Source organism: Phodopus roborovskii, unplaced genomic scaffold (genome assembly GCF_943737965.1).
Source record: "Phodopus roborovskii unplaced genomic scaffold, PHOROB, whole genome shotgun sequence".
NCBI classification, from domain to species: domain Eukaryota; kingdom Metazoa; phylum Chordata; class Mammalia; order Rodentia; family Cricetidae; genus Phodopus; species Phodopus roborovskii.
This window is the reverse complement of record NW_026126567.1, coordinates 30051337-30123425: the sequence shown is the minus strand read 5'-3', so window position 1 is coordinate 30123425 and position 72089 is coordinate 30051337. Positions and strand designations below refer to the sequence as shown.

General features: G+C 39.4%; 2 protein-coding genes across 2 annotated transcripts; one reads left to right on the top strand and one right to left on the bottom strand.

Moving 5' to 3' along the window:
* Positions 1 to 22707: 22707 nt before the first annotated feature.
* Med30 (mediator complex subunit 30) lies at positions 22708 to 41591 on the bottom strand. The gene is made up of 4 exons (XM_051202582.1): positions 41399 to 41591; positions 32485 to 32643; positions 30797 to 30901; positions 22708 to 22917 (listed from the first exon to the last, which is right to left on the bottom strand). Exons 1-4 carry the CDS (start codon positions 41573 to 41575, stop codon positions 22822 to 22824), a joined length of 537 nt encoding a protein of 178 aa, XP_051058539.1. The 5' UTR covers positions 41576 to 41591; the 3' UTR covers positions 22708 to 22821.
* Positions 41592 to 46667: 5076 nt separating this feature from the next.
* Positions 46668 to 47689, top strand: LOC127235292 (ADP/ATP translocase 2). Its single transcript, XM_051202523.1, has one exon. The coding sequence runs from the start codon at positions 46726 to 46728 to the stop codon at positions 47620 to 47622; it is 897 nt and encodes a 298-aa protein (XP_051058480.1). The 5' UTR covers positions 46668 to 46725; the 3' UTR covers positions 47623 to 47689.
* The last annotated feature ends 24400 nt before the right edge of the window (positions 47690 to 72089 follow it).

Below are 72089 nucleotides of genomic sequence, written 5' to 3'. Positions count from 1 at the left end.
GGATGGGGAGATGGATGCAGAGCCAAGATAGCCCCAAGGGCCCATCCTTTGTGATATATATTGCCCAATTAGGTTCTACCTTCTAAAGTTTCCTGAACTTGCCCAAGTTTCAACTCCAGTTGTGGGCCATGCTCTTAACACATGAGACTTCAGCAGACATTTCACGGTCAAACCTTCGTGGAAAGGGAAGATGATAAGAGATGGCAAAGGAGAGCCATGGAGAATCTGAGCATGACACACACAGTGTAAAGAAATTGAATAGGTCACCTCCTAGAGTACTCTGCCATGTTGTTATGGAGAGAGTTCATCTTTGACTGTTGCCACTACTCTAACTAGGGACACTGAAGAGCAAAAGAGTGCTTCAAGGAAGCCTATTTTTCTCTGACTTGGGATCTCACAGGCTACAAAATGACTTAAGTATGAAAATGGATTGAGAAGTGAAGACGAAAGAGAGGAAATTTGAAATGAGATGACTTGACGCACACCACTCAATGAGCTGTAAGTAGAGCAAGTTTCATTATGAGCGCCACACATGGGAGGAACTCAAGAAAGATGTTCTAAGGCAGAGGAGTAGCCATAATTGTCTTTACTGTGAGGTGTCAATGAGTCTAGCCAGCAGTTTATTTTCAAGTGCCAGAAGGCACTGAAAAAGGTAAAATTTGCAGGCACTATGGAGAGACAAATTTCAATGAGACACAAGACAAAGCAAAGCCTGGAGCTGAAGGAGTGAACTAACTGGCTGGGGTGTTGGAGTGGCTGGTCAATCCAGATCCTGTAATGCCCTGAGCTCTACAGAGCTCCTACCATCTCAGGAGAGGGCAACTCCACCTCGCTGTCTTAGTGTCTGTTCTGTGACAGAATGAGTCCAAGTTCTGCCCCATCTGTGTGAACTTGAACAAATTGCTTGTCTCCCAAGGCCTCAGTTGCCTAGTTGATTAAGTGAATGCCAAAAGAATGACTGGGTCAGGTTAACTCCACCCAGCTCCCCAAAGAAAAGGACAAAGGTTCAGTGAGAGTGGAAGAGGGGTTTCATCCAGGACCATTCTGTTGCTTCCGGGGGCTGTGTGACAATGTCAGAACAAAGGTCTCAAAGAGAAAACTGGAATGTGCTGGCTCCAGGACTGTCAATTCTGACTCTGACTATTTGGTTCCAATCCTCACGGAAGCCGTGATGTCCTGAAGACATGACAACAAAGGCGCTCCGGCAGATATACATCAGAAAAGTTTTGGGGGTGACCCTCAGGTCTCAGTTGGGAAATGTTACTGGAATATTTCTGTCTCATGGAAAGAGGCTATTTCCGCCTGTTGACTTCACACTGACAGCTCTCAGATGTTAAATTGATCTCTCCTGCCTCAGAGTCCAATTTGAATCTGCTGTTTTTATTAAGAGTCTGTTATGTGGTCTGTAATTTAGTTTAAAATAACTCTCCAAAGACTATGATAAAAATAAGTGCTGTTAGTTGCCCTAATTTGTTTACACGTTCCAGGGGGTGGTTTGCTGGCATTTAATCAAAAGGCAAAGTACAGCAATGGTTACTGCAAACACCCAGCTATCTTTATCTCCAGTGACACCAGAAGTTAAGATATTAGCATGTTTTCATAAACAGGCTTACACCGATGAAACTGCTGGTGTTCGAATATGCAGATTAGCTATGCATATTATAAATATGCAGATTAGCTATGCTTGTTTTAAATATTATGGAGACACTCCTGCTCATACATGGAGTGTTATCATCCAACAAAGCCAGAAGTTCAAACTCTTCGCAGTGGTGCCTGAAGCTTGATTACACTGCCTGTTGCAGTGGTAGTTGTTTTGTCTACTGCCATTGGCCATGACAGAGGAGCAGTGGGTGGCAATTGAAGTTCCAGGTGTCAGGCTGCCAGAAGGGAATCCTCTGATGACCCAGTCTCATTTAGACATGGGACTGCAGACCCTGGAATGTCTTTTGCTTCTGCTCTACCTTTACATGTTTGCTGCATGTGTTTGCTTTCTTTCTCTGGTATCTAGCATGGTGGGAGTAGACATGGGGAGATCTCCACTGCCTGTAATATAGTGTGTTTATCTCTTGGAAACTTACCACTCTAGTGGGCATTTACCCGTGGACTATCAGGACGATGATACCTCCCTAAGCTGTACCATCTAATGTGATAATAATAATGATAATTTATACAGAGTTTTGGTGAGTAAAAATAAATACAAGGATATGTTTCACAGCTAGAGTCTGTGAGTTTCACCTAAGGAGCTGCATGGATTATAGCTCAAATTAACAACTGAGTCCCAGTAGCTCAGCTAGTTTAGATTCTTTTAACCAGAATGTTGGGAGATGTGTTCACAGATCTCAGAATGCAGCAGAGCTGAAACAAAGCTTTGAAAATAACAAAGTTAGACTAGGGTGTTTTTGTTAAATAACTTTGAGGTGAAAAGCCCAAGAAGACATCTAAAGTTTTAGAAAGACACAGTTAAATGTGGAACTCTTTAAGGTCAGGGAACAAGAAGAAAGCAGCCCAATTATTACTGGCTGATATATTCTCCTTGCTAGGTTTGGTTGATGACCAAAGGTGATGATTAACTCCTTATACTCATTTCTACCCTCAATCTCCTGAAATAAAAAAAGACTAGATATGTACCCTAACGTAGAGCTGACTAATTCATATATAAAATTTAGGCTTGTGGTTCCTTTAAGATTCCTTACAGAATTACCTTTAGAGATAAGTAATAAAGTAATTGGCCCTTTGTAACTGCTAAATGTAGCCTGCCAGTAAAAAGACCTCACAAGAACACCTTGCTTGCCCACATGGTCAATCTATAACAAGTTGCTTGGGTATGTGGGTTCTTGGAATAATTTGTTCTTCACTTGTAACACATAAAATGTTCAATTATGTGAAGGAGATGAAAAAAATGTTTTTACCTATAATCATTCACCTGAGAAATGGAATGCAACTGTTTTGTCTCTTGTACTGCCTGGAAGATTCTGTTGGGGTATAAAAGCTGTGAAGAAACATCGAGAGAGAGAGAGAGAGAGAGAGAGGGAGAGAGAGAGAGAGAGAGAGAGAGAGAATAGAGACAGAGAGAGAGAGAGAGAATAAAGAAAGGTAATAAAGAAATAAGACAATAAAGAAGGAAATCATAAAGAGAGCTTGTGAGTGCCTTTTTCCCTAACAGACAGAAGGGTTTAGCTGCTGACTCCATGGATTTCTGTCAAAGCTGGAGGCTGCCACCCCCCCCCCCTCCCCAGACAGCAGTGTTCTAGTAACCAACTCTGAGGTTGCCAAAGTCTTCCAGATTAACTGACTCCCTTTCACTGTCACTTTGGTTTTATTCAGAATAATGGTTTGAGCACAATAATGAATTGGGGAGCAAACACTCAGATTCTACACACTTCATACAGTAGATTGTCTGATTATCTTGTTCCCTTGTGAACACCATCCATGGCTTAAAACACATTTCTCATAGCACCAGGCACAGAATTTGGGGGACAGAAATTTACACCTTTGCTACTCATAGTACAGAGCTAGGCACTAGCTTGGGATGTGTTAGCACACAGTACCAGGCCACCCAGGACCTACTGACACAGTATATGCAGGATCTCAGTAGATTTGTGGCAAAGTCAAAGTTTGCTGAGTTCTGTTAGGGCCTTGGTGTTGATATCATAATAGTTACCAAGTGGGGGATTGACTTGTAATGGCAAGCAAGAATTTCAAGGGTCTTTATGTGCTGGGAAGTTTACAATATGTATCAATTTCTTGTGTGTGTGATAAAATTCTTTGGCAAAATGTCCTAAGGGAGAAAGAATTTATTTTGGCTTATATTCCAAGGGACAGTTGACCATGGTGGGTAAATCAAGGCAGCAGAAGTGTGAAGCAACAGAGCACATCTCAGCCACATTCAAGATCAAAGAGAGATGAAAGCACACTGCTGCCGCCAGCTTCCTGATCTCCATTGTTACAGTTGATATTCACAGCCAGGGAATGGCTCCACCCACGGTGGACAGGTCTCTCCATCTGCATGACCGACTATAAGCAAGACAGTTCTTGATAGGCACACAAGCAATTCTGTAAAAGCAATAACTAACACTCACCGTCATATAAGACTTTCAGAAGGGAGGAAAGAAAATGAAGGTTAGCAGAATTCAATGTAGAACCTACAAAGAGAAGGCCAGTAGAAGTGATCCTAAACTACTGCATTGTGGAAATTCCTACCTCTTTACAAACGCTTGCCTTTACAATGCTCCAAACTAGTGAGTACCCCACGGACTGTCAGCCCAGTGATATCAGAACAGTTCATTTTTAGTCATAAATCAAGAACATACATCGTAATGGAAAATTTTGTAGGTTTTACTCAGTAAGGACCAGTTGACCCGACTGAATCTAATCCCATCAGTTAATAACAGCTGGGCTAACTTACTCACCAACTGACAAAGTCACTTCTCTCTGCATTTCTATTTGTGGGTTATTAATAGGAAACATGTAATTTCCCAAATCCATTTGAATAACAATGATGGACTTAGGAGACCTGAGCCGCTGGCATCTCGAGTGCATTACTGATTTCTGCTGGAGATGTCATCCCAGGGACACTAACAACCTGCAGCCTTCCAGTGGCATCTGATGGAAAATTCAAGAATGTAGAAATCAGGTGGCTGCTGTAGCCTGCTCAACTTGTTGATGACATTCAGCTGAGATGAGAGCTGGGATGTTGTGTTCTGAGAGCACAGAGTTTTATGTCCTTGTGTGTGTGTGTGTGTGTGTGTTTGTGTGTGCATGTGAATGAGAAGGAGAGAGACAGATACACACACACAGAGGGAGAGAGAGAGAAAGAGAGAGAGAGAAGCTTGCAAACGGCCCTTCTACCACCCTCAATCAGGGATTGAGCTCTGGTCCTGAGGGTTTTTGGAGTGGCATACCTTTACCTGCTGACCCACCTCAGCCACTCTCTTCTCTTTGATGATGTTCTAAAATCCAACTGCATAATAATAATCAGGGAACAGTTATAAATGAGGAATCCTAAGTCCAACTGTAAACCTTTGAATAAACTTCTGGGTGTCAAATTATAAAGGAGCGTGTGTATACGTGTTTCTGGAGATTGAAAGCAAGCCTTTAGACAGGTTAGACAAATGCTTCACCACTGAGGTAAAACCCCAGCCCCAAATGAACATTTTAATGGGTAACTCAAGCACGCTTTGTGATATTAAATTGTAGAGCGATAGCATTTCACTGAGATTACCAAGTGCTATCATTTGTTCATTTTAACCAAGGCTCAATCCATTCAATGAAGAATTAGTATGCAGGAAATGACAGTAGACTAGGGTACTTTTGTAAAGTTACTATGTCAAGACTCAGCATGCCTGACTTTAAGCCATGTTAGCTGCATAAGCTAGTTCTCTGGGAACACAACACTCTGATCTGTTGCATCGTTCTATCTCGATGCTGCTCATTTTCCCACAAAAGCTAACACATGCTGCTAACAGAACATCAATGAAAGCAGATCTGGGAAGACTATAAAGAATGGGCTCCCAAGAGCCTATGCCAGCTGGTGGAGATCACCACAGGGGAGCCCCTCACAAAGCAGGCACAGAGGGAAGTGTAAACACAGGGCAATGACAGCAATGTATATAAAGAGATTCTATATAAAGGAATAAGTACCAAATACATACCAACCGGAAGTTTGTACCAATCTTAGGATAGTGGTCCAGATAGTTAGGTTGGACTAGATAGAAAATGGTTTTATCTAAATAAAGTTAGTTTACAGAAGGATTTCTTATGGATCTTGTTAAAAATGCACCTTCTAGTTCAGCACACTCTAGGCTATGTCCTGAGAGCTGATGCTGCTAACTTGTTTCCTGTGGGACTAAGGATGTTGGCCTGTGGACCAGACTTTCATAAACACTGACTGCACTCACAGTGAGCTGACACACTATGTTTCTATTTGTTGAGTCCCTACCAAAGCCATGGGATTTACTAATATGAGGGATCAAGCAGCACCACAGCTAGCATCTGAGAAAGTGGAAACTGCATCAGACACAGGGGAGCTGTCTTGGTATTCATCTGATCAAGTCAACAATGTTCTGATGGGATTGGGTAACTAAAGTCCTGGTAGGCTTGGGAAGGTCTCTTCAGCCTAAAAGTCAAAGCGAAGCAAAGCAATGCAAGACAAAAGGTCAATGCTGATTATGTGTGTGACTAAGATGGTGGGGCAGTAAAATCTCACCGTGAAACCTGTAAGGAGTATGGTTTTTCTGCCTACCGCCTGGTCTAGTCCTGCCGCCACGCCAGCCCCAATTAATACACCAAGACTCTGTATTAGATACAATTCTGTTGGCCCGGTACTAGTTTCTTATCGGCTAGCTCTGTCTTAATTATTAATACATTTCTAAGTATTTCCACGTGGTCTTACATGGTCTTCTTACCGGGGAAAGGGACCAGCGTCTCATCTCCCCAGTCTCTCCATCTTGACTCCTCCTCACTACTTCCTTTTTCCTCCTTGTCTCCTAGTCCCTCCTATCTTCCTATCCTATTGGCCAACAGTGCTTTATTCATTAACCAGTATGAGAAACATAGTTACAGAATGACATCTCCCATCATCTCCTCTTTTCTGTCTAAATAAAAAGAAGGGTTTTAATCTTAACATAGCAAAATATATAACATAACAGTTATTGAATAAGAATCACAGTTAACAATATTTAGTCCATTAACATTTACTAAGATTTAAGAAAATATTCCATCATCTATTCTATCTTTGTGAGTCTAAAGTCCTAATGTAACTTATCTTTAATCCTAACTAAGGAAAACTATAACTATAACTATCTGTCTTCAACTCCTTCAAAGACCACAGAAGGATAGTATATAAACTCTACAAATGACAGAGACAACTCACTGTCTGGTAAGTCACCGGAAGTTCTGTAATCTTCCATCTTCAGCCCACAGGCCATAGTATGTCTGGCAAACTCTTCAGCAAAGCAGGAAACTTTAAACTGTCTTCTTGTATTGACAGTTTGTCAATCACTTTTCTCTGTGTCCTGCAGACTGTCTGGCAGACTCTTCCATGAAGCAGGAACTCTGTAGCAATGTCCATCTTGAATCAGCAGTCACTTTTCTGTGGGTCCTGCATGTCCAGTTTATACAGCATAAAATCAAACAGTCCAGACAAGAGCAGTATCTTGTCCAAATGGCTAGTCTTGCCATATTAAAAATAAACTCCATAACGAGTTTCTTCGATGTCCATCTTCCTTTTTGACGCCAGGAACATTTATGTCTCGCTGTCAAGAAAAACCCTAAACCATTTTAAATGCCATATTCTATAGGTCTTTGAAAGGTTTGAAGAATTCCTATCTATCTCAAGTACCTCTCTGTATATCTAGAAAACCTAACTCATCTAGCTATAAGTTATCACTATTATAGATAACTATCTAAAATCTGTACTAAATTATACATTACATCCCTAAATGAGCTATATAAACACAATGCCTAAACAAGAGGAGAAATATACATACCACAAAATTGACCTTAAATTGTATCAATAAATGAAAATCCATTCCAAAACAAAGTATTCATATCTATACCATAATTCCCTTTTTACTTTTAAAAAGAATTGGCTGTGATCATTAACCACTTATAGCCAACCACATTTAAATGAAAACAAACATTTATAAACAACATTTGGGAATTTGGGCGTCGTTCTTTCCAAACTGCTGTTCTTTCCAAACTGTTTTTCCTGCTGACAGGGGGCGCTGTCATGGGGGATCCTAAGAAGATGCAGAAATCCTGGCTGTAGTCTGGAAGGCTGCTTTGTCCAGCTGTTTTGAATGCAGGATCACCTGGTACTCTGTTTCAGGCGGCCTGGCTTGCTCAAACCACATTAGTCTAGAAGGAATCCACAGCCTTTCATTTTCTGTGGAAACAAAAATAGAAATCCTTTTCGCCAGTAACTTGTCCTTGAACTTAAATGTTGGAGTCAAAGAATTTTTAAAATATATAAATTGAATTAATTCAGCAGCATTTGTTTTAACAGTTGTTTCCTCAGCAGTCAAACAATACAAAGACAATATAATACTGTACAGTATACAAATTCTCTCCATCTGTGGCTTTTTTATTATTCTGTTTCTCTTCTATTTTTTTTTTTTTTTTTTTTTTTTTTTTTTTGACACAGGGTCTGTGTATCTCTTATCTGTCCTGGAATTTACTGTGCATACCAAGTTTACTTTGAAATCACAAGAGATCTGCTTGCCTCTGTCTCTCGAGAGCTGGGATTAAAGGCGTGTGCCACCACACCCAGCTCCTCTCTGTCTATTTAAAACCATTTTATTCCTTTTCTCTCCCAAGCCTACATATATATTAGAACACATTGTAGACCTGTAGTGCTTTTTCTTAATGTGAATCTGTCTTTACTGTAAATCTTTATCTTTGTCTGGCCACAAGTCTTTATCTGTTAAACAACAACATTGTTAAAATGAAAGTCTTTGTTGTTTTGTCGCGGTTTATCAAAGATGGAGGAGGCTATTTTACCACCAGCAGTGAGAGCTGTGGTCACTGTCTTGGTCTGTGCTGCCATCCAGCCGCATTTTGTCGGCTTGGAGATGTGGTCATTGCCATTGCCAGCTCTCGTACACACCAATAAATTGTTAGCAGTGCTTTTTAAAAGCCTTGCGGTTTTTTGCCGCTTATGCTGAGTCAGGAACTTTCCCTTAAAGGAGCCTCGCAAATATCTGCTTGTCTCTCACAAAGTCCAACTGAGAAAAATGCTACTACCAAGAAACCTTGCTTGTCTCTGTTCTTTTGTTTCTAAAACCCTTTTTTAAGCTTTTGTTAAATTTTAAGTGGAAGTTCTTATTAGCCACGTGCGCACCATATGTAAGGAGTATGGTTTTTCCTCCCACCGCCGGTCTTGTCCTGACGCCGCGCCAGCCCCAATTAACACATTGAGACTCTGTATTTGATATAATTCTGTTGGCCCGTTACTAGTTTCTTATTGGCTAGCTCTGTCTTAATTATTAATACATTTCTAAGTATTTCCATGTGGTCTTACATGGTCTTCTCACCGGGGAAAGGGACCAGCGTCTCATCTCCCCAGACTCTCCATCTTGACTCCTCCTCCCTACTTCCTCTTTCCTCCTTGTCTCCTAGTCCCTCCTATCTTCCTTTCCTATTGGCCAACAGTGCTTTATTCATTAACCAGTATGAGAAACATAGTTACAGAATGGCATCTCCCATGCTTTATCATAGATGATTATACACATCATAAATAGGACATCATCAGTCTATCATATCTAAAGCTTTACCCTCTGGAGGAGCACAGACAGCCATTGGAACCTTGGCTTTTATATGCTGCTGCTGTTTTCAGAGTACTATGGAAGGACTTGGGAAACGTCCTTGAAAGGTTAGGTCTAGCTCCTGGAAATTATGAAAGTCAATCTTGGTAATTATGACAAATCTCCCCTTGTTGACAAAGTGATAGCACTGATATTAAAAGTAGTTGTCTGAGCCAGGAAGTCTTTAATCCCAGCATTCAGAAGGCAGAGGCAGGCAGATCTCTTTGAGTTCGAGGCCAGCCTGACCTACAAAGCTACACAGAGAAATCCTGTCTCAAAAAACCAAAACCAATAAAAATAAAAATAGAAAGTTGTGGTCTGTGCCTACTGTTGGAAGAGCTACTGCTTTCCACATATGGCGGGGGAGGGGAGAGGAGGGTTTTTTATTTAACTTTTTACATTTATTTATTTTGTATGTTGGAGTTATATGGAGTGGGTGGGTATCCGTAGGTATGAAGACAAGAGGAAAGCTGGTTAAATGGTTATCTCTTTCTGCCATGTGGGTATAGAAATCAAACTCAGAATGTCAGGCTTAGGGGCAGGGGGCTGAAGCTACTGAGCCATCTTGCTCACCAGGTATATGTCTTTAAAAGTATTTTAATACATGGTTAAAGATTGTGACAAATGTCTCAACTTTTTTCTAAGTCCTGTGCACATTGGGTTTTATTGTCTTCATTCTCAAACAAACAAACAAACAAACAAAAAAAACAAGTCTCAGTGAGATGATATAATGTGTTCAATGTCAAGGTGCAGATAAACTGAAAAATGGAAAGGTAGAGATTTTTTTTTTCCCTTTTCCTGTCTATAAATTGAGAGTGAAGTTGAGTCTGCTCTCTGTTCTTCATTTTACTATTGATACCTAGGTAGGTGTGTGTGTGTGTGTGTGTGTGTGTGTGTGTGTGTATGTATTTTGTATTTGTGTGTTTATATTTGGGCGTGTGTGTGTGCAATGGAAACTGATAATTGGGAATAAGACTAGAAAAGTTTTAAACCCACATTGTTTGTATATTTATGTGTAAATACAAATCTTCAAATAACTGATATAATTTTTCTATAAATAGCTGACAGAATGCATTAAAATGGTACAGGGGAAAAACGTGTGTGGTATGACATGAGAAAACATCTGGGTCACTAAAAGAGGAATTAAGAAACAGGAGAAAAGAATGGAGTCAAAGTTCTTTTGGGTTGCAGCGGGCACAGGGCTGAAAGGCTAGACAAGTGATTTCACCCAGGGCAAAGACTGGTCAGGCAAGTCTGTGTTTATGCCTCTTCTTACCTCAAAAGTATGAACTCAGGCCAGAAAGGCCTGGATGCCTCTTTGCTGCCACAAGGAAAGGCTACCTGGGTCCCTAGAGACCTCGTACTCAAACGATCCATAGGAAGAGTCAGTTCATAGACCCACAGCCATTCTTCCAGGAAAGCCACTCCTCAGTTCCTTCAAGAACAAAGTACTGATATTAAAAATTATTGGCTACAACTATCACAAGAATGGCTACCCTACCTCGTCATGGTTTTGAAATAATAGCATATATTTTATTACATATATGTATATATATATGAGATTCTATATGTGTGTATGAGAGATTCATTTCATTAGTGACTCTAGAGAACCTTGATTAATATAGTACCCTTACCACTATATCTCATTAATACACGAGTCACAAAATCTCTATGAGTCACCAAAAAGATAGGATAATACCACCAAGGAAAGAAAGGGGTAGTTAATGATTCTATCTATATGATCTACACAGGCCTCATGGTATGATGCTGTCCACCTGTTTGGTTCATTAGTTACCTATGCAGAAATCTGCTATTGGGTAATGTGAATATTGCTGCAGCCATCTGGTGACCCCTCTGTTAGAGGAAATGAGTATGTAGCATGGTGCCTGCTTTCATTAAGACTACAGGCACATCCCATGCATGTGTCTGTACTTTCGTTCATATCTTTTTGTTCCTACCACACTTTCCTGACTTTCTAAGGAGGTATTCCATTCTTATCTAAGGAGATAGTTTTTTTTCAGTGTAAGTTCAATAGCTCAGAAAAAAAGGCTACTATATGCACTTAGTGCTAACAGAGAGCACAAACATGGGTTTAGATTTCATTATCCCATTTTCCTGGCTATATTCTATAAACTTGCATAAGCTTCAGTAGGCACAAACTTTGTCGGAACCTTGGAAGGATGTGCAATGATCTAGTATGGAAACATCATGAGCTTCACTGTCCCCCCAGACAGGAGACAGCTGACTGGTAAAGCTTTCACCACTTCATTTCCCTCAGCTTTCCCTTCAGAAGTGGCCACTCTAAGTCTCAGGTAGCTGTTGAAATCGGCTGTATTTTTCTGCAGTTTTGAAAGCAATCAACTTGTCTATGAAAATCATCCTCCATTGTCAAGGCAACAATAGCCCTTGCAACCTCCTCTTTGTCTTCAAGAAGAATTCAAAAGGCACTGGTCCCTTCCAATTCTGGAGGGGAAGAAAGTAGGTAAAGTACCCTGTGTCTTTCTCCCTTCTCCACAAGATGCATAACTCGCTGTTCCCTCTCGGGAAATTCTCAAGGGGACAGAATTGACAATTTACAAACTCCTCTGGCCAACTTTCTTCTTACAGCACCTACACTTCAGGATTTGAGAACTCTTTCTTTAGTAAGCATTGGCCATACAGAATGACACCCTGTGATTATGACATGTCACTAAATTGAGAACCAAAATGTTGCTTGACAAAATAGTTTTCACAAGTACAGTGCTAACTGTTGGAGGCAGAAACTCTGTATTTCCTTTTTCCAGCTAATTCTGTAAGACACCTAGCCAAGTAGGGGCATTCCTCCAAGAGTACTTTATAGTACTTGTAAGCAAAAGTTTCACAGTAACAATGGCCTGAATTTGAATCTGTCTTTTATTGCTTATCACTAAAAAGTTCCAAGGGCAGGTTACTTGACCCAGTTTCTTCATTTGTAAAAATGAGGATTTTGATAAAACTTACTTCACAATAATGTCTTGTAATAATGAGGTGAGGTAAAGGTTATAAACATGCATGATACAGAAGTGTATATGTGATACATTGTGTCAGCCCAAGGACCTGAGTTTGGTCCTCAACGCTCAGCCTTGAATGCCTACAGTACCTCCTATACCCAGTGGGATGAGGCACAGCTGTAGTTGAGGCTTCCCAGGAGAGAGCTTCTGAGACACAGGTTGTACAAAGAGAGTTCAGCCAAGAAGGAACAGTGTGGAGAAGAGCATCCTCCATGTCAAAGGAAGGGTGAATGGGGTGCAAAGGAGAGGCTGCCCTACTGGACACTAGAGGGACCCCCCTGGTAGCAGAGGAAAAGGAGATGCTCAGTTATGAAGTGGGAATAGGGCAGAGCTCAGTGTCCACCCTAGGTAGACAGCAAAGGTCCCTGGCAAGTCTTGACCCAGAGCAGAGAGAAATAGTTGAGACAAAGTATCTCAAAGCAAGTGTGTGTGTGTGTGTGTGTGTGTGTGTGTGTGTGTGTGTGTGTGCGTGTGTGTGTGTGTGAGCCTTTGCTTCTTGTGTAATAAGTGCCTATTCTAAGACTTGCATTTTATTACTTTTGTATCTAGGAATCTAGATCTGGATCATAGACACATAAACAGCTCTTCTGCTCATGACCAGTCAATGGACTTTGAGTGAAAAAATACTTCAGTAAATAAATGTGACACAAGGACAGAAAAGAAAGGTGCATTGAGCTAGGATCTGTTTTCCAAACTTGTGAAGTTCCGGTGGAAGGTCACAGATATATGTGGTGATATAATATTTATGATTTAATAAAGTCACTGGAGATCAAAATGCAAAGTTACCCACAGTTATAGACCAAGGTCGTGGTGATACACACCTTTAATCCCAACAGCCATACTAGTTTGTAATAGAAGTCAGGCGGTAGTAACACAAACCTTTAATCCCAGAATTTATGAGATAGAGGCAGATGGTCTCTGTGAGTTCAAGGCCACTCTCTGTGAGTTCAAGGCCACTCTGAGCTCTATAAGAGAAACAGAGATCATACCTTTAATCCCAACACTAGGAAGGTGAGGACAGGAGTGATATGGCTGGGTGGAGAAAGGAATATTAGGCAGGAGGAGACTCAGAGCATTTACCTCTGAGGATTTGTGGAGAGCATTTTCTCTGAGAGATAAGATCGCCACTTCAGCTTGGTAGAGATGAGTTACTGGCTTGGCTGCTTTGCTTTTCTGATCTTCAGCTTGAACCCCAAGCTTTATATTAATCGTGTTAAAGATTATATATATATGTGTGTGTGTGTGTGCGTGTGTGTATGCATATATACACAACCCCATATATATATATACGTACATGTACGTATATGTATATATATATACATGTACATATATATATATATATATATATATATATATATATATATCTTAAAGAAAGTTGTGCCACTGGGACTGCTCCCCACAAGAACTATAAACTAACAAAAGCCCTAGAATCGAGGAGAAATCTCTTGTAGAATAGTTGGCCAAGGTAGTCCAAGTGATTCCAAAAGCAATATAGACTACAGTTGTTGCCCTTGGTTGTCTCAGACACTGGCAGTAAGCCCCTATTGCTGAAGGTACCACACCCTTAGGACACAGGACAGATAATTAGAACTAGATATACCCTGAAAGCCTTGTTCCTGTGGTCTAGGTTTCATTGTACCAGAAAATACTAAGCTATCTGCAGAGGGAGGGATTTAATGAATAGTCCTACACCGACTGTGACACCCATGAACCACAATGACCAGGAGGGCAGGATATCCATACAGGTGCAGTAAGTGGTAACAGCTTTTTAATCAAACGAAAGCCTACTCAACAGAAGAGCAAACATGTCTAATACTAGAAACCTAGCCAGCTTCCTGGGTCTTAGAAGAGAAGGGATGGAAAGATGGTGAATGCCTGAATATAAGGAAGTTTGCTGTGAAAGAGTCAAACCTAGAAATGGCTGCATCAACAAGATCTGAACAATGATGACAGCAGCATCCATGCTGAAGTAGATGGGGGAAATCTTATGGTACCACAGCCCAGAACAATAAGCTACAGGCAGCAGATAACTGGTGAGAAAGGAAGAGTCAGCCTCTTCCAGGAACACTCCCCCATTTGGTTGTCCAGTATAAAGTAGTCAGCCCTGAAACAGTACACACACAAACAAAAGTGGATTCAGCCAACTGTTATTTACTTTTTTGCACACGTATACATACACACATATCTATGTGTTAATAATTGGGGAAGAAGTTATAGATTTGAGAGTGAAAGGACATGAAAGGAGTTAGAGAGAATACTTGGGAGGGGGCTAGAAGGAGGAAATGAAGGGGAGAAACGTAATGTACTTATAGTCTAATTAAAATGTATAAAACCAAGAAAATGTTTAAATTTCTCAAAACAAAATTATTTTTACTTTGAAATACTAATTTTGCAAAATTGTTTATTTATTTTATATGTTTGAGTACATGCATTCTTGATTCCTGTGGAGACCAGAATAGGAAGGGAGTCAGATTCCCTGGGTCTGGAGTTATAGATGGTTGTGAGCCATTATATGGGTGATGGTAAAACAGCCAGAGCTCTTAACCACTGAGCCATCTCTCTGGCCCCTGAAATATTAATTCTTATACCAAGTGTGACTTTTTTAAAAAAGTAGAAAAAAACTGCTTGAGGCAATGAACAAAATTAAAAGATGGTTCTCTGAATGAGGACATAGAAGCCACTGTTAATTGGATATTGGTAATGGTGAGTAAAATATCATGCTAGGTGAGTAAAAAGGGGGTGTGAACCCTGATTCACATCTATCTGGGGACAAAAGGCACACACAAGTGAACCTGGAACCCAGTACAGAGGGCTGGAAATATGTTTGTTACCAGAGTTCAGAGACCATGGGAATCGTTAGGGAATTATCTCAAGGGAAGCATATAGATTTAAACTTTTAGATACTAGATCAGCATTTCTCAACATAATTATTAACCTTTGAGGTCAAACAGCCCTATCACAGATATCACCTGAAACTATTGGAAAACACAGATACTCATAACAGCAAAATGACAGTTATGGAGTAGCTATGAAAATAATTTTATGGTGGGGGGGGGGTCACCACAACATGAGGTACCGTATTCAAGGGTGGTGGCATTAGGAAGGTTGAGAACCACTGTTTTAGACAGAGGAGGAGACGGGCATCAGAAAGGCCCAGCCAAGGCTGGAGATGTCTGAGTATGAAACTGCTGGTGCGACCTGCTGAAGGGAACTGGAGGGGGACTGGGTTGTGATAAGAGGAAACTGATGGACCTACTCATTTTAAAGACCAGTTGCTTCTGTTCAAGTAGTGATAATGATATTTGACACTGGTTTCTCCCCCTCTGTGGAGCACACTGCCAAACTCTTATGTTGCTTGGCATTTCCTGGTGGCTATGTGTTTTCTCTTCAGAGAGTGAGGGCAACAACAGGCTAAATCATAAGTTTTAAGTCCAGCTTGGTGAATTAAGGGATTTATTGGAGTTATTTATACAGGAATGACGCCAGCAACTGCATTATCAAAATGACCACCTCAACGTGCAATCTCCATCACTAGAGTCTCTGCTACAACCTGCAGGTGGTGGCACCATTGGAGCCCTCCATCCTACAGCAGTTTACTGTCTATACATCCTTGAGCAGGTGCCTGGTGAGCATTCATGCAAGTTTACTGTCTACATGTTTATGAGCAGGTGCCTGGTGAGCATTCTATATGTTCTAGGCTTCTGTGCCTCTTAGTCTCTTGTTTCATGCGCCTAGATACAACTCCTTGTTAACTCCACGGGGGATCCCAGGAGAGAAAATTTAAGTGTGGGGGAAATTGCTACACTACACTTTAAGTGTGTTCTTGCAAGTGACAAGTGACAGAGTCAGTGGCAGAGCCTTTCATATTTAGCTCTTGTAGACATAAACTTTATTTAAAAAATCTGACAGAAAAAAAATTGATTGAGAAGGTTCTATTTGTCCCTTTTACAGAAGACAAACAATGAAGAGTGACAGGTTGAATTTTTGTCTCCAGAGACCAGGTACTAAGCAGACTGGGGATTCAAGTGTTCAAGGGCCACCCACCTACTCTTCAGAGTTCTGCTATGGGGGAGGATGAGACCTCTAAACTAAGGTGCCATTGCTTGCATGAGCTGTAAGGAAAACACCTTTCCTCGTCCACTCTCTCTGTTCCCAATACAGCAAATATTGTCGATAAGGAAAGGAAGAAGATGCTTTGGAAGGTAAAGGGCCCTGCTGTGCAAACTTGACAAGCTGAGCTAGATTTCCCGATCCCAAGGTAGAAGGAGAGAACCAACTCCCAAAAAGTGTCCTCTACACACATGCATGCACACATGCACACACACACATACACACACACCACCCCATAATACCACATACTATTACTACTAATAATAATTTTTCAACAGAAATAACCCAATACTTGAACAAGATGTCCATTATGAAATCTTTTGACAGTCAGGTGGAAAACAAATAAATCAAAAGCCAGTTGCTCCAGAAAACACTGCAAATTCTCTGAAGCAGGTCACCAGGCCACAGAACAACTCATACAGGTAAGCAAGGACAATTCTCATGTAGAAAGCCTTCACCATAAGCATCAGGAGAGAACAAGCTTGCCACTACTTAATTCCTGTTCTGCCATGGAAACTGCATTATGCCTTAGTTATTCCTCACCTGGACTATTGTTGGTGTCTTGGCAGGCTTTCTATTCATCTGTCATGCTTTTACTGTCTATTCAAAACACAGAGACATTCATTTTTTTTTTATCCCGCCAGCTGTAATTCTCAAACCACCCTTTATGTAGGCAATTATACCAGCTTTCTGTTTCATCAGAGAATTCAATTTAAGATTTTAGTGCCAGTGGTTAAAATACTTACTTCATATATATCTTGAAGTTTGGATGGTTTTAATTCACGTTTATGTTTCTGTTCACACGTGGCATTCTTTAATTGATTTATTTGTTGTTAGCTGTGCCATCTGCAGATTTCAGATAGTGCGCTTTCACAAATGAATTTCCCCCTGACTCTTAAAGCATTTTGGAAAACTATTTCCCCCACCTTATTACAATTAAAGTTGTACTACTTCCTCATCTTCCAGAGTTGAACATCTTTATAGCATTGTCTTCTGGAGTCTTTCTTTGTCTGGTTATATTGTTACATGTACAGTGATAACTTTTTAACCACAGAGATGTTTTGTACAACATCCGCCAAAGACCCTGATTTGAAGTTTGTTCAAAGGCATCTTGAAAATTTGAATTTTAGGAGAATAAAGTCAGTCCATTAACGTTCTTTGAGAGAGGGGCATATATCTGATTTCTGAAAGGGAAATCCAAGGGCTCTTCTAGAATCAACACAAATGACTGCCTCTCTTCTAAATGGCATTCCAGAATTGTGCAATTCTCACCTAGGGACACACATTTCTTGCCTGCTGCCTAGAGTCTGTGATGAATGGTAGTTAGAAAGTAAAGGAAGAATCCAGGTTAATTACCTTGTTGGTGTAAAACAAGCTGTGGCCATGTTCAGCTGGAACTGGGAACAAAGAGAAATGGAGTCTTTGGACTCCACGTGACCTGTACAGTGTTTTCGAAGAGCCTTGACTGCTTTGAGAGGAAGGACACTTTTTTTTTTTTTGGCTTTTGCCCAAAAGAAGTGTTGCTTGTAGTGTGGTGTCATCTCTTGTTTCTATTGATGGGTGGAAGTGTGGATGGCAAGAGTACCATTAACAACTTGTCCAGCTGGAGATAGGGCTCAGCAGTTAAGAGCACTGGCTGCTTTTCCAGTGGATCCCTGGAACCAACATGATAGCAAATAACTGCTTGTAAACTCCAGTCTCTCAGGGGACCCTATGCCCTCTTCTGGCCTCAGTGGGACACCAGGCACACACATGGTGCATAGACATTAGTGCAGGCAAAATACCACACACACATAAAAATAAGAATTTAAAGCAAAAACAGACACTTGGATGCATAAGTGAGTTTCAGATTTCTGTCCCCTCAGAGTTCTTTGCTCCAAACACGAGGTGATCCCTCAAGAGTCTTTCTATGCCTACAAACCTAGAAATAGCAATGTCACTTACTCTGGCTTCATATGGACATCACCAGAGGAACTGGAAAACCCATTGAATCTGGATCCCACCCAGATTTCTGATTTAATTGGTCTGCAATGTGGCTTTGGCATAGAGAATTTTAACACTCCCCAGTGGGTCCTAAAGTGTGCTTGAGGGTGAGAAGTGCTGATAGAACAGGACACAATCAGAGCCAGAACTCCAAATATGGTCTCATCCATTTTATTTTATACCACGACTACTGGTTTTGTAAAAAATTCTTGCAACACTTTTCAGTAAACTGCTTAGAATATTGTTCGGCCCCAGTGGCAGGTCACCTGGAAAACTTGTCAAATGTGCAGATTTTTAGAAGTCCACTTTAGCTTCTGACTCAGTACATTTGTGATAAATCAAAAAACTTGCATATTAAAAAGTACCATGCCAGAGATTCGTGTGTGTACTTGTATGCTGCTTCAAAAGCACACCTAATAAGAACATGAAAACAGGTTCAAGTAGGTCTCACTAAGGGCACACTACTCCATGGTTTTGAGTTCTAATTGCTAGAAGATTAATATACACTTTAGATTTCAGAGAAAATACAGGCTTATTTTATCTTTGATAGTTTTATAGTAATTATTTGAATATACAACACATTTTGTCTGAAGACTTTGAGGGGGAAAGAATGAGTCACTTACAACATTCTATAATGCCAATCTGTATAAAACATGAATTAACAAAGTACTCCATGAACCTAATAACTTTACTTCTTTAGTTTAAAAAGTGACAAATGAATTCAACGTTTTTGTGTTAACAATAAAAAAATCCTCTGAGAATTTTTTTCAGTTTCTTTAAAAAAAAAAAAAAATAACCCTTGACACTTCTGTGTTTAGAGGATTAGCCAAAAAATTTAAAGCATCCATCATATTAAAGCAACTTAAGGATGCCTAGGGTAACTTACACATTGAGGCTTTAGGATAAGCACACATTTTAGTCTAAAGCTAAAAATCCCCTGTCTAGCATATGCCTCAGTGGGAATTTAGGGAAAGAAAATGAATCATTCAAGCTGGAACTTTATCAGAATGTCAAATTAACACATTTTGGCTTGTACCAGTGCCATGGGTTGTATGTCTGAATGATCAAGACCGGAGATGCCAAGTCATTTAAAGATAATGCACTTACCAGTATGCTGGAGCTTTCAGGATTTTTGTTTTGTTTTTAACTCTGTCCTATCTATCTGAGCTTTAACCCATCGAAGAGAGACCTGACAAGTTCACATTGTAATGAACCGAAACAGCTGCAAGGAAAACAGCTGCAGAGAAAAACTCTAGTACAGAAGTACAAACTTAAAAAAGATACATTTCTCCATGGTGGTGCAGGATGCATGTGCCTTTCTGAAAATGTTCTGGGAGTTTTGAAGGTTAAAGAACCTTGATTGTGTGTGAAATGGTGTAACAATGAAGGAAGACCACCACTCCCCGTAGTTACCACTGTTTCTTTTTCTTCAAAATGTTCTCATTTGGTCTTCCTTTCTTCTGTAATCCTTGTTCCCTGGGGAGAGTGCTTTTCTATAACATCCACACCCAAGTTCTGGCTACAGACAGATTTATAACATGGGTTAGTTCAACTGTACACAACAAATTTATTTGCTGGTTTTTTATTACCTAAGGGTAGAGTCTACTGTGAGAATTTTTAGCTTAGGAGTGAATACACCTCACAACTTTTATGGTCAGGATACAGAAATGATGGCCAGACCATAGAGTAGCATTGATCCCACCATTTGGAGGAGCCTTGTCTTGACCAAAAGAAAATGGAGCAGACCTAAGTAAGAATTAGGGTGAACCAAGAAATTTTGGAGGCATCAGATTTGGTCTGTAATTCTTGATGCTTTAGTTAATGCATTTGTGTGTGTGTGTGTGTGTGTGTGTGTGTGTGTGTGTGTGTGTGTGTGTGTGTGTAGGAACTAGTAAATCCCTTTTGTTGAATTAACCTGTATTTCTAACCTAGAGTATAATATCAATCTCATACACCATTTCACAGGTGAGAGAACAGTTTATCTTGCCTAGGGACATATATTACAGTAAAGTCCCTTTCTTTGCATTTTAATCTGCTGGTATGTTATCTCTTGAAAAGGCAGAACTAGAGAGCTATCGAGGTCTGCATTCAAAAGCCCCACCACACTCAAAATAGATCATATGGACACTTGTGAATGAGTAGCCCCAGTTCTGATAGAGCATGCGCGGCTGCCCAGAACTTGGGGCTACAGGTCCACAGCAGTGTAACCATACTGTTTGTGTTCCACCAGACATATCCTACATATATTCAAAGCCCAAAGCATGCAGTTTCTGCCTTCCTTCCAAGAACTGGGATTGTGGCACCGTGAAGGATCTAATGATTTAAGTGGCTGAGGAGGATACTTAAAACACCTGAACCCTAAATTAAAATGTTTTACTACCATAACTTTCGTCAGGAATGAAAAACTAAATTAATAAGTGTCATTATTACCAGTGGTCAGTGTGAGCCATGTATTTCCTAGCTCTTGGCATCTTATTCAAGGACGAAATAAAAATTCCACACAGACGGGAAAAGTAGCAAGTAAAGTTTAATCAAAGGGAAGTGACAGAATATGCCAGAATACACCGAGAGTGAAGACACCCAAGAGCCTGATTATTTGACTGTTTTAGGCCTTCCTAGTCTAAGCCACATCTAGCCCCCTCCACCTTCTGGTATAACCAAATAATTCAAGTTTCATGGTCATTAAAGGGAAGGAAAACTTATTCCATTATTCAGAGAGGGTGTGTATGTAACCCGATGCAAGTAGGGATCCTATGTTGCTAACAGGTTGCCAGGGTGAATTATTCAGACACATGTATAGGTATGCTCTTAGACTGCCAATTGTTTTGTTCAAAGAGGTATGTTTAGTCTAAGCCAAGCGGAGCTCAGGTTAACACTATACTATTTGCTATGCATGCACGCCTCATTGTATTGTAGTATACTACAGCCACAATGTCACAGTGACAAATGACATACAGACCATGCTGCATATGAAAATCTACAGAAATCCCGAGTGTGTCTAAACAAACTGTAGCATCCTCAGGTCATGTGGAGCACCACACCAAGCTAGACTTTTGGTCTACATTCTTCTGTGTCTGTTTCATGCAGTTGCTTTGGCCCTGCAAATACACAGAGCTTCCCCTACGGTTCCCACCAACAGCGGACTTGATTGTACTCTCTCACATGCTACTAGTGGCAATCTGCATGATTGGGTGAAATGTACAGTTTTGATCAGGTATTATCTGCACAGGCAGTAACATTCAGGAGGTGCAAAACTGTAGACAATGGAAGGTCAGGCCCTTCTGAACTCTGAATGCCAACCACCCTTGTTCCCTTTCCCAGAGGAAGCCGGTGACTAGTTTCTTATGTAACCTTTTGGAGAAACTCTATCCACAAGCAAGAGTCAAATGTAGGATTGTCACAGTCAAGTCAGGTCAGGTAAGAGCTTGTGACTGAGACTGGAATGCCCACCACAGCCAGACCTATAGACTGGAAATGTAATTGGCCTAAAACAGTGATTCTCAACCTTTGGGTCGAGACCCCTAGGAGGAAGGGTCAAACCACCCTTCACAGAGGTCACCTAAGAGCATCCGCATACCAAACATTTATGATTCATAACAGTAACAAAATTACAGTTATGAAGTAGCAACAAAACTAGTTGTATGGTTGGGGGTCACCACATGATGAGTGACTAATCTAAATGTTCAAGCATTAGGAAGGTTGAGAACCAGTGTTCTAAGAATAGTCTAGATTCGAACTCTTACAAGTGCAGTGTTCTGAAACATACTCGGGATTAGGATGTCTCTGACAGGCAGGTCCCTGTTACTGGGCCCAAGGCAGGTTGCAGCTAAGCACATATCTGTGACCCACCTACTTGTATTTTCTTCAAATCACCTCTCATTTTAATTCAGAAAAACACTTGAAGAACACAATAAAGGTAATTAAGCAACAAACTATTTTCTTGTTTTAACTGGTTTGAAAAAAAACAGAATTAAGAAAGGAGCTTAGGTGCTAATACATTTTTAATTTTAATCAATTTCTTTTGCAGATAAACTTTGGCTGGTATTTTAATATGGTAAAATATTTATACTTTACCTCTCTTTGAAAAGGATAACTAAAACAAGCAAAAACACTGTTTATGTTTAAAAATTTATTTATTAAACTTCATTTTGCTTTTAAAAAGCAATTATTCAATTCGTGAAGATTAACTAAAACTCACACCCCATCGAAGGCTATTATAATCTTTACAGAACCAAGAGCACACACACACACACACAAAAAAAAAAAAAAAAGTCAGTGACTGCTTTAAAGTGAAAACAGGAACGTTAGTACTAGCCATTAACATAAAGAGATAAATAATCTTTTTCAAAGGAAAAATACTTGGAGGGGAAAGAAATCCAAGAGATTTCCATATCAGTTTAGTTCCTCATTGCCAACATGGCATTTATGTCCCAGATGAGATTCCGTAATTGATCCATAATCTGCTTCAGCTGTTGATTCTTCTGTTTGAGTTTCTGTGAAAACAAAAGGATTTACCAGAAATGTGAAGTAAATATACAGACAATGATGTGCAAAGACTAATCTGTAGTAAATTAGGACCCTACTGATCCAGACAGAAGCTAACCCAAATACTCCTGCCAAACAAAAGCTCTGTTTTAGTTACTTTTCTACTGCTGTGATAAGACACCATGACCAAGGTAACTTATAGAAGAGTTTACCCAGGGCTAACAGTTCCCGGGGCTCAGAATCCATGACTAGCTCAGGGTCAGTGACTACCATGGCGAGAAGGTAGCATGACCATCATGGCAAGGAGCAGGGGAGCAGGGATCAGATATGGAGCTGGAGCAGTGGCTGACAGTTCACATTTTGATGCCACAGAGGCATCTGCTCCTTGGCCACATTCTATCATATACTATGTCACACATTTAATTGTGATAAATCTAGTACTTAGATGTAAGGGCAGTGGAACACAACAGTAACACTACACTTTCCATCCAGATGTTCTGGTTGATCAAATGTTCGGCTCTGTAGCAATTATACATGGAGGACACAGGCCACACTGTTGAAGGAGGAAGGTAATCACTTACTCTACCTCAAAAGAGTTTATGAAAGAATCAAATGTTCGATTTTCCTAAAATATTACAGTTGCCTGACATAGAAGCAAGCATTTGACAAGTTATGATAAGCACAGAAAGTAAGCTGTTAATATAAAAAACACGATACAAGGGGTGGTGCAAAATCAGTCTTCTGGAAATGTAGCTGAAGTTACTATCTTAAGATGAAGCGCAGTCTTCTTCTAATCTAGAAATGAAAAGAGAGTGGCCTAGTGACAAGGAAGACCCCACAGTAAGGTTCATGAATGCCTTGCCCATGTCCCTGCATCTGTTTTCTTGGGCTCTACTAGACTATGCTTCAATCATACCTTAAGAATCCTTTCTTCAAGTTCTATGTGATAAATATCAGCTTAGATAACATGTGGTACAAACACAGATTCTGCTTAGCATCCTTTCCAGTTAGAATAATAACACTTATTTATTAACACGTGGGAAACATTAAATTCAAAGATATAATATTTTAATTAGATTGTTTTAAAAATATGCTATTTAATTGCCTTCAGGTAAACTATTATATGTACACTAGGAAGAGGTCTAAAGCATTATTACTTCATTAAAAAGCAAGCTGAGATTAAGCGAACTGCTTTTATTGCTTGTTTCTAGACTCAGAAGTCACAAACTAGAAGAAGGTCACTAAAGGGGACATTAAACACTTTCACTAGGAAGCAGAGAAGCAATTACAGACACTTTGATGCTACTAATAATACTTATTAAATTAAATTCATGTTTGAAAATAGGATAGCACAAGACGCAGATGAAACGTCTGACTGCATAGCATACAGGCCTTGACAGGATCTCACTCAGGGCTTGACAGGGTCGCAGGGAAAGAGCACTGACATATTGAGTCTCTGTGACTAGGTTTTCAGATGACCCATCTCACATGACTACGTGTGTAGTAAAGTAGTGTGTGTACTGTCTAATTCTAGGGCAGAGGAGGATGTACTTTCTTATTGCACTGGCCAAGACAGGGGCAATCTTCCTTGACAAACACCAACAGGGGTATTATATTGGTAGGCTGGCAATCTCAGCCACAGCCTTCACCTTTGTAGCCTGCTATCTGATATCAGACTGGATTTCTCCCTCATTTTTCACACATGAATGGGCTGAAACTGAAGGTCCTGTCAGTTACTCTTTCTGAGTGCCCACATAGGAAGTGATAACCAGCTATGCAGACTTGTAACTGGGAAGTATTGAGTTTGAGTTAGTGAAATGATGCGTGGCTTCATGGTGTTCTTTATGGATGAGCATGTCCGTAGCACATCAATGAATCATCACTTCTAGCTGTGAAGCAATGGCTACCATGCTTTCCCTTTCAGCTTTTTAAGAGCTATGTAAAACAGCTATTGAGCAAGAATAAAAGGATGAACAGGAATATGAGTTGACATATTTTTTTAAATCTAATTTTAAAAGTGGGGCATGGTTGTTCACATCTGCATTCTCAACATCTGAGATGCTGAAGCAGGATGTTTGTTCCATGTCTGAGATCAGCTTGAGTTACATAGTGAGTTCAACACCAGCCAGAGCTACATTGCGGGACCCTTTATTAAAAACAAAAATCACAATAACAATTTGAACTAGTGAGTTTTAATGCATCTGGAATATGATCACTCTGAGAAGTCTCAGGACCTCAGCATCAGGTACAAGGAAAGAACAACCAGACAATATCCTGTAACTATGTAAAGCATAGTTACAGAGATTTCCAGGGCAGATCTTGCCTCTGATAGAAAAGGTCAGCAAACCGAAAAGTCTACCAGCCTGGGATCTCTACAAGTTGGTGGTGAGCAAAAGCGCGAAAGGACTAGCCTGAGATGATGGGTAATGAAGACCAGTAACAGTCTTGGAGGGCAAAAAAATACACTTAAAATGAAATGCAAACTCTAACTGCATACGAGATGACAAAGGGGGCTGGAGTGTAGACTGAGTTTTTGAGACAGCCAAGACCTACCTCAACCTAAGCCAGATGGACTAGCCCAGCCTTCACATTGTCAATAAAAAATTGGGAGCAACTAGAAGAAATAAAATCATGTTCTTGGGTAGTTAAAAACAGACTTTATTATAAATAGTATCCAAAATGCATTTGTATTGGGCACCCTGGAAAGTACTATCACTGGGTAAATTGAGATTGTACAGGGCACCCTGGATGGTGCCATCACTGGGTAAATGTGAAGCCTCGCCCTAAGACTAAGACTGTATTCAAGAACATTTAATTGCAAATATAGGTTCTGATATGCTGCTCTTATTAGTTTATAAAACTAAAGTGTCCCAAAGAACAGATGGTATTTATAAACTAACACCAAGATCTGAGCAATACTTTTTGTTTGTTTTTTTTTTTTTTTTAAGTGTAAAACAAAGTATTTGAGTAGTTTTACTCAAAAAAGACAAAGTTTTAAGGACAAAGTATCACCCAGGTAAACTATCTAGAGTCAAAGCACACCAAGCGACTGTCAACAACAGTGACAGTCATGCTTATTAGCGGTTAAATTGTAAATACATTTTCATGACACGACATAAGATTTAATGTATACAATCTTGCCACTGATTGATTTTAACAGGGGCTGACAGCTGCTATTTTCAAAACCCATCAGCTGTGCATAATTTGTTCCATTAACAGGTGAACGTGTAAGTAGAGTGGATACTTACAAAGGATGTTTATGCTAAGTCATACCATGTAATTTAATATTCATATAAAAGCTGTGACACTTGAGAAAAAAATGCTTTAATTCCAAATGCTAGGACTCGATTACATGTCAATCTTTCCATACTCCCAAGTACATCTTTCAATCTTACTTCCTATCAACAGAACATTGCTAGATAATATAAAACTAAGTTCTGAGGCTACCAAAGCAGACAGTCTGAAACAAGAGTTCCTCCTGTACAGGGAAAAGAAGGCTTAAGGCTCCCAAAAACAAGATGCAAACAGCAAATAAGATACAGCAAAACCTGATGATTGCAACCATTAATTTCCCTTATGGATTTCCATCAAATACCGAGGACAAAGTGCATGGCTCAAGCATGACAATGAAACAGGTAGCGGATGCCAAAGTCAGCCTGCTCGGCAATCTCAGCTACATGAGGAGATGTATGAAAATGACCAGCCAGAGCAAAACCGGAAGTTTAAGCCTACTACTTTGTTCATTCAGAATAAAGACCATGAGTTAAAAATAAAGTTCTAGATATATTTTTAAGGAAATTTCATTACTGACTATACAGATCCATGGAGCACCAGTGTATTAAAATATGGCACAATGGTCTTCTTTCTGTAAATATGCCCCCTAACCTTGCCAGGGCCCTGGCTACTGCTTCCTCCAGAGGTTCGGGATCTTAAAGTCCCCATTTACCTGTCCACCAAGCACAGGAGAGCAGACCAAACACTGGGTTACTACTATGCGGCAGGACTTTAAGCAGTCTGCCACACTTGGCTTACAGCAGGTGCTCAGATATTTGAATATTAAAAAGAAAGGTTAAAAACAAGTCCAACAGAAAACTTACAAAACCCCCAGAGACAGAAAACTAAAATCCTTGGCAATAATTTCAAAACTCTTCTTTCTTTTGCTGTTGCTACTGTTTCATGTTGCCCTTTAGCATTACACTAGATATGGCTATTATTTTAAAGTATTCATTTTCATATTCCATATTATCTATCAAAATAGGTAAGACACATTTTGCATGCTCTGCTGCTAAGGTTCAGGTAAGCACCTGCCAGGGTGTGGTGCTAAAAGCTTGGTCCTAGCTCTTGGAGGGTGGTGGAAGTTCTGGAGACGGAGCCTGGTGGGAGGGTCTAGATCACTAGCAGCCAAAGGATTATAAGGCTCTTTCTCTTTTGTAATGTACATTAAATCTTATGTCATGTCATGAAAATGTATTTACAATTCAGGTCCTTGGATCTGGCGGCTGGTGCCATTACCTGCTGGGCTATCTTGTCAACCTTGAAAGTATTTATATACTGATTTCTCATGGTCTGATGTCAAACAGATGTATGTGTAAATTTATTTGTTGATATTTATATGTATATGCAATGTCCTAAATAGCTGCCTGTAAAAATATAAATCCTTTATAGATATATACATCTAATCACATGGCTTCTACAATAAAACAAAAGGATCACTGGTTTTATTTGTAAAGATTTTAAACACTTTCCTGTCATGATATCGTAGGTCACAATAGGTCCAGGGCAACAGGGTCAATTAACAATGGACTAAACCCCCTACATCGTAAGCAAAACAGACTTCACCTCTGTTTATGCTAATTTGTCTCAGGTATTTATTACAGTAACAGAAAGCTGACTGATACATTAAGGTAGTCCCTACTACTTATAGAACTGATGGGAAAAAGAGAAAATATCTATTTGCATTAAGAATTTGTGCTTTAATATAAGACATGGGGGAGACAAGTATCTCACATATATATATATATATATATATATATATATATATATATATCCTTTACAAGTGAAACCAATTAAATGTTTGTTTCATTATTGCAACCATGAAATTAGATTTGATCCCTGAGCCACACCATGGAGAGAACCCACCCCCTCAAGTTGTCATCGCTAGCCTACCAATCTACTTGGTATTTGTTTTTGTTTGTTTGTTTTAAGCAGTGAATTTTATTCTCTTCACCACACTGGTTTGAAGTTTAAGTTAGCCAAATCTTAGCCTGCATCCCCTTCTATTTCTATCTCTATCTCTGGCCTCCAGTCAACACCATTCTCTGGTGCTCAAAATACAGGGGCTGGGGAGATTACACAGGGGAAGTGTCTGCTATGTAAGAATGCAGACCTTAGTTTGGATCCCTGTCACCTACACAGAAATCATGTGCGTCCATGCACATCTAGAACCCCAGACCATAGGATGGGAAGTGGGTACAAATCCCTATCCCTGGCCAAGCATCTCTTTGTAAATGACAGCCACTGGGAGAGGGAAAATCAGTTTTCTTCAGTGGGATGGCCGAGTATATCAATTACACTACAGGGTAGGCCTTATGCTCAAGATTAGTTGTCCAATGCAAACCCAACTCCATGCTTTTGGTGGCTGTTTTCTTTGTGTGAATATGTGTGTGTGAGTGTCATATGTTTAAAAAGTTGTTAAACTATTTATCCTTTTTAAAAATTAATTTATGTTACATCCCAGCTACAAAGTTTCCCCTCCCTCCTCTCCTCCCAGTCCCTCCCCACACCCACTTTGTTGCCCACCCTCCCTCCCCCCGACCCCCAATCTACTCCTCCATTTCTGTTTAGGAAGGGCAGGTCTCTCATGAGTAGCAACAGAACATACAATATCGAGTTGCAGTAATACATTCCTAAATTACAGGATTTAAATCTAAGTCCCTTTTTTTCTTTTTCCTTGATTTTAAAGTATATTTGTCCTCATTATGTTTTCTAATAGTTTGTTTCTTTTAGATATATTTAACCCTGAAATTCATTTTAACATGCAGTACTGTAAAAGTTAATCTCCCTGCCAACTTTCTATTTCTAAAGATTAATTTTCTACTTAATCCCTTTCCTATCATATTAAATTCTCATATTCATCAGAAAATAGACTTTCTGGCTATTATTTTATTACTCTGTCTCTTCCTGAGCCAGCATTGCATGCTTATTTATAACTTTATAATATGCCTCATATTAATTTTAATTTTTGAAGCATCTGTATTGTTAATCTTATTTATTGGATTTTTAAAATATATTTTTATACATTTTCAGAAGAAGATCTCATTTTGGTTTCACTTGTTTTTGTGGCCTAGTATTGTATTAAAAGCGTCCAATATTTTTGCATGCTTTCAAGTTAAATCTTATTTGGATTAGGATTATTCTGCACGAAATTATGAAGTAATTAAGACTGGCACTTTTATAACATTTATTGCTCTCCCAAGGCCTTTATATGTTCTTTTAATTATTTGTGGTGATATCTTGCTTGTACAAATAAAGCCTGTCTGAAAGTCAGAGAATGGAGCTTGCCACTAGCTAACCATAGAGGTCATACAGACAGACAGGAAGTGAGATGGCTGCCGGGAAGAAACAGGAAATGAGATAACTGGGAGGAAGCAGGATACAAACAGGGAGAAAAGGAGCTTGCTCTCTCCTGTCCTGAGATGCTGGGAGATAAGGTGTGGCTGTGGCTTGCTCCTTCTCTCTGATCTCTCAGCATTATTTTTCTCTATATCTGGCTCTGGGTTTTTTTTTTTTTTTTTTTTTTTTTAGACCAATTAAGAACTCCATTACTTTATGTATCTTAACAGGCTAGTCACTGTTGCAATTCCTATCCACTTAGTACATCTTGATTCAACTTCAAAGAGAGCTACAGTGGCTAACAGCATTATGAGCGGACGGTTTCAGTCTGTCTGGCATTAATTATCCCTTCTTTTATAGAACTTCTTATAGACTATACCTGTTTATCAGGTGAACTTTTCTGAACATGCTAACAAGTGTGTAAATAACTATGTTTGAGCACTTTGTGTGCTGTCTTTTTGAACTGGTTATAACCTCTACAACAATATTTAGCACAGTGGTGGATTTTACTATATGACAGTTTAAATGGGAATATTTTTATACTCTACTTATATAAAAACTCTGGCTATTTATGAACAATAAAAATTAAGAAGAGAACTGTTCTTGACTCAAGCCCTGAGCCAGCACAAGTGGACTGGAGTATACTGAATGCCTTTTAGCCACCCAAGGACAATGCTTTCCAAGGTAACTGACAGTCTGTATTATAATATATGAACTAAATTACCTCCATACAGCTGAGAAGGCCATTTAGCTAGAGTAGACTGTTAACACACTGGTGTAGTCTATCAAGCAAAATGAAGACTGTCAGGGTGACCTGGGATTGTGGATGGAAGAGTGAGGCTGGTAGTTAGCGTTTGGTGGGTGAGGCCACATCTCCACCACGGAATGAACTCCCAGCTTTGTCTACTGTTCCAGGAGAACTATCTGACACTTAATAGTTGCTTCTCCATGAGAACTTTTATAGAGTGGAGGCAGGAGAATGATGCCAAAGTTCTGGGATTTCTCAGTCACAGGCTGGGCAGTCACATCTCCTGTTAGGAAGTTTTCATCATTTTCTGTCATGTGAAAAGGCAGAGTTTAGCTTGAAGAAGTGAATGGGCTGTGATTGTTGGGTTCTGAGGGCTGTGACTCAGTGAAATCCATGATCTTCCCCAACTCTTCACAGCAGCTCCAGGAAATTCCAAAACCCAAATTATGTTTAATAGTTACACTAGGTTCCCAAATGACTTTTAATCAAGGACTCTGAAATTAAAAATGTGCAGGCTAATCACTCACTTTATTTACTTCTGCAATTTCTCGTCTCTCTTCACTTGCAAAACGAGGTGGGCCAGCCCGGTCATCATTCTTAGAACTATCTTCATCCACGTATGGAATAAGTTGCTGGAAAGGACAAAAAGAAGTACAAAATGGGATCCAAATATGTGAATTAGACTACTTACAGAGACTGAACCGGCTTAGGATCCATTTCCTAAAGAGTTTTAATGCTTTAAAATTAAATTATTTTCAGGCAAAGACCTGAATCAACAGCTCTAAAAGGTTCTCATTTCAGTGTATTCTGTGAGCCAGAGTTCAGCTTTCTTTTGAAAAACATCATACATACAAAGTCATGGATTTGAGAGGGAGTGTGGGATTTGGGGGATGGTACACGGGAAAGACTGGAGGAAGAAAAAGGAAAGGGGAAGATGATATAATTTTATTTTAATTTCAAAAATTAAAAGATTAACCAGCAGAAGACCTTGGTTTCTCTATAAGGTTCATTGTGTTTAACTGAAAACAACGATAATAACAAAGCTCATTCTCTACTCAAAGAACTACTGGTATTAACTTATACTCTACTCATTCAGTCTGCAAATATGTAATTGCTAGATGCTGGCTGAAATACTAAAAGATTAATGTCAAGTAAGATGTGGCTGCTACCCTGACATATTCAGTCTATCAAAGTAAGATAGGCTTTCCTTTACATGACAAGAAAGGATCTTCGAGGACATGTGTGATGCAAACATCACCACCTTGACACTCAGACTCCAGAAGCTGCAAGACTTTTTGTTTGTCTTAATTTCTTTTAGGTGTGAGTTTTGTTTTTTTTTTTTTTTGTTTTTTTTTTTAAAGAGCAACAATGTTTCTAGCAAAAATACACTTAATTATGTGTGGCCCATAATGATGGTCACTGAAGGAAACCCCTTCCTTGTAAATGTGGCTGACATCAGGGACCAGCCAGTCTCTACCATGGTAAATTGTCATGAAGAAACAGTCAAAGAAAGATCCACCTGGTAAAGGTTTTGTATTCTTGGGCCCCATTTAACTGACTTCATGGACAAGCACCTCTGTCCTCTCTTGCCGCAGAAGAGTCTGAAGACAACCTCCAGCCTCCACTGCCTCCCCTGTCTTCTGTTTATTCCCCTCCATAGACTTTGCCTCCTTTATCATTTTCAGATTCTTTGCTTCCTTGCATTTGGTGACAGAAGACAATGAGTCAACCTTTGCCTCCACACCTCCTCCCCATGGTGGCTTTACTCTCGCTTTGAGTCTATGTTTCTTCACAGACTGATCACCAACTGCTGGCTTCAGCTCATTACTTCCTGTTTTTCATCTTAACTGTGTTCTGACTTCTAGCCATGACCGCTTCGATCAAGTTCTATTCAGATACAACTTTCCTCAGAATTGGTGAAAATTGCCACTAATAACTAAATATTTCTTCTAAGACTACTAAAAGAGATCACTGTCACTAAAATCCCAACAAATACATAAATAAACACAAAAATAACACTGCAAGGCCAGAAAACAAATGCTACAAAAATCATTAATGAAAAATAAACACACATATTCACATTCTTATCTCTTCTCAGAAGTAAAACAAATAATATTAAAAAGGGGGACTATTGCTGAAAGGAGAAAGAAAAAAATTATCCATGTATCCACCTTCCTTCACTTCTGACATGCATACTCCTATTATAGAAACTTACTTCAACAGGAATGGGGTCCATTCCACCACAGTTCTCATTACATTTGTCATAGACCAATCTTAGCTTCCTGAAGAGAATAGAAAGTTGGCGAAGATGGTCCTGTAGCTTTGTTAACCGGTCTTGGTAAGTTCCAGTATGGTAGGTAACGCCATTTGGCAGCTTTGCAGGCAAAAGAAAAGAATAAAAAGATTGAAGTTTTAAAAGTAATCCTTATACCAATCTATTAGCAACCTGGTACAGTGTTTCACTGCAATAAAAAAAGTCTTAGAAAAGGCTTTGTGAAGAGGCAGCTAATGAGCTGAAATGCCTTTGCCCTTTAATATTAGAAATATATGATTTTAATATCACTATCACATAAAAGCAGCAAGCTGCTGAACTTGCCCAGGAATTTTAAATATATATCTACATAGATATAGACATATATACATATACAACATATACATATGTATTATACATACACATACATTATACAAACACACACGTGTGTGTGTTTGTGTATATATATATATACACACACACATACATACATATATATATATATATATGCAAAGCTTAGGGTTTTGTTTTGCAGAAATAGAATAGTGTGCTCTCTTATCTGCAAACCACTTTCAAAATATCTTAATTAACTCTTATGATCAACAGAGTAAGATGTGCAAAGTACAAAATAAAACATAAACTACCAAAGTTCACTGAAAAAAAAATCTTAATAGAAGATATGAGTACAAGTCAATGTGTACCCAAACATTATTCATAAATCTTTACAAATTACTATTATCATATCTGTTCCAAGTCATCAAATTTTCTTCATTTAAGAATCTTATCATCCAGGCCTGGTAGTGTAGATCTGTAAGCCCTCTCAGGAGGCTAACATGTTCAAGACTGACTTGTTACAGGATGGGAATTCAAGGCTAGCTTAGGGAAATGTAATGAGACTATGTTTCAAAACAAAAAGTGAAAGGCAAGGGGCAGGGGTACAGCTCAGGGTACAGCACTAGCAGCCCCTCACATGGCCCGGGCAGGAGTACAGCGTTAGCAGCCCCTCACATGGCCCGGGCAGGGGTACAGCGTTAGCAGCCCCTCACACGGCCCGGGCAGGGGTACAGCTCAGGGTACAGCGCTAGCAGCCCCTCACACGGCCCGGGTACAGCGTTAGCAGCCCCTCACACGGCCCGAGCTACATCTGCCAAGGGTAAAACTATCAAGGCTAATTAATTAATAACATACTTTTTCCAAAAAAGTATTCACTGAAATAATGAGAATGTCACAGCTAAATGGAATTTGGGTAGGTTTGAATAAGTTGTTTCTCATTCGCACAGCCCTTTTGTAAATGTTACAGTGTCGACAGATCTTTTGAAATTTCTGAATTATTTCTAGTGTCAGGAATCCTCAGCATTAATACGTTTTAAAATGTCTCTGTGAAGTGTGGTAAAATACCAAGGGTGCTTTTGCTCACATTTTCAAATAAGATGCCATCAGAAGGGTCCATCCTTCCATACAGTGTAGGACTTTCCCTAAGAACTCTTTTTATAGATGTTAACAGGTATCAACAATGCAGAGAGACATTAAATGACCCAAGCTTCTTGTCTGAATGATCAGGGCATGGCTATTACATCTCACTTAGAGAAGCAATGGACTTTTGAATCCTGGCATCTCACCAGATTGGCTACTTTGCCTATATGCCCCACTTAGTAAAAACTACAACTCCTCTTTGTAGCATATTTTTAGCGAAGAGTTTTAGTGTATGGTCTGAATAATTTTCATGAGCATTTTACCCCTAACTCTATGTTTACGTGTTCAAGAGAAGTACATGTCATCCACAGAAAGATTGATGACTCTTATTATGAAGAAAAGCAATCTTGTTGAAATGCAAAGAATTATCCCCCTGAAATCTGCCAGCTTAGTAAGTTTGGATATTATTTTTTATACAACATCAGCTTATTGCTCACCTTTCGTGTGTCAAGCATTGCTCTGGACGTGAAGAACGACAGTGAAAATGAGTGATGAGGCCTCCACACTCTACAGAATGTATGGTAATAGCACCTAGGATCCCTTGCTGCATGCTGTGGTGTAGCTACTCAGCTGGAAAGCTCATCAATAACCATCTCCCTCATGAATATGAATGAAAACTTATAAACATATCACACTCCCAGATACTAAAAAGGCATTCAACTAAATTCACCATCTATTCTTATAATAAAATTCCGCGTATATGAAAACCATATTTAGGTTATAAAGTCAGCATCATGATGGATGTGTAGGCATTGGAGGGATTCCTACTAAAGCCAGGAACAGAAAAACACAGTCAGACCACTATTACTGTTGTGTTGCAGACAAGCTGGCCAGGGTGATTATGGAAGAGAGAAAGGCTGAAACATTGAAAAGGAAGCAGTACAGTGGTCACTGTTTCAAAATGACATCACAAAAGCCACCAATGGTAAAAGAATTCCACAAGGAGTTAGGTATAAAGCTAATAGAGAGAAAGTAATAGCTTTGCCTTCATCTCTAAAAAGAAAATGGAAAGGCAAGGACCAGTACAACAGGAAGAAAGGAAGAAAGAAAGAAAGAAAGAAAGAAAGAAAGAAAGAAAGAAAAAAAGGAAGGAAGAACGGAAGAAAGGGAAAGGAAAGAAAGAAGGAAGAGAGGGAAGGAGGGAGAGAGGAAGGAATGGAGAGAGGGAGGGAGAAAGGAAGGAAGAAGAAAATATCTAGGAATAACAAAAGATAAAAACAAAATTTCAAACGCAAAACAAGAAAAAGACATTCTAAGATTACTAAGACTCAACAGTGTCAAGATTTTTCAGGCTGAAAAAACTAATAAAACCACTAACAGGTTTTTCTTGTTTTTCTAGGTCTAGGTCTAAGATGCATGTGTGAAGGTAAAGAAGGCCACTTACTCTGAAATTGCAATATAAACACATCCAGGAACACAGAGAACTTAAGAGAATGAGGCATCAGAGTACCAATGATAGAAGCAAAAGGAAGATTCTAACATCCCCATCAAGACACATTTGTACAAAGCTGTGCCCGAACCAACAGTGAGAACAGGGGTGAGTTCTCAATCAACCATTTGTACAACAAGGTGAGTGTTGTACAGCCCATTTTATAACAGAATCAATCTTGCAATGACCAAAGTTTTAAAAGTAAAAATTCCAGTGAAAACTCACATATTTCTTCCTCATTTGAGAGTGGGGAAGGCTTTCCTAGCTAGACATGAAATCTCTAAGGTTAATAAATTGTACAAACTGGAAATTCAATAAACTGTGCATTAAAAATAATAAGCAGGGCAAAAATCTTCCTTAAGCGGAATCAAGAGGTAAAATGAAAACAGTGGCTCAGTTCCATAATTCCGCCATCTCATCACTTAGGAAGTCAAGGCAGCACATCACAGTCTCATTGGCCAGCTACACAGATCCCAACATCAAAACAAACAGAAGAAACAAAAAAGAAGACTGGGGAAAATATCTGCAAATATATTACAGAGAACAAGGGAGATAAAAATCCCCCCCCCACACACAAAGACAGACAGCGAGAAATAATAGGCATAAGCAATAGCAGAAAATAAAACACACGATTCATAAATATATGAAGAAAAGTTCAAACTCAATTAAATAAGGGCAAATGGAAGGTAGGAGGGTTATCTATCAAGTAATCAAACACCTAAAAGCATAAGCCATTCACTGTGATGGTCTAAGGACACAGGAATGTACCTGCAACTCTGGGAGGGCAATACATGATGACCCACTGAGTTATAGTACTTTAGACGTTAGCTACTTCTATAAGCTCATCAGCTGCTCCTTTGTGTGGGATGCTGGCTTTGACTCCACTAGAGTATTTCCATGCAGTGGAATACTACAAGGTATAAAAGGAGAAAGGGAATACTTTCTCTATGCATATGAAAACATCCCAATAGATCAGACGAAAAAGACAAAGTACAAAATAGTATGCACAGTATAGTGTTATCTGTGCAAAGGGAATGGATGGAACAACATATATGCACAGATCTGATTAATATGCAAAGAGCATTTGGAAGATAAATAGAACCAGTGACTAGAATCATTAACAACCCACTGTTTATAGGGAGGGATTAGAGACCTAGCAGACAGGGAATAGAAAGGAGAATGCCCACTGCAGTGTGTTCTGTTATCCCTAAATTATGAATATATTATGTAGTCAAAATACAAATTAAAAGATTAAAAGGATAACAAGCAGAATAAAAGCAATGTGATTTTTCACAGGGGATTTTAATCTGGGATTCAGGGATATTTTAGGGGAGATGCTTTTTAACATGTTGAAAACTTGTTTTTCAAAATGTTCTTACTTATTTTTGCTTCTAAGAAAAGCCTAGAGTTTGCATAATCTTGAGCAGCTAAAGAATGTCTAATAGACAAAGAACAATGTTTCTCAAAGAAATACGTATCGTAACTTTAGCAGTATGTACTTGTGCTGCTTCACTTTCATGGACTAATACAGATGATTTGCAATCTGAATATGCTGAAGAGCATGGGGTGGTTGCTCCTACTGGAGTCCTGCAAGATGCTCACTCCCCAGTGGATGCCAGAAACTGTGGCATGATGTTCTTCCCTGTTCATTGGTTTGCACCAGTTCACAGGTTTGCATACAGAATATGATGGAGGACAAAATTAATAAGAGTGAAATAGAACAATGATCACAGGATGCTGTAATGAAGGCTAGGTACAGTCTCGCTGCATTCGTTTTCTCAAAATATCCTCTTAAATATTCACGATGAAGCATGGATAACAGAAATCGGATAAGCTGCCTACAGTTAAACAAACAGCGTAGTTAAGAACATGTGTTTATATCATCACTTCTGAGTCTTTAGAACTCATGAGTCACACTGTTGTTGCCTTTTAGGGTCATTGTAACCTAACATCTCCCAAAAGGTTTGAGATGCACTTGAAGACAAAGTAGACGGCAGATATGTAAGTGTCCCAGCCCTTATAAATCAGTTCGAAATGCAAGCCTACCTACAGCCAGGAGCTTCAGAATGTCTTGTTCTGTTCCAGCCATGGACTTTAGTTCTAGCTCTCTTAATAATATAGAAGGCTCAAAAACGAAGTAACAGGAGGTTACTGGGGTCAACTGTGATGGTGGGTGACCTACATATTCTCTCTTTAACTCTCAGTTTCCTTAACCATGTAACAGAAATAAAAATATTTCTTGAAATTGTTCCTACAATTGTGGAACTAGGCAAGAAAAGTAACTGGCTGCTTGGCAGAGCCTCCTGAGGAATGGGGACGAGGTCCAGGGGAGCCTGCCCTGGCAGACTTGCCCATCCCAAGTCTGCCAGCTTACTGGTCCCACCTACATCCGCAAAAGGAGTCTCACCACTGACCACTGGAAGAGGAGGGCCACTGGAGTATTGGACCAGCTTGCACAAGAGAACCTTGGTCCCGTACCCACAAGGAGATGGGGAGACCCTACTGGTGTACACTGGAAGAAGGGACACGTAGACAATAATTTAAGAACACAGTCAACAACAAACAGATCAATATGACCCACATCAGCAAGACCTGAATATCCCAATACAGATAAAGCAGGAGAGAATGACCCTAAAAGCAACTTCATTAAGATTATTAAGGAAATGGAAGGAAAAAACAACCAAAGCAATTAAAAAACATAGAGGAAAAGACAAACTGAAATTGCAAGAAACAATTCAAACAGTGCAAGGCTTAAAGGCTGAAATAAAGACCAAAAAAAAAAAAAAAAAAAAACCAACAACAAAAAACCACAGTCTGAGGGAATGCTAGAAATAGAAGAGTTAGGCAAAGATCAGGAACTACAGATGTAAGCATAACCAACCGAATGGAAAAGAGATCTCAGGCATTGAAGATACACTAGGAGAAAAAGATTCATTGACCAAAGAAAATCTTAAATCCAACAAATCCCTAACACAAAATATCCAGGAAATAGAGGGCACTCTGAAAAGGCCAAACCTAAGAAGGTATAGAAGAAGGTGAAGAAACCCAGCTCAAAGGTGCACAAAATATATCCAACAATATCACAGAAGAAAACTTTTTCTAGCCCGAAGACATGACATTGAAAGTACAAGAAGCTTACATAACCCCCCATAGTGCGGACCTGATGGGAGATGTCATTCTATATATGTTTCTCATACTCGTTAATGAATACAGCACTGTTGGCTAATAGGAAAGGAAGATAGGAGGGACTAGGAGACAAGGAAGAAAGAGGAAGTAGTAAGGGTCAGCATGGAGAGACCAGGGAGACGAGACGCTGGCCCCTTTCCCCGGTAAGAAGACCACGTGGAAATATTAGATTAACAGAAATGGGTTAATACTTAAGACAGAGCTAGCCGATAAGAAACAAGTAACGGGCCAACAGAATTATATCAAATACAGAGTCTCAGTGTGTTAATTGGGGCTGGCGCGGCAGCGGGGCCAGACCAGGCGGCGGGAGGAAAAACCCTACTACTTACATGAACCAAAATAAACAAACAAACAAACAAACAAACAAAAATAAAAAAATAAAAGTCCTCTTGCCACATCAAAACACCAAACATACAGAATAAAGAAAGAATTTAAGAGCAGCAAAGGAAAAAGGCCAACTAGCATATAAAGGAAAACCTATCAGAATTACACCTGACTTCTCCATGGAAACTCTAAAGGCCAGAAGTCCTGGATAGATGTTCTAACAACATTAAGAGATCACAGGTGCCAGCCCAGACTACTATATCCAGCAAAGCTTTCAATCACTATAGATGGAGAACCAAGATATTCCATGACAATACCAGAATTTAAACAATACATATCAACTAACCAGCCCTACAGAAAGTGCTAGAAGAAAAACTCAAATCCAGGGAAGTCAATTATACCCACAATAGGCAATAGATAAACCCATTTTACCAACAGCCAAAAGAATGGGGGGAAATCAACACACAATACCACCACCACCAAAACAAACAAGAATTAACAATCAATGATCACAATATCCCTCAAATATTAACAGTCTTAACTTGCCCATAAAAAGACACAGGCTAAAAGAATGGATATGAAAACAGAATCCATTCTTCTGCTGCATACAAGAAACACACCTAAATTTCAAAGACAGACATTACCTCAGAGTTAAGGGTTAGGTGAAGATTTTCCAATCAAACGGGCCCAAGAAAAATGTGGGTATAGCAATCATAATACCTAACAAATTAGACATTAAACTAAAATCAATCAAAATAGATGAAGGTCATTTCTTATTTGTCACATGAGAAATCTATCAAGATGAGTTTCAATTCTGAAAATCTAGGCATCCACATTCATAAAAGAAACTACTAAAACTCAAATTGTACATAAAACCTCATACACTTATAAAGGGAGATTCAACACCCCACTCTCAACACTAGACAAGTCCACAAAAGAGAAACTTAACAAAGAAACAAAGGAACTAAGAGAAGTTATGACCCAACTGGGTTAAACAGACATTTATAGGACATTCCATCCAAACCCCAAAATATATACCTTCTTCTCAGCATCACATGGAACCTAAAATCAATCACATACTCGGCAATATAGCAAACCTCAATAGGTGCAAAAAAAAAAAAAAAAAAAAAAAAAAAAAAAATGGAATAACCCCCTGTATCTTATCAGACAACCATGTTTTAAAGTTATAATTCAACAACACAAGTTGCAGAAACCCTACAAACTCATGGAAATTGAACAATGCGCAACTGCATCATTCCTGAGTCAAGGAAGAAATAAAGAAATAGACTTCCTAGAATTTAATAAGAATGAAGACATAAAATACCCAAACTTATGAAATATATTGAAATCAGTGCTAAGAGGAAAGTTCATAGCACTAAGTACCCATATGAAGAAACTGGTGAATAGTCACACTACAGAATTACCAGCACAACTGAAAGCTCTAGAACAAAAAGAAGCAAACTCACTCCAAAGGAGTAGACACTAAGAAATAGTCAATGTGAGGGCTTAAATCAATAAAGTACAAAGAATCAATGTAACAAAGAGCTGGTTTTTGAAGAAAATCAACAAGATAGACAAACCTTTATCCAAACTAACCAAAAGACAGAAATAACATGCAAATTAACAAAATCTGAAATGAAAAGGGGGGGGGGGGACATCCAGTGATAACTCATGTCATACTTTGAAAACCTGTACTCTACAAAATTTGACAATTTAATGGAAATGGACAATTTTCTAAGTAGGTATCAAAATTAAATCAAGAAGAGATAAGCAATTTAAATAGAGCTATAACCCCTAATGAAACAGAAGCAGTCATCAAAAGTCTCCCAACCAAAAAAAGCTCAGGGCCAGATGGCTTCAGTGCAGAATTCTACTAGATATTCAAAGAAGAGATAATACCAGTACTCCTCAAATTGTTCCGCACCATAGAAGCAAAAGGTTCATTGCCAAACTCTTTTTTATGAGGCTACAATTATCTTAGTACTCAAGTCACACAAAGGCACAACTAAGAAAGAGAACTACAAACCAATACCTCTCATGAACATTGATGCAAAAATACTCAATACAATACTAGCAAATGGAATCCAAGAACACATCAGAGAAACCATCCACCATGTCCAAGTATGCTTCATCCTAGGGATGCAGAAATGTTTCAACACAGGAAAATCTTTTTAGTGTAATCCACCATATAAACAAACTGAAAAGGAAAAAAAAAACACATGATCATCTCACCAGATGCTGAAACCTTTGACAAAGTCCAAGACCCCTTCATAATAACAGTCTTGTAGAGACAGGGATAACAGGAACATACCTAGACATAATAAAAGCAATATACACCACTTGAGATCTCCCAGGGCAAGGAAAAGGCGCATGCTGAGGACAAGGGGTGTAAAAGCGACACGGCCACCTGACGTTGCCCGGGGAGGCCCCCATTCACCAGTGCTCTCGCCCCAGGCGCCAGCGCACCTGCATGTTCCTGAGCAGCTGAAAGATCTCCATCGTGCGGTACACGATGTCCTGCACTGTCTCCTGCCCGATGCGGCACAGCGTGGCCGTGTTGACCTCGCGCGCGGCCTGCTGCGCCTGGGGGCCGCCGAAGGGTCCGGGCGCCATGCCGGCGGGCGCCAGCGGAGGGGTGGACATGGCACTCCGGCCCGCGGGAGCCGGCTCTGCTGATTTCAAACCAGCGGCGCCACTTCCGCCCACCGCGACGCGCGCGTCATACCGGAAGACCCGGGCAGGCTCCACGCAAAGATGAACGCGATTGGGCTACACGCCCCAAAGAGGCAAGACGGACGGGAAGTTAACCAATCATCCGTGGATATCTGGCCAGGGGACGGTATCAGTGATGAAACGCGATTGGGCAATGCGCCCCAGAGTGGCAAGACGGACGGGAATTTAACCAATCATCAGTGGAGTTCTGGTCAGGCAGCGGTACCAGATTGGATGCGTTTTCTCCGAATCCGGTCTGCATTAAGTTAGAGCGCCAGTTTTGCATTGGGATTTTGTGGAGCGTTTTTTCCTAAAACGTCGAGGTGATTCTAATTATTGTCCTTTGACAGGATGCAGTCTCAAAGGCTGAAGTACTTGCCCACTGTGTATAGCTTGCACTGCAGTCCGCTGGGCAAAAGCAGAAAATAAGATTTTTGTTCTTGTATACTTAAGTGTAATAGGAGACCCGTCCTCTTGATTGCTTTTGTTTCCTGCGCGAATATTTTCGAAGTTTCACTAAGTAACACACGTACACTGCTTTCTGATTGGGAAACTACAGAAACAATACCTCATAGGAGGATCTCAATTTAATCCGAAATTGCATAGTATATAATTCTATATAATTCTCTGCATTTCCTATTCCTATAATAGACACAGTAAGACATTAATGTTAGTGTAAGTATAGCAATATATTGTCACAGTTATTTCACACTTGGCAAGTATTTCTATAAGTTTTAACTTAATGGTTTTGAACCATAGTTTACCTAACCTACATAAAATCGTAAAAAGTGAAATCTCAAGTAAAGTAGGGTTGCTATACTGCCTGATAGTGTTGTTTGTTTACTTCCCGATATCCCCTTACCCTATGAACACGCTAAAATGCAATTTCATTAAAAACAGACTTGTTCTATTTTATTCATTTGCTCAGTCTCAGGATTTAATGATAGGCACATTGAAGTGGCTCAATAAGTAAATTAGTAGGTGATTTTTAAATAGCACAAGGAACATAGACGCAATTATAAAAAGAAAAAAAAGAAAAAAGAAAAACTATTCTCTTTCAGCTTACTGCACATTTAAAATGAAAAAAAAAAAAGTCAAGAATGTGAAAATTGGGGACAAAGCAATTACATCTTGAGAAGTATATAATTCAGACTTTACAGAAAATGGCTAAAAGTGGCATGGGAAATGCTGTAGAGCTATAGTTTTCAACCTTCCTAATCCTGTGACCCTTTAACATAGCCCCTCATGTTGTGGTTCACAACCATAAAATTATTTAGGTACTACTTCATAACTCTAATTTTGCTACAATCATAATGTAAATAGGCAGAATGTCTGTTGTGTGACCCCCAAAGGGGTCATGACACACATGTTGACAACTATTGCTATAGAGATTTATTTGTTAGTCTTCTGCTTGGGTGATCAGTTATTAGCAGACTAGCATTTACTGAGCACCTACTGTTTGGTGAGTGCTAGGATAGAAATATTGTCATGAAAAGGTTTGGTAAAAACTGCTATCATGTGAAATGAACACTAATTACTGTGATGACTGTATTGGAGTGAAATTTTGAGGTCCTGATATCGGGGCCAACTCTTTAGTGGAGCTGGTACAAGATGAAGGGAGTAATCTGAGACTTAAAGGTGGATGGAAATGGAGTGCTAACTATCCCCAAATCGTAGCATTGGAAACCCAGAAGCCATCGCCAGTACTTGAAGGAATACTTTGCATGATGCAGAAGAAATTTAATACGAGGACAAATGTTGGGAAATATGATTGAAGATGGGTTGGAGGACTTCACACAGTATAAAGGAGCTCTGGCTCTGAGTGTAAAAGCAAATCATTAAGTTGTTTTGAGACAAGAGATCTAAACACATGTATTCTTTAGGGCAGAAAGCTTACTCTTGCTGTCAGTGTGGAGTAGCTGATGGGTGACTACTGCCTCCCTCTTTCCTGAAGGATATTGATACTGATGATCTGGGTTAGAGAATGGCACAGTGGATGACTTAGTGGTGAAAGTGTAGAGAAGTTGACATTGTCAGACAGGTACATGTGGAGAAGAAGAAATAAAGGAAGTAGGTAAAACCTCTGCCATTTACTAAGATAGGCTGTGCTGAAGAAAAAGGAAGTTTCAAAGAAGTTGTGTATTGATGGGAGATGCGATTCTGTAAATATGTTTCTCATACTGGTTTAATGAATAAAGCACTGTTTAATGAATAAAGCCAATAGGAAAGCAAGGTAGGAGGGACTAGGAGACAAGGAGGAGAGAGGAAGTAGTAAGGGGAGTCAAGATGGAGAGACTGGGGAGACCAGATGCCTGCCCCACTCCCCAGTAAGGAGGCCACGTGGAAATACATAGATCAACAGAAATGGGTTAATAATTAAGACAGAGCTAGCCGATAAGAAACAAGTAACAGGCCAACAGAATTATATCAACTACAGAGTCTCAGTGTGTTAATTGGGGCTGGCACGGCATCAGGACAAGACCGGCGGTGGGAGGAAAAACCATACTCCTTACATATGGTGCCCATGTGGCTAATAAAAACTTCCACTTAAAATTTAACAAAAGCTTAAAAAAGGGTTTTAGAAACAAAAGAACAGAGACAAGCAAGGTTTCTTGGTAGCAGCATTTTTCTCTTGCAAGAGACAAGCAGATTGTACGGCTCTTTTAAGGGAATTTTCCTGACTCGGCATAAGCAGCAAAAAACTGTACGGCTTTTAAATAACTCTGCTAACAATTTATTGGTGTGCATGCGAGATGGCGATGGCAGTGACCCCATCTCCAAGGCGGCAGCATGCCTGCTGGATGGCAGCGTTGACCAGGGCAGTGACCACAGCTTTCATTGCTGACGGTAAAGGTACCCGCAGCCATCTTTGATAACCGCAGCAGAAACAACAAAGACTTTCATTTTAACAATGTTGTTGTTTAACAGATAAAGACTCATGGCCAGAAAAAGATAAATATTTACAGTAAAGACAGATTCATATGAAGAAAAACTTCTAAAGGTTTACAGTGTGTTTTAAAAAGTAGGCTTGGAAACAAAACAAAACAAAAATATGGTTTTAAAAAGACAGAGAACAGGTGGGTGTGGCGGCACACGCCTTTAATCCCCGCAATTGAGAGACAGAGGCAAGCAGATCTCTGCCACTGCAAAGTAAACCTGGTATGCAGAGTAAATTTCAGGACAAATAAGAGATACACAGAGAAACTCTGTCTCAAAAAATAGAAAAGAAACAGAATAATAACAAAGCCACAGATGGAGACAATTTGTATACTGTAAGATACTATATTGTCTTTGTATTGTTTGATTGCTGAGGAAACAACAACTGTTAAAGGAAATGCTGCTGGATTAATTCAATTTATATATTTTAAAAATGCTTTGACTCCAACATTTAAGTTCAAGGACAAGTTACTAGGGAAAAGGATTTCTATTTTTGTTTCCACAGAAAATAAAAAGCTGTGGATTACTTCCAGACTAATGTGGTTTGAGCAAGCCAGACCCCCCTGAAACAGAGTTGCTGGTGATCCAATATTCAAAACAGCTTAAACAAGGCAGCCTTGCAGATTACAGCCAATTTCTGCCTCTTTTTAGGATCCCCCATAACAGCGCCCCCTATCAGCAGGAAGTAGTTTGGAAAGAACGACGCCCAAATTCCCAAATATTGTTTATAAATGTTTCATTCAAATGGCATTGGTTATAAATGGTTAATGACCACAACCAATCTCTTTTTAAAGGTAAAAAGGGATTATGATAGAGATATAAATACTTTGTTTTGGGATGGATTTTCATTTATTGATACAATTTAAGGTCAATTTTGTGATTAAGTATATTTCTCCTCTTGTTTAGATGTTGTGTTTATATAACTCAGAAATGTAATGTATAATTTAGTACAGATTTTAGATAGCTACCCATAAAAGTCAAAACTTATAGTTAAGTTAGTTAGGATTTCTAGATATACAGACATGTATTTAAGATGAATAGGCATTCTTCAAATCTTTCAAAGACCTACAGAATATGGCATTTAAAATCCTTTAGGGTTTTTCTTGACAGTGAGACATAACTGCTCCTGGCAATACCACCTGCGTCAGAAAGGAAGATGGACATTGAAGAAACAAACTCGTTATGAAGTTTACTTCCAATATGGCAAGACTAGCCATTTGGACAAGATACTGCTCTTGTCTGGACTGTTTGACTTTATGCTATATAAACTGGACATGCAGGACCCACAGAAAATTGACTGCTGATTCAAAATGGACATTGCTACAGAGTTCTTGCTTCATGGAAGAGTCTGCCAGACAGTCTGCAGGACACAGAGAAAAGTGACTGACAAACTGCCAATACAAGAAGACAGTTTAAAGTTTCCTGCTTTGCTGAAGAGTCTGCTAGACACACTATGGCCTATGGGCTGAAGATGGAAGATTACAGAAGAACTTCAGGTGACTGACAAAGGCAAGATGTCTCTGTCATTTGTAGAGTTTATATACTATACTTCTGTGGTCTTTGAAGGAGTTAAAGACAGATAGTTATGGCTATAGTTTTCCTTAGTTAACCTTAAAGATAAGTTACATATAGGACTTTAGACTCACAAATATAAGATAGATAATAGAATAGTTTCTTTTAATCTTGCTAAATGTTAATGGACTAAATATTGTTAACTGTGATTCATATTTGATAACTGTTGTGTTATATATTTTGCTATGTTAAGGTTAAAACCCTTCTTTTTATTTAGACAGAAAAGAAGAGATGATGGGAGATGCGATTCTGTAAATATGTTTCTCATACTGGTTTAATGAATAAAGCACTGTTGGCCAATAGGAAAGCAAGATAGGCGGGACTAGGAGATGAGGAGGAAAGAGGAAATAGTAAGGAAGGAGAGTGAAGATGGAGAGACTGGGGAGACGAGATGCTGGCCCCTTTCCCCGGTAAAAAGACCACGTGGAAATACTAGATTAACAGAAATGGGTTAATAATTAAGACAGAGGTAGCCAATAAGAAACTAGTACCAGGCCCAGAGTCCGGGAGTCAAAGCCGCTTGTCAAGCCAATCCTGTCCCACGCTCATCTGCCTTTTCTTTTTCTTTCAACATGACAGATGCCGCTGTGTCCTTCGCCAAGGACTTCTTGGCAGGTGGAGTGGCTGCGGCCATCTCCAAAACGGCGGTAGCGCCCATCGAGCGGGTCAAGCTGCTGCTGCAGGTGCAGCATGCCAGCAAGCAAATCACGGCAGATAAGCAATACAAGGGCATTATAGACTGTGTGGTTCGTATCCCCAAGGAACAGGGAGTCCTGTCCTTCTGGCGTGGTAACCTGGCCAATGTCATCAGATACTTCCCCACCCAGGCTCTCAACTTTGCCTTCAAAGATAAATACAAGCAGATCTTTTTGGGTGGTGTGGACAAGAGGACCCAGTTTTGGCGCTACTTTGCAGGGAACCTGGCATCAGGTGGTGCCGCTGGGGCCACATCCTTGTGCTTTGTGTATCCTCTTGATTTTGCCCGAACCCGTCTAGCAGCTGATGTGGGCAAAGCTGGAGCTGAAAGGGAATTCAAAGGCCTTGGTGACTGCCCGGTTAAGATCTACAAATCTGATGGGATTAGGGGCCTGTACCAACGCTTTAATGTGTCAGTACAGGGCATTATCATCTACCGAGCTGCCTACTTTGGTATCTATGACACTGCAAAGGGAATGCTTCCAGATCCCAAGAATACTCACATCTTCATCAGCTGGATGATTGCACAGTCTGTCACTGCTGTTGCTGGCCTGACTTCCTATGCCTTTGACACGGTTCGTCCTTGTATGATGATGCAGTCTGGACGCAAAGGAACTGATATCATGTATACAGGCACAATTGACTGCTGGAGGAAGATTGCTCGTGATGAAGGAAGCAAGGCTTTTTTCAAGGGTGCATGGTCCAATGTTCTCAGGGGCATGGGTGGTGCTTTTGTGCTTGTCCTGTACGATGAGATCAAGAAGTACACATAATTATGTCTTAGGTGTCTCCCCAAGAGCAGGCATGTTGTATAATACACCATATCTTGAACATTAAAAAAAAAAAAAAAAAAAAAAAAAAGAAACTAGTACCGGGCCAACAGAATTATATCAAATACAGAGTCTCAGTGTGTTAATTGGGGCTGGCGCAGTGGTGGGACAAGACTGGCAGTGGATGAAAAACCATACTCCTTACAGTGTATCCTGTTGTATTCCCAATGCTGTGATAAACCAGTTAAGTTTTAGAACTCAGATCCTGAACCAACTTCAGATGTTGGCAGGTCTATGACCTTTTCGAAACTATCAAGGAGTTTCTGATTTCTTGGTTTTTTTTTTTTGTTTGTTTGTTTTATTTCTAAGAGTTGCATTCATTCATTCTGTGCCTCGTGTCTCCTTACCTGCTCAACACCCAACTTCTAGCATCTTTGAAGCCACCATTTACCCCTCAAGGTTCTCTCACAATGCCATCTCTGCTTCTGTCTCTTCTGCTCTCCTTTTCTCCATTCAAGTATCTTATGTTTGTTTTGGAATCCCCCAAATAGTTCAGGATACCTGTTAGTTTTAAGGTAAGGTCAGTTTTTCTGCAAGCTTAGCAATAAGTACAGCATCTTATCCAGGGAAGAAATGGGACAAAGTTGCCCAAAACTATCATGCAATAGGACTAAGTCAGCGGGAAGCTAAATCAACAATGCTGCAGCAAGGGAACACAAGCTGGCTTAAGTGCATCGGAGACCCAGTACACAATGGCATTGGGACTATTGGGACCAATAAATACAGCTCCTGAGGTGGGGAGAGTTGATTTCTCAGGATCTGAAACTGCAGCTCCCTCACAAGACCCCAGGCCATTGCCATCTCTGCCAAGCATGGTCCTGGTTTTGAGAAAAAGCTGTTTCATCTCCATACATCAGGTTCTCCCTCAGGGAAAGTCTCAGTTGATCAGTTCGGCTGGGGGGGGGCAGAGGGGGAGAGTGAAGGAGGGAGGGAGGGAAGGAGAGAGAGGCCCACCTCTAGTGATGACATACTTCCTCCAATAAGGCCATATCTGCTAGGCATCCGCGAACAAGTGCCACTAGTGTTCAAATATAGGAGTCTATGTGGATACTCTTACATAACCCACCCTGACAGCATATCAGAGCCCAATGGCTTACAACTACAGAAAAGCTTCACTGGGTCAGAAGTTCGCCACAGGTTTTACCAGCCTCATGCAATCTGCTGGTAGTGTCACTGTCACACCGTTTCTCAAAAGTTCTGAAGAACTTTTCTGCTCCCATAATTAGACATCTAGTACCTTGTATTTATAGGATGACCAATATCCCATTTTATCACTGGTTCTAAGCCAAGCTTGCACCTGGAAAATGCTACATTCATTGAAGAGTGACCCATGCCTCCACTAGCAAAAACAGCCATGGCCACTGAGTCTCTCATTCTTTCAAGGCCTCCTGATTCCTCTTTCATTGTCATAGTCACCAGTCTCTGACATTTCACAGTTCAGGGCCTTTGCAGTTAAACCAGGGATGATCACATTATTTTAGATAACCTCACCATGTCAGCTGCCTTAAACTTAATTGTATCTATAAAATCCCCACGTCTAGATACCTCATTAAGATATGCACAGTCTCCAAGGATTTGTAATGGACAATTTTGTGGGGCCACTCTTCTACCTGCCACATAGCCTTCTGCATATTTCTCCCTAATTTATTTTATGTTTGTTTCTATCACTTATCTGATTCCTTTCAGTTTTACAGATCATCTCCCTAAAAAGGTGATAACCTTCATGAAGTCAAAGATTGGTCCTTTTTTAAACTTTGGTAGATTCGGCACTAGCAGCAGCAGGGCTTACCCATGGTAAAGCTCAATAAACTACCAGTCAAAGAATTATAAATTTACTGGGAAGGTAGAGTTTAAATTTGGGGGTCAGAATACTGTGTGTGTGTGTGTGTGTGTGTGTGTGTGTGTGTACATGCGCGAATGTGGTGTGCGCAAAGTCAGACATCCTGAGTTAAAATAAAAAATTTGTACTACTCAAGTGTTATTGATACTAATTGGTGATGAAAAAAAACTACATTATCTTCCATATAAAATACAGGAACAAGGATATTACCTACCTTTGGGATTCCTGGTGGGATTTAATGAGAGGCCGTGTGGAAAGCATTTATAGTTTCCAAGCTGGACTGTGTATAAATACATTTGTGCTGTGTTTTCTTTCATTGTACTCCACAATAAGCTGAGGAAGGAATTTTCCCAGGATAGAGACACAGGAACACTAAGAGACAGAAAGAGGAAGAAAAGCAACAATGATATCAGAAGTTGGGACCAGCTGGAGAGATCCAAGGAAAATCATGACTTATCATGCCATGAAGGGAAAACTACTCCTAAAAGTATCTAAATGCTGGAGAGTCTTATGGACTACTGAAGATTAGGAAACAAAGGCACAGTGATTGGTACTATCTGTCAACTCAACAGGCTCTAGAATCACCCGGAGATGAGCCTTTAGGTATGCGTGTTTGGGAATATCTTGATTATGGTAAGAAAGACCCATAATGATTGATAGCAAGACTATCATTGGACAGGACTCTACAAAAAAAGAAAAAGTGAGAAAACACATGCATGCCTACATGCATTGATTCCTTTTGGTTTCCTGATGTCACCTGCTGCATCAAGCTCCTGTTGCTTTGACCTTCTTGCCAAGATAGACTACACCCTTGAACACAAGTCAGAACAAATCGAGTCTGTCTTAAGCTGCTTTTGTCAGAATGTTTTATCACAACAGCAGGAAAATCAACCGAGACAATAAATATCACCTTTATTCACAAAGTGTAGGTTTCTATTAGCAGAAAATTCTTATACAGAGACCCAAAGAGAGGGAATGAAACAGAACATCTACTATCTGTCTACAGTATCTTCACATCGGGAGAGAAGATACATGGTTTTCATTAGGATACACAGGGTGAAGGAATATGTCTTAGCCTTCATTGTATCTTGTCCAAGCTATGTCATTAAGGTCCAGCCTGTCAGCTATGAATGGCATGTGACTATAGGTAGTTATCATTAATGTAAAAGGGCCTTCTGTTTTTTTCTTCCTAGTAACTGGAAAAGAAGAATCATAACTATATCACAAATAAATTCTTGCTTAGGGGTTTTCTGTTACTTTCAGCTAAGTTTAACACTTGCTGCTGAAGCCAGCAATTTGGTCATATTCACCCTAAAATCATACATTTGTATCTGAAATTAAAGCAAGTTCCCCCAACACAGTGACTCACTGCATCTACCCCAATATCAAATTATATTGTCTTTTGGCTTTGCCCGTTCCCCATAACAGTGTCCCTGGCTCTTAGGTAATTTCTATTTTAAATCAGCCTTGTACATGTTTTCATGAGACATACTGTCCTTTGCATTTTTCTAGCATCCAGGAAATTTCTGAGATGGTTTTGTGGAGTCAGGACACTGTGGTAGGTGATTTAAAAGGCCACAGGCCACCATTTGTTTAAACCCAAGAGTCAGCATTTGGAAATATACTGAGTTAAAGATAGCAGGCTTTAGGGATAGGCAAGGAAGTTATAAAATGAAGAAAGATCTAAGAAGCAAAATGGATGGATGCCATCCCATAGATGACCATGGTAGGTTCCCTGACTTGTGATTGTCTTACCTACTTTTCTACTGCCATGCTAACTTACCATACCATGACTAAAGGCAACTCATTAAATAAAGCATTTGATTTGAGGTTCGTTGTCTCAAAGGGTAGAAGAGTCTATAACCTTCATGGCAGAGAATATGACAGCAGGTAGGCAAGTCAAGTGTGGCATTGAAGCAGAAGTTGAGAATTAATATCTGATCCACAAACATGAGGCAGAGAAAGAAGAGAGAAAGAGAGAGAGAGAGAGAGAGAGAGAGAGAGAGAGAGAGATCACAGGGAATGGTGTGGGCTTTTGAGCCTCAAAGGTCACCCCCAGTGACGAGACCATACCTCCTAATCCTTCCTAAACAATTCCACTCAAATGTATATGAACCTATGGAACCATTATCATTCAAACCACCACAGTCATTAAATGGTTTGGTGTCATGGACTGAGTAATAACCTGAGTACTGTGTTCATATTAAGCTCTTGCTTTCTTGGTTAGATGACTTGTGCCACAAAAATCATCCAAGATTATTTGCATTCACCAGGAAACATCATTTATAGGGCCTGGCAAATGCAAAGGATGTACTGAGCCATCACTATCGTGACTTTGGTGTGACCTTGGTCCTTTAGTAGTTGTGATCAAATGTCCCAGTTTATGTAATATTTGTTCATGACTAATCACCTATTTTTTTTTTTTCAATTCAGGCAGTCATAGACTATCCCTTCTGGACACAGAATTATTGAATTTTAACAAACACTTATCGAGCACCTATAATTGGTCAAACTAACAAGCACTTAGGTTGATTTAGACTATCGCCTAGACCTAATTAGCATTCCAATTTAACAAACTGTGTTAACTGGTCCCTGAAGGTTCATTAGTGAAGGTTTCCTTTGCTTCCCAAATGCTCACTTAGAATCCCATCCTTAAGATATGCAAGATTTAAATCACAACTTCACATTCTAGAATGGTTCCTGTTGCAAGTTTAGTGACTTTATAAGCTTTCCTCGACTGTTTTGGTTAATTTAGATATCTAGCATCTTTCCATTAATGTCATGGTTATTGCCAACTGAAATCCAGTATTTAGAAACACTTAGCTGGGATCAAAAGATAGTTGGAAGTAGCATTAGCAAGGGCATCAGATTTAATTAAATAAACATGGTTTGGGATGAAAGGAGCCTTGCTCGATGGGAATTAGCCTCTTGCTTTCAGTTGATTCATATTGTAACCACATATCCCAGTACGTGATTGGGAGGGGCTCTTTGTTATGCTCAGATTCAGTACCCCATCCTCTTTTCAAAGTTTTCCAGACATCAAAAGGACTAGTAAAAACACATTAAGCTCTTGGGATTGCTAATATTTTAAGAAGAGTCATTATTGAATTGGTGTGAAACAAATAATCCATGTACCAGAGGTTCTTTTATGTTCTCTCATGCACATTTCCTGATGTTCCCTCTTCATAGAATTCTTCATGAAATGTGCTCAGCATTATTGTTAATAGCTTAGAGAGCAGTCTTGAATTTTGTAATGCAAGAAAATTGTGCATTTGTTCAAAAATACCTTCGTTGCCTCTGCTTCATCTGTTCTAAACCAGACAAGATCTACAGCTTTAATATGTAGCAAATGAGAATTAAAAGAAACATAGTGAGCTCTTTCAAAACAGAGGTGATTGCTTCAGAGAGTATTGCTTTAGTGATTTCATTTACATAGGATGGCAATGTTAGGTAAAAATTACTCTGTAATGCATTTTCATATTCTGGGGAGGGGTAAAAAGTGAAGGTATGATAAGTCAGGGGGTTTCTCATAGCAGAATCTCAAAGAAAGAAAGAGATTTGGCTATATTGTTTCCTCTTCGTTTTTGACAAAGGTTCTTCCAGGGTACTCCTCCTGGCTTTGAACTCACGTGTGATCCTGCATCAGCTTCCTCTCTGCTGGGATTGGAGGTAAATGCCCTCACCTTTGGCTTAAACAAACCTTTGAAAGAGGAGTTGCTGGTAACGATGAAGAAGAAATATCCTGTATGTTGGCAGGGGAGGCAGTTGTCAGGTCAAGTGTGGGAAGGCACGGGTATTCAAAATGTAAGGAGATACATACGTGCTGCTGCATGCTGGTTTGTCAGGAATGAGCTGTCCAGGCCAAGAGTTCCTGTTCCTCACTTGCTCTTCCCAATGTCTCTGGGGAGACTGTGTGATGAGGCTGGGGCCCTGAAAGTGGGCTACAGGGACAGTCCCCCCTCTTTCTTGTTATCACTCACACATGAGGAGTCTTTAAAACCATGGTTTTTGTGATTATTGTCCTAATGATCAATAATGGGAGGTCTACAAATATAGAGCTCTGGAGCAAGCACTGGGGAACGGTTAAGGTCCATTTTCAGCCATAGTTCTAATGTGCTTTTCAATTAAAGCTCAGGCAGAAAACTAGGATACATGCTGTGCCTTGAATACTAATAATCAGATTCACTGCTTGCTTTTGTATGAAGGAAATCATAAATGGCTAGTAGGCTTCACGTATGCATTCAAAGTTGCACTTAAAATTTTGTTAGATCAAATTCCCCAAATTCAAAATTATTGTCTTTCTATCTACTTTCTGGACTTATTCTACCTTACTTATTGACTGATGTGGAATAATCTTTTTGTACACTATAAAGATGTGTCTTTGCCAAGGCAATTTCTTATTGGTTTGATAAAAAGCTAAATGGCCATTAGCTAGGCAGGAGGCATAGGCATGACAGCAAGACACAGAGAGCTCTGAAGAACAAAGGCCGAATTGCCAGGAAATACAGAGCAAGACATGCTGAAGGTCAGGTAAAGTCACAAGCTACTTGGCAATATGTAGATTAATAGGAATGGTTAATTTAAGTTGTAAGAGCTAGTTAGTAACAAGCCTAAGCTATGGCTGAGTTTTTATAATTAATAATAAGTCTTCGTGTCATAACTGAGGGGGATGCAGTTCTGACGTAAAGGTCTGACTACAATTGACCATTGTATATTTACCCCATTCCACATAAACATTATGAAAATCTTTTGTACTTAGTAGCTACCGTATATTCTTATTTTAAAACAATTAGTGCTTAATATTTTTATAGTTTACTTCTATGAAATAAAGTTGATATGTGATAAAACTATATATATATATAATGGATAAGAAGTTTTAACTTTATGTTAAGATGGGGTTTTGATGCATAGTCTAGGTTAGGCTTGCCTCAACCTTCTTATTGATGGCATTGTAGAAGTATGTCAAACACTATTGTATACCTTGACACATTTTTAAATTTTTTTATTTTTAATATTTGTTTTTATTTTACATATTAATCCCAGTTCCCTCTACCTCCCATCCTCCCATGCCCCCCACAGATCCCCTATGCCATCATCCCCCATCCACTCCCCAGTGAGAGTGAGGCCTTCAATGAGGGATCATCAAAGTCAGTCAAATAATTTGGGGTAGGCGCCTAGGCCATCCCCTGTGTCTCTAGGCTAAGGGAGTATCCCTCCATGGGGAATGGGCTCCTGAAATCTGTTTCTGTACTAGGAATACATCCTAGTTCCAATGTCAGAGGTACCATAGACTTCCCAGGCCTTCTAACTGAGATCCACATTCAGGAGGTCTGGGTCAGTCTTATGCTGGTTTCCCAGCTATTAGTCTGGGGTTCACGAGCTCCCCCTTGTTCAGGTGAGCTGTTTCTGTGGGTTTCTCCAGCCAGGTCTTGACCCATTTGCTAATTACTTCTCCCTCTCTGCAGCTGGATTCGAGGATCTTGGCTCTGTGTTCAGCTGTGGATGTCTGCTTCTGCTTCCATCAGCTACTGGATGAGCGCTCTAGGATGGCGTATAAGGTAGTCATCAATCTCATTATCGGGACAGGGCTTTTAAGGTAGCCTCTCCACCATTGCTTAAATTGTTAGCTGGGGTCATCCTTGTAGATTTCTAGACATTTCCCTAGTGTGAGATTTCTCTTGAAACCTATAATGGACCCTCTATTATGGTATCTCTTTGTTTTGTTTTGTTTTTTTCTATTACTCCCAGACTCAATTTTGCTGCTCCCTCATGTTCTCCTCTCCCCTCCTCTTCTCCCCTTCTCTTTCTCCTAACTTCTTCTCCCCCAACCCTGCTCCAAATTTGCTCAGGAGATCTTATCCCTTTCCCCTTCTGTATGGGACCAAATATGTCTTCTTAGGGTCCTCCTTGTTTCCAAGCTTCTCTGGAGGTATGAATTATAGGCTGGTGATCCTTGCCTCTATGTCTAAAATCCATATATGAGTGAGTACATACCATGTTCATCTTTTTGTGACTGGGTTACCTCACTCAGGATGGTATTCTACTTCCATTCATTTGCCTGCAAATTTCAATTACTCCATTGTGTAAATGTACCACATTTTCTTTATCCATTTTTCATTTGAGGGACATCTAGGTAGATTCTGGCTATTACAAATAATGTTACTATGAACATAGTTGAATAGATGTCTTTGTTGCACAAATGTGTATCTTTTGGGTATATGCCTAAGAGTGGAATTGCTGGATATTGTGGTAGACTGATTCCCATTTTCCTGAAGAACCACCATACTGATTTCCAAAGTGGCTGTACGAGTTTGTACTCCCACCAGCAGTGGAGGAGTATGCCCCTTTCTCTACATCCTCTCAAGCATAAATTGTCATTGGTGTTTTTAATTTCAGCCATTCTGACAGGAGTAAGTTGGTATCTCAGTGTTGTTTTGAATTGCATTTCCTTGATGGCTAAGGATGTTGATCACTTTAAGTTTCTTTCAGCCTTTTAGATCTCTCTATTGAAAATTCTCTATTGAAAATTTCTCTATTGAAAGTTCTGTACCCCACTTTTTAATTGGATTATTTTGTGTTTTGGTGACTAGCTTCTTGAGTTCTTTGTATATTTTGGAGATCAGCCCTTTGTCAGATGAGGGGTTGGTGAATATCTTTTCCTATTCTGTGGGCTGTTGAATATTAGGGACATTAAGGTCTTCTGAACATGTATTACTTGTTCTTTCCATTGAGCCATATCTCTAGTCCCCATACATGTGTTCCTTTGTCACCAAAGCACTGCCTCTTGCTTGCTTCATCACTCCACCCCTCAAGCTCCAATCATAGACAAGCATCTCTCCATGCTATTAGATCTGGCATCACTTACTTTTGATGACTTAGGGAGTTAGGACCCCTCTCAAAGTGATACCCACTTATGTAATGCATTTCCAGATCTCATGTACATTGGAGACTTGCTCTCAAAGCAGTTCTCTTTTTATCAAAATGAACACTCCAAGTGTTTGCTGATAGAGACCTTGAATAGATAGATGTTCATTGAAATGAATTGCATCCTTGGGAAGGTATTAGTGAGCTCAAGTGAATCACTGAATGAACCATGTCTGTTCAGAATGTACAAAGCTCAGATCTATTAGCTACTTCGCTTGTACCTTAATGTGGGCATTGTAATGACTCAGAATTCATTAGAAGCTTGTTTTCTGTCTCTGATGATCAATGGTTTGCCTTCACTTACAAGATTCCTTTTTTTTTCTTGCTCTGTTTCACATTAGAAGAGATGAAGACTAATGAATAAACATGTCAACATCAGGAAGTTTTGTGTGGCCTTAAAACAATGCCTCATATACAATTCATTTTTTGATTTTTTGTTCATTAATTGGTTTTTAAAATTAAATATTAGAAAGTATTGTGAATTCCTTACTATTATCATTAACACATTATATTTCTGTTTGTGTCTGTGAAATTGACTCGCCCTGAAATGGCTTGCTCTTTCTTCTTCCTTTCATTCTTTCTCTCATCCAGTGTTCATTCACTAAACATTCATTGCGAATCTAAAGTGTGGGAGGCAATGTTCTAGGCCCTGTGTCTAAGGCAGTGAAGAAAACAAAAAAATCATTGCTACCTATGTGAGTGGGAGAAACAAACAATAAATGTTCAGTTACATACAATCTTAATAAGATCAAAATATATATTGTGCCAGTTATGATAAGGGAAACAGAAAAAGATACATCAGAAAGAAAAAATGTGATCACATTGTTTTAAATAAGGCAGGTAAAGAAGAGTTTGAGTACCCAGCACATGATCTTTGAGCAAAAGATCAAATTCTGGGGCACTGGGTAAAAGTACTGTGAAGTCACTGGCAGCTTACCATCTGTTTTATGTAATCAAGCACTTGAAGAAGCAGCACATATAAAGGCCTTGAGTATGGAGTTTCATCAAGAATTTTAGTGGGAGTATCACAGAGGAAGAATGAGAGACAGACAGACAGACACCCACAGAGAGAGAGAGAGAGAGAGAGAGAGAGAGAGAGAGAGAGAGAGAGAGAGAGAGAGAGGGAGAGAGAGAGAGAGAGAGAGAGAGAGAGAGAGAGAGAGAGAGAGAGAGAATTCCAAGTCACAGCAAGCATTTATTCTGGGTAAGCCCTGAAGTTGGTCTGAGCAGAGGAAAGACCTAGTCTAAGTCTTACTTAGCAAGATTTCTTGGGACATGGAAATTGTAAGAAATGGAAATCAGAGGGGAAGTAAAGTAGACAAGGCTGATGAAACAATTGTAAAAAGGTGTCTTGAAAACTTGGGCAATGGCGGGGGAAAGATGAGCAGTGCTCACACAGTGGGATGACTTGAAAGGTGAGCTGAAAGAACTTGCTGGATGTATTATAAAATAATCGGAGAGGTAAAATATGAATCTAAAAGTGTTGTCTGCACAACAACAGCAGCAGCAGCAGCAGCACCAGCAACTACACGGCTGCCATTAATGGAGAAGGCTCTGGGAGAACCATGCTGGGAATCAAATAATAAAAATATAGATTTAACATGTGAAATGTGAAATGGTCTTCAAATAGCCAAGTAGAAGTGGTCTTTTGGTGCCCAGATAAAAAATATTCCAGAATTAAAGTTGATGAGTAATCTACAGATGAAACTTGGATGTTACTTGAGTTTAGGTGTCCTTTAATATCATGAGTATAGTTCTATTATTGTAGTGGCTTGAATGAGAATGCCCCCCATAGTCTAATATATTTGAATACTTGGTCCCTACTTGGTGGAACTGCTTAGGGGAAAGTTTAGAAGGTGTTAATTTATTGGGAGAGGTGTGTCTCTAGGGGCAGGGTTCCTATCCCTCCACCCTCCTGTCTCTGCTTTGTGGCCATTTCTCACAACATGTGAGTGTTCAGCTACTGCTCCAGGGACATGCCTGCCTGCTGCCATTTTCCCCAGCATGATAATCATGGATCTAACCCTCTGGAACCAAGAGCTCAAATAAATATTTTCTTTTATAAATTGCCTTGGTCGTGCTATCTCTTCCCCTAAGTAGACAACTAAGACATGTACCTTACTGACCCCAGAATGGTATAAAACAACAGATCCATGAGATGAGGAATATCAATGAGAGATGCTCTGAGGAGGTGTGGCCAGTGAATTGTGAGAAGCAAAGAAGGCCCTGATCCTGTCCTAGATCCCACATTCAGAAAAGATATTAAGTGTTAGCCATCAATATCCTGGTGATTCAAACCGATCAAATAATGCAATAAATGCCAATGTGCAGGCCATTGGAAGTCATGGTCATGTGAAATCAGCTCAGTCAGAGTAGGGGGTTCAAAAGACATCTCTTTCTGAGATGATTGAAAGAAGGAGAAAGCAGATAACAGTTTTTGTAGATTTTTTCCTAAAAGGGAAGAACAATAGAGAGTAGCTGAAGATAGATGGAGAGTTAAGACAGTTATTCTTTCTTAATAAGATGGGAGAAGGCACAGCATACCTCTGTATTCCTTATATTGATCAAATAAAAGGGCAAGATGATTCAGGAGAGATGGGGTGTGTTGGCTGAGCACAGGAATGAGAAGGTATGGAGTTTGGTGCATACTGGAGGGATCAAGATAAAGGGGTGGATGCTGTGTTCAGAGGAATGAGGTGAGACAGAGAACACTGGCTTTCTACTCAATTACCAAAAGTCTTAGGAGGAATTGTAAAATGTAGTGTCTTGGCATGTAATACAAAAACATAATAAATTATTGATTGTATTGAAAAAGAATAAAGATCAATTCTTTCCCTTGTCAAAGTGAGAGACCTGAAGCAATAGCTATTGGAAGAATTAATTGATGGACACATGGTCTCCATCTCTAACTTTGTATTTAACTAACTATTTTTTACTGGCTTGTCATTCAAGACGTTGGTGCTACAACAGGCAAACTGAGAAGATGAAAAAGTTTTTTTTAACTATATGTATGCATTCATATATGCATGTGAGTGGTGTCCACATGATTATGGGTGCCCGTGAGGGCCAGAAGAAGGTGATGGATCCCCTGTTAGGCTGCATTCTTGATCTTGGTGTATCTCAGTACTTGCACACTTAATTTTAGCCTCACTCTTTGTATCCAGACCATGCCACAAAGGGGAGTTGTCATCCTAATGCCTATTTAGTTTCCTTTTCTTGACTCTATTATTTTGATGGAGGACTGGGTTCCATAATCCTAAACACCCAGTCATTAGTAAATCTTTACTTATTTAAATCAGAAAATAGTCTTTGAATGTTTTGAATGTGCTCAGCCTTGTGCTATGTTTATGTAAATACAGTGAATAAAATAGAGAATTTTTTTTCCATTTCTGAAACACTGCTTGTATGCTTGCATTTCTTCATAAAAGATTTGACTGCTATAATGTTCCCATCAGGTGGGGTTTCTTTTTTATCTAAAAAATTGACAATACACATTGGTATTCTGTAGGTATTAATAAGAGAACTGCAAGGAACCAAAAATCTTGCAATCACATTTCTATAAAGCACTAATCAAATGGGAATTAAAGAAAAGGTACAGGTAGACCTGTGTGATGTAAAGCTATTATACTAATAATTTCCAGGTGTTCCTAATAAAAGAAGGTACAAACACCCAAGCTCTTTCATACAACCTGAAATGCAGGGACTGCTTGAGTTCAACTCCCCCCCTCTACCCAGTGCTTCTCCAATCCCACAAAAATAAAAGGTGCTACTGTGGTTTGGAGGTGTTGCTTTCCACGTCTGTGGGGAAATGTCACTCTTTTTAATTTTTTTTCCTTTCATTCCTTAGGAAGATAATTTCTATGTCTGCTGACAATGTGAAAAAAATTCAGTGCCTCCGAATTAAGAAAAAACTGTGAAAGAAAGGAATGCTTTGGGGAGAAGGGAGAGGGGAGTGGGAAGGTAGCAAGAGGGAAATGCGGGGGATTGTGGTCAAAGTGCGCTACACACATCTAGGAAAATGTGATGAAACACAATTTTTGAACAATAACCTATAATAATGACCTCTTCCCAAGTGCTTCAATTCTGTTTTCCCTGCGGTCCTCGTTAGATACTTTTTAAAGATTTCAATATTGTTGGCTTAGACTTCATGGTTAAAATGGACAGTGACTTGAAATTGATGGAATGTATGGGATTGTGTGTGTGTGTGTGTGTGTGTGTGTGTGTGATTGTATTTGTATATGTGTGAATGTGTGTTCATATGGAGGCCATAGATCTTCCTCTGTCACTGTCTACCCTGTGGTTTTAGACAGGGTCTCTCACTGAACCTGGCCCTCGCTGATTTGGCTAGGGTGGTGGCTAGGGAGCTCCAGTGGTCCTCTCATTCGAGTCTCCCAGTGCTAGGGATATAGGGTACTTCCTATGCCTGACTCTTAAGGTAGATGCTGGGGATCCAGACTCAGGTCCAGCACTTTGCCAAATAAGCCTCCTCCCAAGTGTGAATAAATTCAAGCAAATTTTGCCTTGTGCCGGATCTTTACACGGTACAGAAAGAACTTGGAGTCATTCTTCTGGCGAGTCAGAAAAAAAGCAGAGCTAGTGCACTTGGAGCCAGAAGAAACTAACTTGATACCCAAATTAAATGGCTGTAGCCAATTTTTTTCTAAGAACAGCTTAATGAGGGGAAAATGTCTTAAATATTTCACTCTTAAGGCATAGCAACACTAAAACCTCAGCATCACTTGGGTAAATAACAATTTAATTTTAAAAAGTTCCCCAATCATAGCACACGGCAATTAGAGTTTTAATAAGTAACTACAAACTTTAATTAACTAAGCTGGGAAATGCAAACTGGCCTAAGCTACAAAAGCATTATGTACTAAATGGAACTATGCGTGTTAATTCTAGTAATCAAGTTAGTACTTAGAAGATTCATTGAGTATTGTCTTTTAATATATCTTATTAACAGTTCATGTGAAACTCACTAACATAAAGTGTGGACTTGCTTCCAAATTATGGGCTGCAGTTCTAACTGAATCAAGAGGAAATAAATGCCAATAAAACATAAACTCTGGGAAAGGAAATAGTGTATGTGACTTGAGCATGATGAAATAGAATTGCTTGGTATCTGTATCAGCCATTCATTTCCCTCATTCTTCACACTCATCTTGATTTCTGTGTTTATTTTGAAGTTCAGTTTTTTTCCCTGAGGACAGTGTGATAATCAAAACATCTCACTTTTCCTTTATAATAGAATTTATGTTAGTGCTTCGGTGTAACACATTATGACACTACAGTCAGGATGTTGCCAAGAATACAGCAAGCATTTAATAAATATTCATAAAACTAAATTCAGTACTGCATGGCTCCATCCAAAACTCTGAATTCCCTCCTCTCTCCTGTCTCTGGAGTCAAGCCTGTCCATGTAGTACTACCAAGTGCTATAAAGTCCGTAAAACTCAGTGTATCCAAAGAGAAAGCCATTCTCTCTTTCCTTTATCTGATTCATGCCAACAACATCTACTTGGTTTTGCATGCCAGGAAGTCAATTCATTGTTGTATTTTTATTTGTTTGTTTGTTTTCACTTTCAGTCCCTGTCTTTATTTCCCACGTATGTCTCTACCTCTTCTTTTTTGAAGTCTCTGACTTAGTTCAGAATCGTGTCTACCAGAACGGGACATGCTACAGGGCCATACTTGACCTCCATGTTTTCCCATATTCCATTTTTTTCTGCATTCTGTTAAAAGGAGAATTTTTCTAAGATATGATTTTTGTTATTTCCTTCTTGGCACTTATGCACACAAAGATGATGGCCCCTAAACTCTTCGGTGTAACGGAAGAGAAACACCCTTTCTCTAACATCCTCCAAGCTCATTGAAATTATAGAAACCTCCAATTGTGCCAGAAACATCTGAAAATCTGTTTCTCATTCAAATATTATATTTTCCTGGCATGAGTGAATTTCTGTTTTTTTGTGGGGGGAGGTTGTTTGTTTTGGCTTGGATTTTTCAAAAATTTTAGTTCCAATGCCACATTCACTGAGGGTTGTGTGTGTGTGTGTGTGTGTGTGTATGTGTGTGTGTGTGTGTGTGTGTGTGTGTCCAACGTGGATAAATATTCTGCTTTTAAAAATATTACTCTGTATACTCTATTGATTTGTGTTCAGATAACCCAAATCTCCTACTAGGAGTGACTTTGGCTTTAAGATGACCCCCATCAATGTTCTCTTCCAGAGAGTTACACCCAGGTGAGACCTCCTTCTTGGGATTTGGCCAGAAGAAATAGGATCCATATTGAAGCACTGGTCACAAGGAAAGGCTTTGGCTTCTGTGGAGGTTTGAATAAGAATGACTGCCATAGGCTCATACATTTGAATGCTTTGTCACTAGAGAATGGATCTGTTTGAAGGTACTAGGAGGTGTGGCCTTGTAGTACATGTGGCTTTATTGGAGAAGATATGTTACAGTGATCAAGGTAGGGAATAGGGATGTGGGTGAGCTTTGGGGTTTTAAAAGTTCAAGAAAAGTTCAGTCTCTCCTCTCCTTCTCCCTCGCCCCTTCTCCTCTCCTTCTCTTTTCTCCTCCCTCCTTCCCTTTCCTCCCTCCACCCCCCTCTTTCTTCCTTCTGCCTAAGGATCAGGGTGTAATACTCTTAACTACTTTTCCAGCACCATGCCCACCTGCCTGCCACCATATTCTTTCATGTGATAATAATGGACCTGAGCTTACCTCTGAAACTGTAAGCAATCCCCTAATTAAATGCTCCCTTTATAAGAGTTGCTGCCTGTGATCATGGTGTCTCTTCAAGGCAATAAGAAACAGTTGCAAAGACTCTGTCCTAAGTGCCTCTTGCTTTTAGTTGTTTTAAGAAGAGGCAACTGTCATGTTGTAAGTTGTGCAGTGCCAATTGTGTTATAAGAAGCTGAAGGAAGCCTCTGGCTGAAGGTAGACAGATGAATGTTTCATTCACAGCCTATGACAAACTCATGCCTATCCACAGACCCTTGAAAGGGCTTAGAAAAAATTCTTTTCCAGTAATAGATAATCTCTGTCTCCTTAATAACAAAGCTTATATTGTGTAATATCATTTCACTTGTTTATTTGAGACAGGGTCTCATGTATCCCAGGTTAGCCTTGAACTTGATATATAGCCAAGGACTTCAAACTCTTGATCAAGCCTCAACCTCCCAAATTTTAAGATTTCAGGCATGCACCACTGCATCCGACTTAGGACTTTCTGCTTAAAGATTTGTCTGAATTCTCCTACTATGAGATACCCAGGCAATAAATAGAGAAAGACATTTAATAGTAAAAAGAAGCCTTTTGTTGTTTTCTGGCTGTTTTTCTCTACAAAGCTATTTCCTATCTGGCTACAAGCGTGGTCAGGTCTTCCTTATATTGTACAAATCACAATAAAACTGATCATTTTTTTCTTTTCTGCATAAGAGAGTCTGGAAGACAAAACCAAACATTCTCAGTGTGGCTCAGACAGACTCAAAATGAAAAGAGTATAGGAGACACAAAAAGCGCCAGAGGGATATTTTAGACCAGCATAGAAACCTTGGTTTCATACCAAGCATAGCATCAATAGTGACAGTCTAACAACTGTTTTATCCATTAGGCGTTATGGGCACACTGTCTAGATGAGCTTACCATAAGCTTACCACCTTGTCAACAGAATTTTTAAAATGTGGAAAAACATATATTGCCTTCCAAACCAGGAAAAAGAATCTAAAAATTTTCAATTAATACAACTATAACTAAATGCCCACAGAGTTTAATATTATGTGAAGTATATTTTAATCCATCTGTGGGGAATTATGAAAATTATACACATCACCCATTAGAACAAAGTAAACATTCACCTTCAAGAAAACTCATATTTTAGGATTCATGAAAAATTTTTTAAATTGTAGAGAAATTATATTTAAATTTGCTAAGAGTTTTATGTTTGAAACTATATAAAGTGGAAGATTTTAAACTTTATAATGTTGGGGGATTAGGAAGTTTCAAAATTGATATAGATATGCTTACCAATACTAAAAGAGAGCAAAATCTCTCAGGAAACAAGAATGAGTTACCAGATAATCAATCATTATGTACATAACTATCAGGAAAATAATATCCTGAAGTTTTCTGGCTTAGTAAAATGTGCATATATGTGATATTGTCTATTAAATATTCAATATTACATAGTTTCCAAGGAGCTATGTTTTTCCTCTACTTTTACACAAGTAGCATAGGATCAAGACTCCAGCTGTAGTATATATGTCAGTGGTGTACAGTTATGTCCCTTGAGTAAGGATCAAGTTTATTTTCAATGTCATAACAAGCTGTGTCTGGCAGTTCCTAAAACTAGATCCAATAAATATTTACTTGATATTTCCCTTGACAAGTGTCTGAGAATTTATTTCCTAGCAGGCTAGCAGGAAGATTTACTTTTCTTCCTTGTTAATTTTTATACCATATTGACTAGATACATATAAAACACCCACATTCATGTGCACAAACACATACCAACATATATATAAACATACAATTACAGAGATCAGGCCTCTCACATCTCCCAAGAAAATTAAAGTAAGATTATTTTCTTTTTCTTTATGTTTCCTATATAACCTGGACTTTTGCCAGCCATGCCAGAATTGGATACCATCTGTGAAATTAATTTGAAATTCACTACTGTTAATTTGCCTGCCTCTAAATCCGCCATGGCATTCCTCCAAATTTATTTTTTCCAACTTTAGACTTTAATTTCATTCCAAGATCCTTCTCCTGAGTGTATTTTGGTCACATGCACTAGAGAGCTGTCCATTTTAATCATTAACCATTCATATTTCCCATCTCTCCAATTTTTCAGCCAGTCATTTGCATTTCATATTGCTTCTACATAGTTAATGGAGTAGAATGCCTTTCAGTTCAGCACAAGGCAAGGAAAATATTTCCTTAGTCACTTACTTATAAATAAAATTAGTTACTGCTCTTAAAAATATGTGTTTTTTAAGCTTAGAATTTTAAAATTTGGAAATTTAAACCTTTTCATCTTGATTTGGAAGTCACCAGAACGCGGTGGGAGTGATGAAGAAATGAGGAAGAGCTTACAGAGGGTTTTTGAGCTTTTCACCCTGGATGGAACTTGAAGTCATTGTTAGCAGATCTCCGTAAAAAGTAAAGCTTCAACAGCTCTCTGCGCACTAGTGAGATCAGTTGATTGCAAATATAATGGCACAATAATAACTTCAGTGTTCTAACTATGGAGTAAATAAATGATTCTGGTAAAACAGTTTATTTGATCCTCTTGTAATATACATTTTTGTACAGTCCCCTTTTCTGAAGTCTTAAGCCAGTCATCACCAAAGACAGAGGAATTACCATTTCTGCTTGATCTTGCTTCACCTCATCTAAGTAGTCTTGAAAATTTTACCGCTAATTTCATGGTTCTAATAAATGCAGCAGATGACATGCACAAGAATAGTCTTATGTACACTTTAAATCTAAAAAGAATTTCTAAAATCCATATATGAGTGAGTACAACCATGTCATTTTGTTACTGGGTTACCTCACTCAGGATGGTTTCTTCTAGCTCTGTCCATTTGCCTGTGATTTTTCAAGATTCCATTGCGCCCCCCCCCACTGAGTAGTACTCCATTGTGTAAATGTACCACATTTTTTCCATCCATTGTTCAGTTGAGAGGCATTTAGGTTGCTATTACAAATAATGCTGATCTTGAGGTATATGGATTCCCATTTTCCTGAGGAACTGCCATACTGATTTACAAAGTGGCTATACAAGTTTGCACTCATACCAGCAGTGGAGGAGATACCCCTTTCTCCACATCTTTTCCAGCATGAACTGTCTTTGGTGTTTTTGGTTTAATCCATTCTGACAGGAGTAAGATGGTATCTCAGAGCTGTTTTGATTTGCAGGAAATATAGTAATTCTTGATGAAATACTTAATAACAATTTAATGGTACATTAAAAAAAAATCATATACCATACCAAAACTAGATCAGAAGGAATGCAAGGGTGGTTCGACATACTCAAACCAATAAGTGCTACATAGCACATAGTAGACTCAAGAACAGAAATAGCATTATCATCTCAATAAATGCAGAAAAAGCCTTGACAAAGTTCAACATTACTCTAAAAGCCCTGGAGAAACTAATAACAGAAGAAGTATATCATAAAATAATAAAGGTTAATATGTAACAAACCTATAGTCAGAATATACTAAAAGAGAAACTGAGAGCATTTCCTTTGAAATCAGGATTAAGCTAAAATGTTCATTTTCTTAATTTTATTCACTTGAAGTCTTAGCTAGAGCAAAAAGATGAGTAACTGAAATAAAAGGTACACACACAGGAAAGAGAGAGAAGGAAAATTATGCTTATTGAAGTTGATAAAAATTCTATAGTTTAAAGAATCAAAAGACTTTACCAAAGAACTCTATAAAACTAAAATCCCTGAATCTGTAGCTTTTCTACATATCAGTAATGATCTTCCTGGGTAAGAAATCAAGAAAAAAATTCCCACTCACAGTAGTTTAATAATGCCTAGGTCTATCTCTAATAAAAAGGTGACATATATATATGCATATATATATATGTATATATACACACACACACACGTATGATTGAATAAATTGAAAAGAATGCTAAAAGATGAGGCCTCCCATCCTTAATGACTGAAATTAACATCACAAAAGTGACTATACTTTAAAAAGGAATACACAGATTCATTGCAATCCTCATGTAAATACTAATGGCAGTTCTTCACAGAAATAGAAAAATAGAAGCTCTAGAAATTATATGGCAAGTCTTTAGCTGCATACCAGGACACAGCAATAGTTCTCCACCATGCCATGCAGCTGGCAGGGGCAGCACTCAACTAGGAGTGAGTATAGGGTAGCGATATGGGGGCTGGGCAGAATGAGTTATGTGCTTGGGGGACAGACCGATTTGCAGAGGCAAGGGAGAGCTGTCCCCACCGCTTGTCTGTTGTGTGGCAATGTGAGCAGAGGAGAGATACCCCACTTACACCCTGGCACCTGCAACAGACAAGAAAGCTGATCTCCCTCCCCCCACACCTTGCCATCTGTAGCACCCAGGAAATCAGGCTTTGCTCCTTGTCTGGGCAGTACAATAGAGCTGACCCTGTTGGCAGAGGGACTGGTCAGATAGCCCTGTGTGTGTGATAGTGGAATCGCTGGCCTCACCCTGATGGGAGATGTCATTCTGTATATGTTTCTCATACTGGTTAATAATAAAGCACTGTTGGCCAATAGGAAAGGAAGATAGGAGGGACTAGGAGACAAGGAGGAAATAGGAAGTAGTAAGGAGGAGTCAAGATGGAGAGTCTGGAGAGAGCAGTATGCGGCAGCCGGCTCCCGGTAAGAAGAACATGTGGACATACATAGATTAACACAAATGGGTTAATAACTAAGGCAGAGCTAGTCGATAAGAAAGTAGTACCTGGCCAATAGCATTGTATCAAATACAGAGTCTCTGTGTATTATTTGGGGCTGGCTCGGTGGCGGGACAAGACCAGCGGCAGCGGGTAGAAAAACCGTACTCCTTACATCACCCCTCCTCATCTGCCATGTGGTGATGAGGGCCAGGAAAGATGCCTTCTCCACCTTGACTGTGTCACCTATGGTGGGCGAATGATCTGACCCCTTTACCAGCTACAGCACTCAGGAAAGTGGACCCTGTACCTCACCTGGGCAACACAGTAGAGTTGACCCTGTTGGCAGAGGTGTGAGTGATCCAACCCCAAACTTGTGAACATAAGAGAACTATCTCCATTTCTCATCTGTCTTATGGTGGCATGGGCAGGGAAGAGATGCCCCTGTATTCCAGCGCCCATCAATGCCTGGCTGGCCTTGAGGTCATAAGAGTGAGACACCTGTCCCCGCCTCTTAACAGAGTGTACTGTACATCTCTCCTCTGCAACACAGTAGAGCTGGCCCTGAAGGTGTAGGTGTAGGAAAACCAACCCTGAGGTTGTGAAAGGAGAACTGCCCCACCCTTTGCTCATCAGTGCAAGGAGTGAACTAGGCAGGAAGAGCTTGCCTGGTGGTAAGGACAGGGGAGAGCTGGTGGGCTAGCCCACTACAACCACCCAGGCCCAGAACCAGGGTTACTATTGGCCCACCCCACCATCCACCCCGTATATGATCTGATAGGTCCTACAGTTCAGGGGCTACAGGATCTCTATGACACAGGGCAACAGCAGGATGTTCAGGAAGAATCCCAGGGAGGGCTCAGAACTGATAGTGTAGCAAATATCAGGGGCCTCGAACTAGACAATGATTCTTGGCAATGAGCACCTGAATGTAAAAATCTATGACTAAAGGGCTTTGCTGTGTGACTCATTGTGTCACACTGCAGCTTCCATGATGAGATTCTTCCTACCCCTTTTCCTTTTTCCTCCTAAATTTTATTTTGTTTTATTTTGGGGGTAGGTAGATGAGTGGGATTAGAAGGCACGATGTGAAAGACACAAAGAATAAATAAAAAGAAAGTTTTAAAAAGTCATATGACAGTAATATATCAACCACACGCTAGGACAGACCTGATGAGAAGTTGGCCAACCCAAAACAGACTGATGGTTTTTGTGTGATCTTTTTGGTTTTCATTTTTTTTTGCTTGTTTTTGTTTTTATTCATTTGCTTTGGTTTTATTTTGTTTTTGTTTTCTCTTTATTTTTCTGAGAGGGAGAAAGAGTTTATTTTGGGTGGGGTGGGGAAGAACCTGGGAGAAATTGGGACAGTGATGAGAATATGATCGAAGTATATTACATGGAAATTTTAAAAATAAAAATGAAATTTAAAAAGGACCCTGAAAAGGCAACACAATTTTAGCCTTGAAGTATCACCAAACCTAATCTCAACTTACACTGCAGTAACATAATAATGAAACCTTCAAGTACTATCACAAAAACGACAGAACAGAAAGAATAGAATGAATGGAATAGGATAGAATAGTATTGGATAAAATAGAGGCTATAAGCATGAACTCACATGGCTATGGACTGCTGATTTTTGACAAAGTTGCTAAAAATATACATTGGGGAAGAGATAACATCTTTAACAACTGGTGATTGGGAAACTGGATATAGAATACTGAAACTGGATCCCTGGTTCTCCTTCTCAACAAAATTCATTTCAAAATAAATTAGAGCCCTGAATAAAAAGAAAATCTAAAAATCTGTAACTTCTAAAAGGAAAGCTCATCGACATACAGGCTTATGCTTGGCTTTCCAACAGCTGAGGAAATAATTGAAAAATAGATAAATGACATTGAATAAAATTAGAAAGTCTCAAAACAGCAAAGGAAGCAATTATGAAAATGAAGAGATAGCTTAAAGAAACATGGGAAAGATTACCATCTGTACATCTGACAAGAGAGTAACAGCTATAAAGAACTCAAAAAGTTAAACAAAACAGATTTTTCCCCATCAATAAGTCACCAATTGAGTTGAATAGTTGAATAAACAATTCTCAAGAGAGACAAATGATACTGATATGGTTAGCCATCATGAAAACGAAACTCAAAACTCTACTGTGATTCCATCTCATTCAAATCAGAGTGATGAGCATTTAGAAAACATGACAGGAAATGCTTGCCATGATGGAAAAATAAATAAAAAAGTATCATTGTACACAACTGATGAAGCTGTAAAGTAGGACAACCATGGTGGAAGTCAGTTTAAAGGCTGCGTTGTGGTGGCACATGCCTTTAATCCAAGCACTCACAAGGCAGAAGCACAGGCAGATCAATCTCTGTTGGCTCAAGGCCAGCCTGGAGAGTAAGTCCCAGGACAGGTTCCAAAGCTACAGAGAAACCCTGACACAAAACAAAAACAAAACAATGAAACCCTGAAAGTGAAATTACTGTGTAATCCATCTATGTCACATTTGGTGTGTGTAGTAGTTTGAATAAGAATGACCCTGATATGCTCTTATATTTGATACTTAGGCATCAGAGAGTGACACTGAGAGGGTTAGGGGTGTGGACTTCTAAGAATAGTGTGTTTCTGAGAGGTGGGTATTAAGATTTCTGAAGCCCAAGCCAGGTCCATTAGCTTTTTCTCTTCCTGCTGCCTATGGTCTAGATGTAAAACTCTCAGCTGTTTCTCTAGAACATGTCTGTCTACATTCCATTATGCTCCTCACCATGATGATAATGGACTAAACCTCTGAAAATATAACCAAGCCCCAATCAGCTGTTTTCTTTTGTAAGAGTTGCCATGGTCATGGTTTCTTACAGCAATAGAATGCTAAGACAGTGTGTATCTGAAGGAATCTATTCAGCATACTGTATAGAAGCTTGAATATCCATGTTCAATTCAGGACTATTTATAATAAAAAGATATAGAATCAATCTACATGCCTATCAACAGACACAAAAATAACACACACACACACACACACACACACACACTGGAGCTTCATTATTTCATATAGAAGAATGAAATGTCATTTGTAGGAAATTGAGTTTAACTGGAGGCCATCATGTTAAAAGCAAATAAGTAAAACTCAGAAAGATAGCTATTTAATACTTTCTCATTTCACATTATATTCTATCTATATATCTATGTATCATCTATGGACCTATGTATTACCTACGATCTATCCATCTATCTATCTGTCTGTCTGTCTGTCTGTCTGTCTATCTATCATCTACACATTCATCTCTGTTTATGTGACATGAAAGCAGAAAAAGCTATTCAGAAGAAGGGGACTTGTGGGTATGAGAAGAGGGACACAAGGAAGTGAATGTGAGCAAAGTTTAAAAATATACACGTGACAATATCAAATTAATTCTGCTATTTTTCAAAATAACTAAAAATGTAATATTAAAATGTGGGGCACAGAACTAAATAGAGAATTCTCAATGGAGGAATCTAAAATGGCTGAAAGACACTTAAGAAAGTGCTCAACATCTTTAGCCATCGGGGAAATGAAAATCAAAACAACTCTGAGATACCATCTTACTCCTGTCAGAATGGTTAAAATCAAAAACACCAAAGACAGTTTATGCTGAAGAAGAAGTAGAGAAATGGGTACACTCATCCACTGCTGGTGGAAGTGTAAACTTGTACAGCCACTTTGGAAATCAGTATGGCAGTTCCTCAGAAAACCGGCAATAGTATACCTCAAGATCCAGTAATTCCACTCTTAGACATACACCCAAAAGATGCACATTCATACAACAAGGACATCTATTCAACTATGTTCATAGCAGCATTATTTGTAATAGCCAGAACCTGGAATCAACCTAGATGCCCCTCAACGGAAGAATGGATGGAGAAAATATGGTACATTTACACAATGGATTACTACTCAGCAGAAAAACACAACGGAATCTTGAAATTCACAGGAAAATGGATGGAACTAGAAGAAACCATCCTGAGTGAGGTATTCCAGTCACAATAAGACAAACATGGTATGTACTCACTCATGCATGGATTTTAGACATAGAGCAAAGGATTACCAGCCTACAATTCCCACCATCTGAAAAGCTAGGAAACAAGGAGGACTCTAAGGAGACATGCATGGTACCCTGGAAAAGGGGAAATGGACAAGATCTCCCAAGCAAATAGGGAGCATGGTGGCGGGGGGGAGAGGGAGTTAGGAGAAACAGA

Excerpts from the sequence above, each read along its gene's own strand:
- Med30 (XM_051202582.1), bottom strand. The coding sequence starts at position 41,575 with ATGTCCACCCCTCCGCTGGCGCCCGCCGGCATGGCGCCCGGACCCTTC. Across the intron at positions 32,644-41,398 it reads AGCTGCTCAGGAACATGCAG|CTGCCAAATGGCGTTACCTA; the intron begins GTGCGCTGGCGC and ends TTGCCTGCAAAG. Across the intron at positions 30,902-32,484 it reads TGGACCCCATTCCTGTTGAA|CAACTTATTCCATACGTGGA; the intron begins GTAAGTTTCTAT and ends TGTCCTTTCCAG.
- LOC127235292 (XM_051202523.1), top strand. The coding sequence starts at position 46,726 with ATGACAGATGCCGCTGTGTCCTTCGCCAAGGACTTCTTGGCAGGTGGA.